The sequence below is a fragment of the Coffea eugenioides genome, chromosome 4, assembly GCF_003713205.1.
Source record: "Coffea eugenioides isolate CCC68of chromosome 4, Ceug_1.0, whole genome shotgun sequence".
NCBI classification, from domain to species: domain Eukaryota; kingdom Viridiplantae; phylum Streptophyta; class Magnoliopsida; order Gentianales; family Rubiaceae; genus Coffea; species Coffea eugenioides.
Window position 1 is genome coordinate 14,830,322 of NC_040038.1, and position 72,089 is coordinate 14,902,410.

At 34.0% G+C, this 72,089-nt stretch overlaps 5 protein-coding genes, 3 non-coding genes and 1 pseudogene across 11 annotated transcripts; 1 reads left to right on the forward strand and 8 right to left on the reverse strand.

Moving 5' to 3' along the window:
• The first annotated feature begins 4,713 nt into the window (after positions 1-4,713).
• Positions 4,714-6,159, forward strand: LOC113769115 (UDP-glycosyltransferase 90A1-like). The gene has a single exon (XM_027313593.1). The coding sequence runs from the start codon at positions 4,714-4,716 to the stop codon at positions 6,157-6,159; it is 1,446 nt and encodes a 481-aa protein (XP_027169394.1).
• Positions 6,160-8,857: 2,698 nt separating this feature from the next.
• On the reverse strand, positions 8,858-14,092 carry LOC113768564 (protein DSS1 HOMOLOG ON CHROMOSOME V-like). Of its 4 annotated transcripts, none has more exons than XM_027312971.1 (4): positions 14,024-14,092; positions 13,865-13,893; positions 13,416-13,533; positions 8,858-9,106 (listed from the first exon to the last, which is right to left on the reverse strand). In XM_027312971.1, the coding sequence occupies exons 3-4, from the start codon at positions 13,510-13,512 to the stop codon at positions 8,976-8,978; spliced, it is 228 nt and encodes a 75-aa protein (XP_027168772.1). In that variant the 5' UTR covers positions 13,513-13,533; positions 13,865-13,893; positions 14,024-14,092; the 3' UTR covers positions 8,858-8,975. The 4 variants fall into 4 exon arrangements, with proteins under 4 accessions (XP_027168772.1, XP_027168774.1, XP_027168773.1 ...); XM_027312973.1 differs by having other exon boundaries at positions 13,870-13,893; positions 14,024-14,070; XM_027312972.1 differs by lacking the exon at positions 14,024-14,092 and having other exon boundaries at positions 13,870-14,017.
• On the reverse strand, positions 10,637-10,794 carry LOC113769751. Its single transcript, XR_003468296.1, has one exon. It is a non-coding gene; the product is annotated as a small nucleolar RNA snoR145 (small nucleolar RNA).
• Positions 11,573-11,734, reverse strand: LOC113769753. The gene has a single exon (XR_003468298.1). It is a non-coding gene; the product is annotated as a small nucleolar RNA snoR145 (small nucleolar RNA).
• On the reverse strand, positions 12,496-12,652 carry LOC113769752. The gene has a single exon (XR_003468297.1). It is a non-coding gene; the product is annotated as a small nucleolar RNA snoR145 (small nucleolar RNA).
• A 3,033-nt stretch (positions 14,093-17,125) lies between the features above and the next one.
• Positions 17,126-19,373, reverse strand: LOC113767486 (U-box domain-containing protein 19-like). Its single transcript, XM_027311598.1, has one exon. The coding sequence runs from the start codon at positions 19,312-19,314 to the stop codon at positions 17,263-17,265; it is 2,052 nt and encodes a 683-aa protein (XP_027167399.1). The 5' UTR covers positions 19,315-19,373; the 3' UTR covers positions 17,126-17,262.
• A 10,793-nt stretch (positions 19,374-30,166) lies between these two features.
• On the reverse strand, positions 30,167-32,966 carry LOC113769116 (annotated as a pseudogene).
• A 3,592-nt stretch (positions 32,967-36,558) lies between these two features.
• LOC113768764 (aldehyde dehydrogenase family 2 member B4, mitochondrial-like) lies at positions 36,559-41,170 on the reverse strand. Its single transcript, XM_027313234.1, has 11 exons — positions 40,980-41,170; positions 40,315-40,452; positions 40,058-40,200; positions 39,796-39,949; positions 39,481-39,710; positions 39,174-39,263; positions 38,309-38,482; positions 38,094-38,231; positions 37,520-37,657; positions 37,365-37,426; positions 36,559-36,958 (listed from the first exon to the last, which is right to left on the reverse strand). The coding sequence occupies exons 1-11, from the start codon at positions 41,041-41,043 to the stop codon at positions 36,685-36,687; spliced, it is 1,605 nt and encodes a 534-aa protein (XP_027169035.1). The 5' UTR covers positions 41,044-41,170; the 3' UTR covers positions 36,559-36,684.
• A 6,526-nt stretch (positions 41,171-47,696) lies between these two features.
• LOC113767448 (probable cyclic nucleotide-gated ion channel 16) lies at positions 47,697-55,411 on the reverse strand. Its single transcript, XM_027311549.1, has 6 exons — positions 54,829-55,411; positions 52,663-52,875; positions 52,172-52,461; positions 51,653-51,764; positions 49,968-50,204; positions 47,697-48,692 (listed from the first exon to the last, which is right to left on the reverse strand). The coding sequence occupies exons 1-6, from the start codon at positions 55,273-55,275 to the stop codon at positions 47,904-47,906; spliced, it is 2,088 nt and encodes a 695-aa protein (XP_027167350.1). The 5' UTR covers positions 55,276-55,411; the 3' UTR covers positions 47,697-47,903.
• Between the last annotated feature and the right edge of the window lie 16,678 nt (positions 55,412-72,089).

Here is a 72,089-nt window from a genome sequence, read left to right on the forward strand (position 1 = left end):
AACTCACTTTGGGCACTTGGTTTTCTCCTCAGATTTTGCTTTATGTCTCATATTTGTCCACTTCAGCCTTCGGTGGGAAGCTAAAAGCTCTTCTCAATGTGAATAAATACGAGTTCCAAAATAACAGATATTTTCCCAATCTGAAAAGCTTTAATAGCCTGAGAAATAGATAAATTGATTAACTTTCAAGGAACAGAATGGACTAAATGACATATGCATTACTGAAAATTAGAATTTCAATATGAGAGAAAGGACCGTCCAACAACATCAGGAGCAATTCTTTTAGGCACAACAATGCCAAATTATCTGCAAAGAAGAGTATGAAATTCTTGATGATTTTTGCATGCTCTTCCAAGCGCATCAAGCTCCCCAAGCTAGTTGCTCATGTAGTTGTTGCTATAACTGAATCAATATGTTACCAGTAGATTTATGATCATTCTTGAAAATACAAATCCGCGCTACAGTAGAGGGTCACAAAGAAAAATTTGTCCTTGTCACTGAAAACGATTTTAGTTTTGTTATTAATGATTACAGACAAATACAACATCTAGGTAAAGTCAATGGATAGCGTTCAGGTTGAATCTAATTGATCCAAATCCAAGCTCACTGCATTTGTCAATTACCGAGACGCTCATGGTTAGAAAATTCAAACTCGAAACCTTATGGATCTAGCTAGTGATTGGGTATGAACATGTATTTCTTGATGTGCAATTAGAAATAAGGACAAAATACTCATAATCCCCCTGTACTTCTTAATGATACCACATGATCTCCCCAAGGTTATAAAATGTTCACTTAATCCCCTGTGATTTTTATGTAAATTGAAAATTTGATGAAAAATAGTTTCTGTAACATCATTAGTTGAAATGCTAGTGTCGGACTTACTTGAATACTAAATTAAATAAGGGCCTAACCATTTTGCTTACCGTCATAATGGGATTATGTGGATAGATGCAAAACTACAAGGTGATTAAGTGGATATTTATCCAAAACTATAGAGGGTTAAATAGATATTTTAAAATTTCACCACATGTACTTTTTGGAAAGTGTCTCGGTCAATTGCTATAACCAGAAATTTTTCATCTATTTTTCACTTTATATAAAACCAAAGGAGGATGATATATGGACATTTTGAAACATTAAAGGGAGTCATGTGATATCATGCAAAAGTACAAGGAGTTACAAATCATTTACCCTGAAAACAAATTCAAAAAATAATAAAAACATATGAAATTCAAAGATAACAAACCTATAATCCAAATGCCATTTTCAAATAACAAAATCAACATTTTATACTATATATATCTATGTATGTGTGTGTACACACACACACATAGACCATACAAAATCCAAACTTGTAATTCTTTCACAATGTCTCAATTCAGATAGGGTGTGGGTTTGAAAAATTGGAAATCAACCTAGGAAAATAATGAGGGATCTAGATAACACTCATCCCATTGACGTGGGAGTTAAGATCTTCTCCATTAGATTTCTTTAAATATATTTAAATTACTATGACTTTATAAAATTATCTGATTATGTCATTACTTTTATTTTAATCTCTAGATCAACATACTAAAAAAAAATATTGCTTTGAGAATATTTTGGCATTTAATTTATACTAAACATTTGAAGAGTGAAAAATGAGTCACAATAATAAACAAATTTATACTGATTAATCAAACGATAAAATTTAGTCAATTTCATATGAAATTTTATATATAACTTACACAAGTGAGGAAATGGTGTCCAACAGCTTTTTCAATTCCAAGATCATTTTGTTCAGATCTCTCACTGTTTTCGTCAAGCTAACCTAGTTGTAGATATCCTTTCTAATGTTGGGTGTGTAGATGTTTTGGACAAGTTTCTGAACTACCTTCTTTAGCTCAAGGTGCGTTGAGGCTAGAATTGCAAACGAATCGAGCCACTCGAATCCGAACTTGATCAATATTGAGCTCGAGTTCAAACTGATCAAGTTGAGCTCGACCTATCTAAGTCGAGCTCAAAGGTTGAGCTAACCGAGCTCAAGACTCGAGTTCAAAGATATTTAGTTCGTTAGCTCATAAGCCTACTCAATTTTATATATATATATATATATATATATAATTTTTTATTTTAGTAATAAAATTACACATATATTCCTAATATTTTATTATTTGTTAAAAATTTATTATTTTATTTATATTTTAAAAATAAAATAATGATTTTTTTTATTTTTTTTAAGCTCGAACTCGAGTTTTACATTTTGATCTCATTGAGTTCGAAATTCATAAAACTAAGTTGGGACTCAACTCAATTAAGCCAAAGTTTGACTTGGTTTGACTCGTTTGCACCCTAATTGAAGCTAAATGCATTAGGCTTACCATCAATTAGGAAATTAATTGTTCATTAGTTTGTAAAGAAAGTAGTACTTCTTGTTTTTTGGTTTTTTTTTCCACTGCTTGTTTGGACGTAAGGTTTATGTCCATCTCCTTTTTTAAATTTATTAATAAAATTTAGGGGTGGCGTCTCTCCCCCATATACGGGGTTTGCCATTTAAAAAGAAAAAGAAAATATATTTTGGACGGTATTATTTTTTAAAATAATTTTTAAATTAATTTTATTAGGGTGTGATGGAGAGATTCTCTCCATTGCAATGGAGAGGAGCTCAGCCCACCTAAACTTACCCTCTTCAAAATACTGATAAACTTCGATCCATTTACTAGTTCCTCAATTGACAAATGCCACGAAAGTGACGCAACCAGAATTTAAGAAAGCATCGCAGATCTCAAACCTGTCGGCTTAGATAATATCAAGATGCATTTCTTGGATGCACTCAAGATGATTTTGCTGCAAAGCCAGGAATTCCTAGGACCAGTTTCTATGGAATGAACGGCTTTGCTACGAACAGTATATACGTTTTTCAGCTAGTAAGTAACTTATTGCCTGTTACTTTTAATAACACACCTAAACTAAAACCATGCCTAATTCCTCACTTAGCCATATGTACTTTTAATAAATTATTGCCTGTTACTTTTAGACATATGTACCTTAGCATTTTTGTAATTTAGCTAATGTTTTCTTAATAATAAACTTATAAAAATTACAAAAGTACTTTTTATAAATTTAACGGTGACAAGTATGTCAAATGGACGTAAAAGTCCATTCATGCCTACTGCAGACTTAACAAATTTGCAAAAATGATCAAAAAGAAACTAAACTGGAGGGCGCAATTTCATCCAATAATTAGAGTTTAAGGGTACAAAATAGAAATACATAACAAATTAGGGTTCAAAATGATGTTTAACATCCTGACTAACCGTGATCGATAGGTTTGCAATCACATATAATTTCGTGAATTTCCTGAATAAAAAACCGAAGTTGGATGGCTACTTAGGGTACAATGTATTCTAATACACAATCCATCATGAATTATAGGGTACAAAGTGGATTTAGTCATTTATAAAATACCAATGTTACTTTTAATGTTGTACTAACTAACATAGTCCTTAGTTAATTCCCAAGTTTTAGGTTTATTTTCAATTGTTCCTATATGTTTCAAGGACTTTTCAATTGTTCTTCTTTCCAAGTCTCTTACACATATATTTTTTTTCAACAAGAAGTCCTTGTCGAAATTGATGTCAAGATAAAGGTGTCCATCTTAAATTTTTCATATCTTCTTAGATACTTCGTGCCAAGCTTTTCAATTGGTTTCATATCTTCTTTCCTATGTCAAGGAAGATATATATTAGTGAAAAAAAGACACAAGCACAAACAATATGTGGTCACTGGATAAAACACAAAGGAAAAAATAATGTCTGTTAACATAGAAAATTATTTAAATCTTGTATGTTTCTACTTGGACACGGAGATCAAGGTCAACTAGACTTCCACAAAGTTATATATTTCGTGGAGGTAAGCGATGTTGTCAAAGCAAATTAAAGCCTAGATTACAGATTTTGTCCTTTAAGACACTCTCAGATGGAGGCAATTGAATAGAGAAGTTTGCATGTGTACTATTCAAACCAAACTATTAATGTGCTAGTGTTTGTCTATGCATGTCTTGACTCTTGATTGTCAAACTAGAAGAGATAGCATTCATTATCAAGGCTACTCACCATATCCCCTCTCACAGAGAATATTACTTCACAATACAAGGACTCAGTCTCTTGCTAAGTATCACTGAATAGGAATCAGGGCATAGCAATGATATGTTCACTTAGGCACTGCTTGTTTTGAGGGAATAGGAGGGAAAGGAAAAGAAATGGAGGGACTCTTCCCCTTGGACAAGCAGCCAAATATGCTCTTTCTTGCAGTGAAGTCTTTTCCTTGTAGTGGTCTCTTCCCCTTGAACAAGCGGTCAAAAATACTCTTCTTCTGCCGTCCTTCCTTCGCCTCTCCATTGGTTTTAGTATCACAAACAATGAAAGTTATATTGAACTTCCTGTCTCGGTGACGTTATATTCTTGTCTCGATAACTGCATGTTATTGCTGTATCACTTCTCTTGTTAAGTTCACAAACTTAGAAAGAGTTGGAACATAGAATTTTAACATTTAATAATTGAATAAATTCGCCGGTAAACTACTTCAGTAATTATTCTTTCTTTTATTTTTACATTCTGCATTACAGTATACTCCTGAATGAGAGAACTACTCCTATAAAAAGGAGCATTTTGTACTGCAAAACCAAAAAATCAAAACAACAAACAAAGAAACCAGCAACCGCTGCAAAAGATGGTTGCCATTTCCTCCCCACATTTTGTAATATTCCCCTTCATGGCTCAAGGCCACACTATCCCCCTCCTCTACCTTGCTCGCCTTCTCTGGCAGCGCAATGTCGCTGTCACGGTGTTCACCACCCCAGCTAACTCTCCATCAATCCGTGCTACTCTCCATGACACTGCCATCTCAATTATTGAACTACCTTTCCCAGCACATGTTGATGGCATCCCTCCAGGGGTTGAAAATACTGATAAACTTCCATCCATGTTACTATTTGTTCAATTTGCAAATGCCACGAAACTCATGCAGCCACATTTTGAGAAGGCACTTGAAGATCTCAAACCCGTTGGCTGCATAATATCTGATGGATTTCTAGGATGGACTCAAGATTCTGGCGCAAAGCTAGGATTTCCAAGAATTGGTTTCTATGGAATGAGCTGCTTTGCTACCACCATGTATGCGATTATTGGCCAAGAAAGGCCACATGCACTTACTATGTCACCTGATGAGCCCTTTTCCATCCCAAATTTCCCTAAACTAACCTTGACAAGAAATGATTTCAATCCACCATTCAATGAAATTGAACCAAAAGGTCCAATGGTTGAGTTCATTACAGAGCAAAGTATTGCAATGGCAAAAAGTTACGGCATGATTCTCAACAGCTTCTACAAGCTTGAAGCAGCCTATATTGACTTCTGGAACAAATGCCGTGGACCCAAAGCCTGGTGTGTTGGTCCTCTAGCGGAAGCCAAGCCGCCAGTATTATTAGCTGAAGAATCTGCAAAGCCAAAGTGGAGGCACTGGCTTGACAAAAAATTGCACAATGGAAAGTCAGTTTTGTACGTGGCATTTGGAACTCAGGCTGAAGTATCCCAAGAGCAACTGCTTGAAATTGCAAATGGTCTAGAACAATCTAAGGTGAATTTCTTGTGGGTCATAAAATCAAAACGGCTGGAGATCTTGCAAGGGTTTGAAGAAAGGGTGAAGGATAGAGGGATCATAGTGAAAGAATGGGTAGATCAGATGGAGATACTTAGGCACGAGAGTGTAAAAGGGTTCTTGAGCCATTGTGGATGGAACTCAGTTACTGAAAGCATGTCAGCTGGCGTGCCCATCTTGGCGATGCCATTCATGGCTGAGCAACATCTGAATGCAAGACTTGTATCGGAGGAGGTTGGTGTAGGCCTGAGAATTATGCCATGCAATGGATCAGTAAGGGGCTTTGTCAAGTCATCGGAAGTGGAGAAGAGAGTGAAAGAACTGATGCAAGGAACAAAGGGGGAGGCGGTAAGGAAAAAGATGGAAGAGGTTGGAGAAGCTGCTTGTGATGCAATGAGAGAAGGTGGTTCCTCATGGGAAACTCTAGATCAACTCATCCATGATATAAGTAACTACACAAGATTAACTCCTCTTAATCATGGATTGGTAAGTGAACTTGGGACAGTTTCAGTTAGTTAATAATTTGTTTATGTGTGATGAATTGGTATACAGTATAGTTGTACGTACAGCAATACCATATGGGGCTACTACAGTTTTATGTAAATCAACTTTCGTAACAGGACAACAACATTATGTTAGTGTATACCAAATCTCATGAAAAATACACATCACCTATATGCATCCACAGCAACCCCGAAGTCTTAACCGCAGTGTCCCTGGTTTGTAATAAGTTGTCAGGCAACCGAAATTGTTCTCCTAGCGTTTGGAATCAACTTTGTTTTTTTTTTTAATGTATATTGTATTTATTTGGGATCCAAAAGTTAGACCCAGGTTGATTTTAAAGTTGTGAAATCTGATTAATAATTTGGAAGGGCTATGCAATAGCGACCTCAGAACCTTGCATCCAAATCAACCTTGAGATCCTTGGCTTGATTATTCGACTTGTACAGTAAATAAAATCATCCAAAGTGTCAAGAAGCAAACTTTCATAAAAAAGCCCGTGCAAAATCCTAGAAGACATATCTAGTCTACAGATGTCTGAAGCCAACATATGCGTGTCTTCTAGAGAGTTATTTTACAAGCACAACATCAAAGAAGAAAATTTATTATGCTAATGCTACAACTGAAGACAAAGGGTTTAAAAGACATTCATGCAATAGGGTGTACAGAAATTATCTAAAGGTCTATGCGTTCACTACTTCTATTGATCTTATAAAACTACTTACCAATCGTATCCATCTAGTGTTTGCCCGTGTACACTCAACTCGCAGGACAAACTAAGAGTCTACTGCTGTTCTTCTTGCATATTTGTCAACATCCAAGAAGAGATTTCCAACCAAATAGGAGAGACAACAGATACAAAGTCCAAAAGCCTTTTGTGTTTCCCTCATACTTCATAACGAGGCCTTTTCTTAAAGATCTAAAGAAGCTCTAAACCTGTCTTATAAGGGTTAAAAGGAAAGGGATCAAAGGAACAGGGAAAAGCTTAAGAGTAGAATCATGGATAGACCACCACGTGATCCTAATCATTTCAAACGAGTGTGTTTGGATTGCAAATTTATTTCAAATAATATTTCCCTTGCATCATAAACACATTTTTCAATTCACCTTTTTATATTTCCCACTACTTTTTATCTCTCATACATCAAATCACAAAAAATGCTACAGTAATTATTCCAAATAATATTTCAAATAATACTCTATCCAAACATATTTCAAGCAGTCTGAAATACTTCATTATCGCAACGCGCAAAATTTTAATGTGACGAAGGTTGGGTCTTTCATACTTGAAAATGCTACTGCTTTAGAAATAGTTGTTTGATTTTTTCTTTTGTTTGACAAATTTGTCTCATTAACCCCGCAACGGGACAATTTTGATATGCTCCCTGATAAGCTTGCACATCACAATGGATGGCGTGTTAAAAAAGATGATCAGATTCATAAAGATACATCAAACGTTTGAAGGGATTTAGAGTACTCTCTTGTCTTCTTCACTGCTAAGTCATGCAAATGAGAGCTGTTTGCAGTCAAACTAGCTCGAATAGGGTCCAGAAATGGAACTTAGGACTTCATGCACTTCGTAGCCACATGACAATATGTATTCAAATTCTGAAGTTGGTAATAAAATTCAATTAGCAGAACATTTTTGTTTCAAAACAGATAAGAAAACTGAAAGGCCAACAGTTGATGGTTCACTCTGTCTAACTAAAACTATTTTTGCAAACCTTCAAAACTTTGAAAGATACAAAATGGAATAAAGTGACGAGACAAATCAGTCTTTCAATTTCCCTAGAACCATATAAGCAGGAGGAAACATGACTTGACTTTGTTTCACTTTCAAATAAGATCCTTCGCATCCAAACAATAGCTAAAGAAAATTGAAGAGCCACCTTAAATGTCATATCTCAAAACGAAAGGGAGGAAAAATATTTTCATCCTTCACAAAATGACATGCATCCATGATGAGACCACACCTAGTTAAAACTAGTCTACAAATAATATTTGAGAAAGTACATCACATGATTCTCGAATAAATTCGTCTAGAGATGGCTAATCTAAAGCAGTTTTACGTACATACATATTTATCATATAAAGGCTGCATTAAAATGCTCTAGTAATATATCATAAACCCAGGAACCTAGAAGTCCAAATGTTTAAGAACTCTCCAGTCCAAGAAGAAAGCTTTTAACCATATTCCAGGGACATTACCTTCCAAAACCCCAGAGAAAATGGCCTTGTCATTGCAGTGATTGGTGTAAAAGCAACTAGAGTGTCCAGAAAATTGAACATTAGCTTGTTTTGCCGGCTTAAAACGCCAAGAGATGCATTCATACTCCTGAAAATAAAATAAAAGCGTGCCCATTGGCTGTTTATGAGAAAACTACAAACCAAACAACCAAGCTGAAAGTTGAACATCAAACTGTCCTTTCTACAGTCAGTTCTACGGAGCTCACACACTCCCACGATTAACAAGGTACCCATTTCTGTAGAAGAGAAAACCATAGAGGTAGAGCTCTTGCCATTCTTTGGTTTATGTTGTATTATTCGTCAGCATATAGATAATCATCCAACGAAGGAGGTGCTTCCCGAAAGCATTCTACAAAGTGTCCATCTTTTATCTTTTCCTTTTTTTATCTTTTTTTGGGTGGTTCTGACCAAAGTATTGCCATATGCGTCAGAAAAACCTTAGTTGCTAGTTTTCCTTTAAAAGACAAAATAATTAAAACTCCAGATCATGAACTTAGCGCATTAAGATTCATCAAATCTCCATTACTCTTTAAGCAAGGGTACAAGGCACAGTGTCAGAAATAGTAACAATCATCTCTACACTTAGCTTAGTTCTTCTCATTGTTGCTCTCCAGCTCCCTCCTAAGCTGCAGCGAGAAGTCATCATTTACATCATCATCATCCCAATCATCTTCCCACTGCTGGGTTACTTCTTTGCCTTCCTCTTTGTCCTCCCACTCTGCCATTTCACAATAAAGTGAAGAAACGATTAAAATACAAGTGCAGACAACGTCTAATGAACCTATGCAAGATCAGAATCTTCGTTATCATCACCAAAACACACATATTTAATAGTAACAAAGAATTCCAAATAATACTGCTAAATCACAAACCAGCAAAACTGCAAGAAAGTGGAAATTACATGTGAAACTTTAGTAGCATGAGGAATTGAATGAGAATCTCAATTGAGTGAAACTTATCATACGTGTCAAGATTTACCTCATTGCGTGCATTTTACATCAAAACATCAAAAATAAAAGCAAGCAGCTACAGAATAACAAGAGAGCCAAACAGAACAAATAAGAAGTTCAAACAGCCGTTAAAACAACCTAAAGTAACAATGGTTACTCTACATACCCTAAGAGCAAAATACATTTCAGAACTTTCTTGGCCAAACAAATATAGCCCTAAAGATAAACAACAATTAAGCTCCAACGTGGGGGCAGTTTGATAAGGGTCCACCTGTCTCAGACTCAATAATTATGCACTTGACAGAAAGAAACCCCCCCCCCTCCCAGCAAAAAGCCCCTTCTTATCCAGAATATCCAGGTATCCAGAGAAACAATTGGCATCTTTCCTCCTCTGGATCCACTTCCTTTCTTTTCCCCCTTTGGTGCTCACAAAGAAACACACACTCCAACTCAACACACTGAACTAAACCCACACCGGTTGACCTGTTGATATAAAGAAAGAGGGAGGGGTGTCAAATGGTCAGGGAGGCTTCGAAGTAATGGAAGCCTAGCCATTGTAAAAGGCAAGGGCAGAAAGTCCTGCAACAGTGGTTCATAGAGGAAGGAAAAGGTAGGAAAAGAGGGGCTGGCAGATAGAGGGATCGATTTATAACCAAGGATTCCAGAGGCACTGTAACAATGGATAATTTAGGGCATCCTATGATATGGCCACATTAAGTAAATTTATGAAGGTTTTCAATTCAATTGTTGGCGAGGCCTCAACTTCCAGAGTTCTTTAGCCATCCTCTAGGTCCTTTGCAATTATCATTCTAAAAATTTACAAAAAAAGACTACAGATATGAGAAAGAAGAAAAATAGATGGGTATAGAAGACCGAATTGAACTGAAGGGGGAAAAGCTATGCTATGAAACCTTGGCAGAGAATGCATTGAATTCAATTACACCCCATCAATTGGACGTTCGTTTTTGTGGTAAACACATCTTCCCTCTACAAGCCCTTGCTTTTCCCCTTTCAGTGCTTTAAATTATTTTTAAAAATAAAGGACACACACACACAACATAACCACAGACCCTCCCGCTCACAAGCAGCATCATGAACATCAATAAGTTCAATATGCCGACAAAACAAACACACTCAAACACAAGAAGAAAATACATACATGCAGACACACACAATACCTGTTTCGAATGGTCAGGGAGGCAAGGGAAGTGATGAAAATCTAGCCACTTTGGAAGGCAGGGGCTGAGTCCTGCACTGGTGGTTTGCATAGTAACGAAAAGGGAGGAAGATGTATCAATTTGTATTTAGCCGAGGGTTCCAGAAGCACCAAAACAAAGAATAATTTGGGGCATCCTACGATTCGGCCGAATAAGTGAATTTACGAAGGTTTTGCATTAAATTGTTAGAGAGGCCTCAATTTCCAGAGTTCTTCACCCCTCTGCTGGGACCTTCACCATTATTATTGCTACAATTAATAAAAAAGGATTATATAGATGTGGGAAAAAAAGAGAGGATAGATCTGCATAAAGGACCGAATTGGAGTAGATCCTAGTCGGCGATCTGGGATTCCAGAGCTAAGCTATACAAAGGCAAACTTGGCCAAGAATGCGTTGAATTAAATTATATCTCGTCCATAGGAACTTCACTTGTAGTCGAACAGCAATGTAAGCTAGATTTAAGAATCTAATAAAATAAACAAAAAAGGAAAAAGAGAGTGCTCAGTGAATACGAACCAATAGAAAGAGGTTCACATTTTGAGAGAATATCTCACAAAATCACTCAGATTTCCTATGCTATCTTCATTGCAACTCCCTACTCCAAATTATCCAGGTAAAGGGAAAAAACATTTGACATCTTCCCTCCGCCACATCCCGTTCCTTTCATTTACCCCTTCAATGCTCACACAGGAACACATTAAAACAGACATGCCTACAGACCTCCCTCTCACAACAAGAACCAAAAACACTAATAACAGAGTTAGAAATGTCACAACACAACACAAACGCACCAAAACACACACACAAAATGTATACATGCAGAGGCTACACATGTTCACCTGTTCATAAAAGAAATGGGGTATCAAATGTTTCGGGAGGCTTGGGAAATTATGAAGGTCTAACCAACTTGAAAGGCAGGTGGCTGAATACTGCAGTGGTGGTTAGCAGAGGAAGGAAAAGGCATAAGAAAGGGGCCTGCAGCTAGAATCAGAGGACGAAAGGGGCTGGCACCCAGAAGGATCAACAGACAAGGATTCCAGAAGTACCAAAACAAAGGATAATTGGTACATCCCACAATTCGGCCCAATAAGCAAAATTACAAAGGTTTTACATTCAATTGTTAGAGGGGCCTCAATTACCAGAGTTTTTTACTTTTTTACTCCACTGGGACCTTTGCTATTACTATTCCTAGAATTGACAAAAAAAGGGAAAGATTATATAGACATGAGAAAGAAGAAAAGATAGATCAGCATAAAAGGCCAAATATGAGTGAATCCAAGACGGCGATCTGGGATTCCAGAGCTATGCTATACGAAGGTAAATTGGCTGAGAATGCTTGAAATTGAATGACATCTTAGCCATAACACCTTTGCTTTTGTAGTTGGTGATTTGCAGGTCAAAATGCAAGATTTGAGAAATTGTAATAAAATAAACAAAAAGGGAAAAGAAGAGTCCTGAGTAAAAATACGAACCAACAGAAAGGTCCATGTTTTGCAAGAACATCCAAAAAAATCACTTAATTTCTTATGCAATACTTTATCATGACTCACTACTCCAGACAACCCAGATAAAGGGAAAAACATCTGGCATCCTCCCTCCTCCGCAATCCCTTCCTTTCTTTTCCCCTTCAGTGCTCACAAAGAAACATGCTACAAATAACATATCTACAGACCCTCCCTCACCAGAAGCACCATGAACACTATTACTAGACCTGGAATAAGTCTAAAACACACACACACACTGAAACATGCGTACATGCAGACCCAGACACGTTAAGCTGCTCATAAAAAGAAACAGAGGAAGGGGTGTCAAATGTTTGAGAGGCTTTGGCTAGTCATGAATGCCTAGCCATTTTGAAGGCCAAGGGCTAAAAGTCCTGAAGTGGTCATTCGCACAAGGAAAAGGGAGGAAGAAAGGGACCGGCAGGGATCAAGATCAACGTATATATAGCTGAGGGTTCCAGAAGCACCAAAATAGAGAATAATTTGGAGCATCCTACGATTCAGCCAATAAGTAAATTTGCGAAGGTTTTGAATCAACTCGTTAGAGAGGCCTCAATTTGCAGAGTTCTTTACCCCTCCGCTGGGACCTTCACAATTATTATTCCAAGGGTTGACAATATACATATACATATAGATGTAGGAATCGAAAAGATAGATCTGCATAAACAACCGAATCAGAATGAATCCAAGTCGGAGATCTGGGGTTCCAGAGCTATGCTATCCGAAGGCAAACTTGGCCGAGAATGCATTGAATTGAATTACATCTCGTCCATAGGACCTTCAGTTTTGTAGTTGGTGAATCATGAGTGAAAATGTTAGATTTTAGAATTTGTAATGGTATTCAAAAAGAAAGAGGGAAAAAGAGAGTGCTCAGTGAATACGAACCAATAGAAAGAGGTTCACATTTTGCAAGAACATCTTGCTAAATCACTTGATTTCCTATTCTATCTTCATTGCAACTCTTTCCCCAGAATATCCAGGTGAAGAAAAATTCTTTGATACATGTAAAATACTAATTAACAATAACAGTCTCACACAAGAAAAGAAAATCATAGAATCACCAAGAATCAATTTACATCTTACAGGCATCAAAATGTCAAAACAAACTGCATTCGGTAATTAATATATACAACAAAATAACCTAACCTATCTATGACATCACTTTGCAGTGCCATATATTCATCTACTGTGCAGACAACACATGTATTCATATAGCAAAAACCAATCAAACAGGCGGAAATAAAAATGTTCAAAGTATTTACTTTGACTAAAAAAAACCGAAGATTACGCTGAAATCAGAACAACAAGAAACTCGACAGTCGTTAGAGGTAAAAAGTCAAGCAAGGGAGTTGACATACCCTGATCAATTTCAAACTCCTCAAATTCATCGTCGTCTTCAAAAAGATCAATCTTCGCGTCCTCGGTAGCTGCCTTTGGTTGCTCAGTAGTTGCCATTGTCAGTCACTCAAAGCAAAACTACACATCAAATTTTTCATAAATATAAGAAATGTACAGATCGTGGGTAAATAACCTATGTTGCCATCAAAGCCCTAGTTCAGAAAATAAATAAACAAATCGAAAAAATCAAACCAAATAATCAACTAATCAGCTAACTAGTTAATATATCAGTCAACACAACCAACAGACATCGAGACTGCAAGCAAAAATCGAGCAAATGAAACGAACGTCTGACTTCCATCACCGCGAAGAGGAATTTGGAGAAATATAAAATCAGAGCATCCTTAAAATATGTAAAAATATGGAAATACGAAGAAAAATGAATCGAATAAAAGACAGATGTAATTACCTTACCAGCGTATACTTGGTTCTTCGATCCTAAAACCAAAAAAGATCGGAAAAAGAAGAACCAGAGATTAGCACAGCAAATCCAATCGAAGTAAGGTAGTCGAGAACGGGGTGTTTTGAATGAAGAGGAAGGGGGGCTAGGGTTTTGAGAGGAGCGCACCCGAAAAATCTGGAGGAATCTTGTAGATGGGGAAAGGAATTAGGTCATAAGCAAGTTTATATACTCTTTTTGCAAAATCCAAAAATGTTTTTTTTCTCACTCTCCTCCTCCCTAAAGGTTATTCTAGATTGAATAATTTTTTGTTGGCCCTAAAAAGGAGCAAAAGTTTTCAATTAAGCTCCTAAAAGTGAAAAGGGGTTTGGGTTTGGTAGTTAAGTCCCTGGATTAGCTCCAAGAGTTGCCGGCTTATGGAGTTCAATCTGGGATTAGGTTTAATTAATCAACGAAAAGTCATTACTACAGTTGAAAGAAGACAACTGGCTCCTGGGATTGGGTTCTTGGGTGGTAGTATCCCACTTAGCAGCAGGGTTCCCCCCTTAGGCTAGTTATCTCACATCGGTTCGGGGAGGGATTTGGGTTGGGTAGTTAAGTCCCTGAGTTGGCTCCAAGAGTTGCCGGCTTTTGGAGTTCAATTTGGGATTAGGTTTAATTAATCAACGAAAAGTCATTACTGGAGTTGAAAGCTCCTAAAAGTGAAAATGTTGTAATTTGGCTCTTATGATACATTAAAATTGAACCTAACTTTATTGACAATACCGTTATTGATTGTAAATCAACAATCATGTTCCCAATAAGTTGAGAAGCTGAATATTTTTTTTTATGAAGAAGCTGAATAATCACTCATTAAGACTTTTAACAATATCTTGCATGATCAAAAAAGGAAATATAAGCTTGTATAAGTTGAAAATTTTTTAGAACATTTTCGTTGGAGGTAAAATTGAAACATTTCTAGTTTTTGGGGCTTTATTAATATTTTATTAATTACTTTGCATGATAAATATGAAGTAACTTATTTGCTATATAGCAGATTTGACTTCTCTCTTCATTTTTCACAGTGTACATATTTTCATTTATTAATAAGAGTTAGGATTAGTCGAACTTAAAATGATTATGTCTCTTCCTAATAAATGAAAACATGTTATGCATCTAGATGTTCACTGTAAAATATGGAAAGAGAATCCACTAGAGAGGAGCCAATTCCGTGGTAAAGTTGATTATACTAAGTGATCTACAAATTTCTGAAGTAAATTACTACTCACAATGTAGGGAAAATTTTAATGTAGCTTGAATTTTGGTACCCTTTTTATCAACTCTACTACCCTAAACTTTGTTAGATTTATACATCTTCCCACTTAGCCGTTGCATCTATTTCATTTTCTGTTTCTAAGGGAGTGCTTGATTCAAGTTTAGGAATCGAAATTGTAATTGGAATCATGTCCAAAATTTGAGTATGGGTCTTGATCAAGGATATCATTACAATAATTAGTGTTTGGTATATACTTATAAGCTTTTGGAATCAATTTGTTTTTCGTTTTCTTGTCTTTATTTTTTTTCTTCTTTCCATTTCCTGCTTCCTTCTTCCTAGCCTTTAAATACTCATGTTTCACCAAATTCTCTTGAACCACCACCAATCAACTTTATAATCTGTGGAGCATGGGAAAGCGACTGACAAGAGATGAGAGAAAAGCTTACACAAAAAGAAAAAAAAGAGAGGAGAGAAAACCAGATGGAGAGGAGCGACTGCCATGGAGGATTGTAGGAGAGAGGAAGAGAGTGAAGAGAGAAGAAAAGGGAAAATGAGAGAGAGATTGACAAGAAAGGAGAGAGAACCAGATGGGATGGGGCTATTGCCATGAAGGATTGGAGGAGAGAGTGAAGAGAAAAGAAAGAGAGAAAATGATGGTAATAGAAGGCTGCCGTGGAAGATGGGATGAGAGCGAAAAAATGAAAGAGAAAATATGATGGTAAGGTGTTGCCATGAAAGTTGGGCCAATGCGATATAATGATGAAGACAATATGTTTTCTTTTCTTTTTTGAAGTTTTCGAGTCAAATTGAGTTAAATTTGGGAATCCACCAAAACCCTCCAATTTATACGGGATTGAGAACTACCAAATTTTAATGATTTATTCCAAGATTTTGAATCCAATACATGTAATCCAAATAACAAGAATTGGAATTATTTCAGTTCTTGATTCCAATCTTCTTTTACCAAAAGGCACCGAAGTTTACTTAACACTAGTTTCCAGTAAAAGTTCATTGTGTTAGGGTAGTTAGGCCTTGTTCTCTAATGATTTTCAAGACTTGATTCTAGATTTTAATTTTGGAAAAGCTATTCTATTGCGTTCTTAACTGTTTTTCATATGTTGATTAGTTACTATCAAGTATCAATCAAGCCATTTAGTCAAATGCAAAGACCAGTATAGCAACAAAAATACCAAATGGTTTTAATGATCTTTTTTATGGCTGGCTAATCAATCGATACCAATGTGGTTTAAAAATCAATGTTTGATTGTCTTTGAAACTATGTTCTTGGATGCACATTCATGATTGGAATTCAGTACTTAGGATGCAGAGTGAAGTCTTTAAGGTCTTTAATCTGCTAATTTTAATGATGATAAATAAGTCATGAGATTGTTTTAGAACGTAAGAGTGAAGACGACGTTAAGGTCTTTATTCTTAATTTTGATGATTAACAAACAAATTATGAGATTGTCTAACATGTCAAATCAGAACGTGATAGATGAAAGATTTGTCTAACAGATCTAGAAACAGGAAAATGGCGCACCAAAGAAACGAAAAGGATTGAATGTGAAGCTTCATTCTTGCTAGCAAAAATGCTTAAAATTGAAGTTAGTAGAAAGCGCAGGTAAAGTGACAAAACGTTCACAAGTTTACTGAATCTTAGAAAAAGTGATTTTTATGGATTATATATGCAGCAGAAAAGCACCTTAAATTTGGCGAACTAATTTTCAATTAATTGTACCCAATTTATACATCTTTATTCTTCCATAATTGGTCTTCATTTAAGTCTTAACAAGTCTTCATCCGTTGATTAAGCTATCAGGAGCTGTAGTTTGTATATTCATACCGTTGAGGGTGCTACTGAGCTTTTATTTGCAAGTATAGGCTTTGAAGATTGCTGCTATCATTGATAATAATCAACCTTGCATTCTAATGAAGACTATGGAAAATTTTCTGAAAGGAGATTACAAAGTATGCTCTATATATATATATGTATATCACAAGCAAATAAAGAATGATTAATTACAAAGTCTCAGCTCTTGAAAATTCGAGCTATTACAGGAAAATCAAACCGTGTGAAGAAAAAAATTGGAAAGCCATCTAGTTCACCAAGGATATATACAAATGTGTTGAATTCAAGAAAGTTTATCATGCTTTACCGAACATGAACAAACTGTCCAGGCAGAACTTGTCTGATCGAACCAGAAGAGCTGGTTTCGCCGAATTTATGCAGGATTTTGATAAGGGATCGAGCTTTCTTGCCTGCAAGACTTGTTCCTTCAGTCACAAGTGAATAAAGAGCAGGCATGAGTGATTGATCTTTTGCTAAAACTGAGATAACATCTGCTCCACAATTTAGGCACAGAGAGTGCAGAATTGAAAGACAGTACTCTTTTCCTGCTCGAGATGTTGTTGAATGCAATTGCCCCAAAACTGTAGGTAAGGCTGAAGATTCAAGAATCTTGGATGAGCCATTAACACTGTCGGCCAATGTTGCGAGGACTGCTAATGCATCTGTTGTAAGCTCTACTTTTTCTGAAATAGCTAAAAGATTGACCAGTGCTGGAATTGTCCCTGCTGCAATCACCCTCTGATGATTTCTGTGGGACAAAAGCAGCCCGAAAATCGCAACTACGGCATTCTTTTTCCCACAAGTAGAACCATCTTTGATGAGCTCTACCAAAGCTGGAATTGCATCAGGTGTTTCTCCAATCAGTTTACGATATTCATGAACTGAGGTTAGGTAGAAAAGTGTTGCAGCTGCCGTTTGTCGAGCTTCCATTTTGAGTCCGTTTCTGAGCACTCTGAGAATCAATTTCAAGCCCCAATTCTCCATGATTTCTTTCGTACCACTGGAATGCTTTGACAGCTTCAACAAAGCAGACATTGCATTCTCTTGCATAGATGGATTCTTAGAGTTAAGTAGTCCTAAAAGTGGGGGAACAGTTCCAGCTTCAATCATGCAAGACCTGTTGAAAATGTTTGATTTTGCCAGCAAACGAATCTCGTAGGCAGCCTTGTTCTTTTGATCAACAGTCCCAAAACATAGCCGGCAAGCAAGGAAATGAGCAAGGAATCTAATGGCTTCTGCGGCAGCAGCACTTCCTGGTACAATCGTCCTCGATACATCGCGATTTTTCTTCCTTGATTTAGCCAAAGAAATCCCATTATCAGCACAAAACTGCTGGATAAGTTTCAGCAAAGCCGAATTTGGCACCAATTCTGTGCTTGTCAGCTTCTCCCCCGTTTTGGGACAAATGAGATGCCCTGATCCCAACCATTTCTGTATCGAAATTCGATCATACGTCTGCCCAGTTGACACAGTTACTGGATCAGTCATCAGCTCCAATGATATGGGACACCTGAAGTCCTCAGGATTCAAACAAGTCAGAGTTTCCAAGCTATGTCTCCCATCATCTGATTGATCCGAATTTCCATAATCATAATCCTCATACAAAACTCCCCTGGAATAACACAGCAGCCCAACTAAACTGCTCAATAACGGCAACTCTCTCACATTTCCATCATTTAATTCCAATCTGATCTCTTCCTCTAAAAATTTAATCTCCTTTTGACAATCATTCCAACTTCTGATATCAAGAAAATCAAGAACTTTCTTGATAACACACCTCTCAGGCTCAAATCGGTTCTCAAATTGATTCGATATCACAATAACCCTCTTCAGTTCTTCCTCATCCTCAATACCAATCTCCACTTTTGCCTTCTGTGATTGCGTTGCTACTAATTCCACGAGCTCCTTAACTTCGCGTGACAAATCAATAGATTTCAGTGGAAGTACATCAAGAGCAGTAGCCATTGCTCTTACCAAAACCCGAAATTGAGTCGTGATAAAATGCGATTTCATCAGTATCCACAATCTAGCTCCTTCTCTCGTGCAATCCTCCAACAAAAACTCAATTTTCTGAAACGTAAGATGAAGTTCAGAAAAGCAGAGGACAAAGGAGCTGGACAAGCTAGGAACATGTTCTCGAATTTCCTCGAAAAACATCAAAAGAATCCCAATTTGGCGAATCACTTCGCGGGCATTTTTCCTTTGGCTTGGGATATATTTGGATCGGAAACTACATATCCTACCAGAAAGATTTATTAGCGACTCCAGAAGTATCCCTGGAGATATCCCTTCACATGGATGGACAGCCGGAAATGTCAGAATCCGGCGATCACTCCGATCAAACCGTTGAATCATTGGAAATTTACAAACAAAGTTAACAAATTTGTTTGTATGATCAATGAATTTTGTGTTGTTTGTTGTGTTAGTTGAAATTTTAAGTATGGTCTGTTTTAGGAAGGTAAATATAAGATTTTTGTGGGAAGTTTCTGTTGGTGTATCCATATTGAGAAGGATTTGAATGATTTGAATTTTAATCGACACGTGGCATTAGAATATGGGTCTTTTGACTTTTTAAATTTCTGCGTGGACTTTTGGTGGGACCGTAGTGAGGTGACCTTGGCAGTGAGGTGTACCATACACGTGGAATGGATACGTGTGCACTAGGGATTGGCGGATAGTGACTTAATATAAAGGCTATATTGCAGAATATAAAAATTTTATGTGAATAACATTTTCATTTTTTTCCGATAAATAATAGCATTCCTATATTTGGCCACTAAATAAAACAAAAAAATTCCTATTTGTAACAGTGATAATCTACATTAATGCGTGCAAATAGACACGTGTAACTAGTACTAGTATATTGCGCAGCAAGCAAATCTACACGAGCTCATTTGAGATGAAAATGAGTAAAAAGTATTTTTATGTAAAGATATATATGGTAGGTTTATGTGTAATGATTTTATAAAGTGACAATCACGTTTGACTTACATAAAGTTATTTCCAAGAAATCTTACATATAAAACGCGTCTATACTTTACACAATCACTTGTCACACATATGAAGTCATTTTAAAGAAATTTGATGTTGTAGAAACCATTTATTTAACAAATCATTTCATACTTCTAATCTCTCTAACTTTTACTTTCTAAGCTTCTTACTTCATAATACCGTGAGGGGTGATATTTAGGTGTATTAACACGTAATTGATCAATCGATTTACTTTTTACACACGTCTTTATAAAAATCAGAGTATATATGGAATAAAAAATTAAAGAAAATAAGATATTTTATCAAAATTTACTATAGAGGTCTCTTACAGAAATTCTTACAGATGATCCATCACAAGTCATTTATAGAATTTCTTATAAATCGCCCACCAATGCAGTTCTCACATCAATATCAAAATTCGAACACACGATTTTTTATGAGAAAATGACCCGTTGATGCAAATTAAATTTAACTTGTGTTGCTATTGAATTGAACGTGGCTGATTACAGTGGATTTTACACGTAGGAAGTAGGCGTGTTACACGGTTTACATTTGTGCAGCTAACCTGGAGAGTACTGATAGGAGGAGGGCAGTTTTTTCCTTCTTTTTTTTAATATTTGATGTTTGGATAAATGATTGGACTGAGTGAAGGTTCCTTGAGGTCAATCTCATGTGGGTCCAAGATTTGGCCGACACTGGGGGCACGTGGATGTATCAGGACACCGTGACTTGCAGCGTCAGGCGGGGGGAAAGTCCGCTTAAATTCATGAAGCAGTGCAGCCGACAAGGAATAGATTATGGATGTTCCAAGGCAAAAAGCTATGGCCTTTGCTTCATGCAACGGAGGAGAAAAGTCATTTTCGCACCATGATCTTCCGGCAGAAGGTATATCCCATCCCGGATCCCGTTGGGATACTACGCTATTGTTGGAACAAATTGTATGGTGCAACTGACGGTGTAAATATATTTAACCTGAATTTAAACGAAGGAGATCGATTGCAAGGCATTTTGATACGTTACTATTAGCCGTTGGCTCACACTTGGACAAATTCGATTTCTAAAAATTCAATAATTTAAATTGTACCACACCATCTCACCAAATGATGTAGTTATTTGTCACCAAATGGTATAGTTATTCTGTGTACATTTGTTGGGGTAGTTATTTGTTGTATTCTTCACGTTGTTGGTTTGGTGTCTCATTTTGTTGTGCAATTAATGGATGGTGCAATTGAACCTGGGAATTGCAGAAGTTTGGAATTTGATAAGGAGCTCTACTATCTAGTTGTGATTGCAGAATGCAATTAATAGTGGGATATTTATTTGATCTGAAATTAAATGGATAGGATTGACTTTCAGACACAATTTTCAGTATATATTAAAATTTGTTATGTTTTTACATGATTTTATTCTAGTATCTACCTTTAGTGTTTCAGTTTGTACATATTGTTTAGTGCACACACTATACGTGCATATATATATATATATATATATATATATATATATATTTTGTCAATACAGGGTGTATCCCAATTTTGTCGGATTAATCACCCTGTACCTGAAGTACCCCGCCCCTAAGAGCACACGGCGTTAAGAGAGGTTTGAACCCTGGACCTTGGAATTTGGAATTTGATAAGGAGCTCTACTATCTAGTTGTGATTGCAGAATGCAATTAATAGTGGGATATTTATTTGATCTGAAATTAAATGGATAGGATTGACTTTCAGACACAATTTTCAGTATATATTAAAATTTGTTATGTTTTTACATGATTTTATTCTAGTATGTACCTTTAGTGTTTCAGTTTGTACATATTGTTTAGTGCACACACTATACGTGCATATATATATATATATATATATATATATATATTTTGTCAATATAGGATGTATCCCAATTTTGCCGGACTAATCACCCTGTACCTGAAGTACCCCGCCCCTAAAAGCACCCAGGCGTTAAGAGAGGTTTAAACCCTGGACCTTGGAATTTGGAATTTGATAAGGAGCTCTACTATCTAGTTGTGATTGCATAATGCAATTAATAGTGGGATATTTATTTGATCTGAAATTAAATGGAGAGGATTGACTTTCAGACACAATTTTCAGTATATATTAAAATTTGTTATGTTTTTACATGATTTTATTCTAGTACCGGACTAATCACCCTGTACCTGAAATACCCCGCCCCTAAGAGCACCCAGGCGTTAAGAGAGGTTTGAACCTGGACCTTGGAATTTGGAATTTGATAAGGAGCTCTACTATCTAGTTGTGATTGCAGAATGCAATTAATAGTGGGATATTTATTTGATCTGAAATTAAATGGAGAGGATTGACTTTCAGACACAATTTTCAGTATATATTAAAATTTGTTATGTTTTTACATGATTTTATTCTAGTATATACCTTTAGTGTTTCAGTTTGTACATATTGTTTAGTGCACACACTATACGTGCATATATATATATATATATTGTCAATACAGGGTGTATCCCAATTTTGCCTGACTAATCACCCTGTACCTGAAGTACCCCGCCCCTAAGAGCACCCAGGCGTTAAGAGAGGTTTGAACCCTGGACCTTGGAATTTGGAATTTGATAAGGAGCTCTACTATCTAGTTGTGATTGCAGAATGCAATTAATAGTGGGATCTTTATTTGATCTGAAATTAAATGGATAGGATTGACTTTCAGACACAATTTTCAGTATATATTAAAATTTGTTATGTTTTTACATGATTTTATTCTAGTATCTACCTTTAGTGTTTCAGTTTGTACATATTGTTTAGTGCACACACTATACGTGCATATATATATATATATATATATATATATATATATACATGCAATTTTTTTGAGTGCAAGATTGTGAGTTAAATTACAATGATAACAATTTTAAATTTCTTAATGTGAAATTTATTTTCATTTATTTCATTCTAGCTCTAGAAAATCCCATGTTGCAATTTTTAGTTTCTAGGACACTAACAACTAGTTAGGGAGATGAGATTTGAGTAGAAAAGTAAAGAAAAGGAAGAGAAATCCATATCTTTCTCATGTTTGGGACTTCTAGATAGTGTTTGTTTGCCAGTAAAAGAGTAGGAAAGTGAAGGAAAATAACTTTTCTGCAAGTTTTGAATGTTCGTTTTTTAGGAAACTTATGGAACCCACCACATAAAATTTTTGTGTAACCACTTATTGTGCTATAGAATTTTTCCTACAGAAATCAATAGGAAATGTGAGTTGCGGAAAAGTTTCAACTAGTTAGATTTTTTACAACTCCTTTCTTTCTAAACTATTTTTTCCATTCTTAACTTCAAAATAAATTAGAAAAACTTAGAATTCACAATTCAAAAAATTGGCTTGTGGTTAGATATTTTATTCTTAATTTAACAATTAATGGATTAGTAGTTTGTTGGATTTACATGACATTAGTATTTTTTTTCTTTTACATTTTATGCTTCTTTTTATGTTTATATATTTTGTGAACTCTTAACCTAGAAGGGATTCTAAAGTCCCATTTGATAATCAAATTCAATCCCTAAATTTAATGAATTCAGACGTTATAACAAAAAATAGAATGCTTAATTAATTAAGTAGTTCGGAATTGTTTAACCAAAACTTATTCAAAACAATAAGTGATAGGCTCTCCCACCTCAATAATTGATGAAGTGTATATATGAATGTAATCATTTCAATTTTTTGTATGGATGAACCTTTTATGGGATTGAAAATGCCATTTTTTTATTATTAAGAGTATGAATTCTCTAATCATCTCTCTTGTCTTTTCTTAAATAGAATTCTTTAATCATACGTTCTTGTATCAATGAACCTTATGACTGAACCTTCTATGGGACTACATTTAATTATAAACTATAACAACACTCGGAATTATGATAATGTAGAATGAATTTCCCGTGAAGGAATAATGCATTTCATGCCAAATCCATAAAGAAACTAATGTAGCCCTTATCTATATATGACATCGTTCTATGGACCAAAAATTTTAAGATTATTTGATTAGCTTTGATTCAATATATTACTATTATCCTCCTTGCAGGGTCTGCAAATTTCATTGGCTTAATCAACATCTATTTTTTCTCTCTCTTTTTTTTTTAAAGAAAATGTTAGTAATTGATTTTTTTTAATATAAAAAATGATTGTTCAAAATACCGAGACCTTTACCTTTCTTGCAAATACTTAGGTAAACTTAATCTTGCAGACCATTGCTTTAAGTAATTGTACATATATGTATATTATTATTTGTACCTCATGCAGGAATGCAAGTTTCTAAAGCATGTTGATTTGCAAACAGGTGTACCTAAATACTTTTCGTACATCTACTAGCTATGAAGCAAGATTTACAGGTCTTTAAATCAATTGTCGGTTTAAGCTTCTATAGTTGTGGCATGATAAAAATAACATTCCAATTCGTGAGCTATTGCAACAAGTTTCTTACGTACATATTTCACGTTAGCACTCTAATTTATGACTTTACTTGCCAACAAAATTTTATGCAGGTGTCAAGCTTATGTTTAAGATATTCATCCACCTAGCACAAGGACGGAACTAGTGGGGGGCCGCGGAAGGACCACCGCCCCTTAAGTTTTAGATATTTATATTTTTTTTTTCCTTAAAATTTTAAAAAAAATTTATGTGTTTTATACTATTTGCCCCCCTGTCCCCCAAAAATTAAAAAAAAAGTCCTATATTGATTCAAAAGTTTATATGTACATGTATTTCATCCCCGAATTAAAATTTCTGATTCCATTTAGAAAATTTTATGTGTTTTATACTATTTGCCCCCCTGTCCCCCAAAAATTAAAAAAAAAAAGTCCTATATTGATTCAAAAGTTTATATGTACATGTATTTCATCCCTGAATTAAAATTTCTGATTCCATCTAGGGATGCATTCACATCGAGTCAAGTTTAAGTAGTATACTACTCAAACTTGACTCGAGATAAAATAATTGAGTTCGAACTCGAATTCAAATTCGTCGAACTTTTAGAAGTCAAGTTCAAGCTAGAACTCGACTTCAGTTTATCTTACTCGAGTTTGAACTTGATCTCAAGTTTAATTAAATCTAATCGAATGAAATCAAGTTCAATCGAGCTTATTCGAGTGTAATCAAGTTCAATCAAACTTATTTAAGTATAATCAAGCTCACGTAGTAAAAATTAATATTTTACATATAATTTTAAATAAAGGACATTATTGACATCTCATAATAATAAATATAAAAAATTAAAAATATATTATAAAAAACTCGATTAGACTCGTCGAGATTTTGAATACAAAATATTGGAACTCAAACTCGACTTATGAGCTCAAACGAGTGGCTCGAACTCGAGGTTGAACTTGATCAAATCCAGCTCGATTTAAGTTATTGAGTCGAGTTATTTGGTTTAGCATCATCTTTAGTTCCATCCCGAGCCTAGCATGTCACTGTTTCCGCTGGAAAATTCTTTTTTCTAGAGAATTCCATTCATAATGCTCTCACTCCCAAGGCTTGTCCTCGTTTAATTTGATAGATACTGATGACTATTGGAAAATCATAGGCGTGAAAAGGTCCCATTCTATGGTGCCATTTTTCCTTTTCAAAGTTTAACATTTTCCGTGGTGGCACCAATAAGCATTAATCAGTTGGACTTGATTGGTTTCTCTTATTGATTACGAGATCTACGCCTCAAACACCACCACAAAAAACATATAGGGAAACACGTTAAAATTTTAGGAGTGTCAATATAGCAGCTGTTGAGTGGGCACTTATTAATATTCATTAATTTCTGGTGTTAGTTTTTTAATAAGGTGAAATAAATCAAAGTTAGTATCTAAATGTTAGAGAAATAATAAATGTGAACATGTCAATGCAATTAGGCATGTTAATAGATCGGATCTTATTCAAATTTAACCCAGACCCAATATACTTGAGTGGGTTTAGATTTAATTTTTCAAATCCAGACCCTACCCAAACCTAGACCTTGAAATAGAGTCATGGGTCTGGGTAGGATTTAGTTTTTTAGAATCCATACCCAAATTTAGATCTATACCAAGTATCTAGATTTAGACCCATACCAAGATTTCGTTTCATTAGAAATCTTGCAAACTATTTCTTTTGCCCTACCATCTCTTGAATTGTCTTTACTATTTTCGGCTATTACAATTGCATCAGTATCTACATTTAATGTTGGTGGTAGGATAATTGATGAGATTCATCCTAATTTGCTTCCAGATGTGGTTGAAGTATAGTAACTACTGATAATTGGATTGAATCAAAGGAAAAAGATGAGTAAGTTTTTATGAATCTTCTTATTCTATTATTTATTTGCCATCAGTCCTTAGTCAAATGATTTTTATCTCATTCACTATTGTAGCATTGGATTGCAAGAGATCTATCTACATTGGGGCTTAAATAAGAAAAAGAGGAACAAAATTATATATATATATTTAATAAGGCTAAATATTTATATATGTTATATTGATTTCTATTTTTCAAACTAATTCTAGTTGTTATTATAATTCGTCCAAACTTTTCAGGAAAAGGAGAAAAATAAAGGCAAACAAATAAAAGATTGGACGTGGATTCAGTTAAAATTTTGAAAATAAATAGAAAGCAGTCGACGATAGTTCTTTCTTTGACTTCATAAAATTACATTCAACTTATTGAATATTAATTTCATTATTTGAAAACAAAAATTGGACGGTATTTATATTATTTATTAACTCTATATACTTTTAATATATTTTTATTTTAGTATGTTCAAAAAATACTCACAGATATTTATTGGATACCCAGATCCATAAGGGTCTAGATCTAGACTTATGATGTGTTTGATAAAACTAAAATTTAAAATCTGAAATCTGAAATCTGAAGTCTGAAGTCTAAATCCATTAAGTCATTAAATTCTTAAATATCAAATTTAATACATTTGAGTGTATATCACATTCAGTAATAAGTGAATCTTTTGTCACTTAATTTTAGAACAAGTTTTACCTATAAAATATAATGATATTTAATTAATTCAGATGTTTAATTTTTGGTAATCAAACGCGTCTGAATAGATGGATCTGTTAAGTTTAAGTGCTGAATTGAGTTATCAAACACGGCCTTACTTTTTCATACCCGTAAGGGTTTGGGTTCGAGTATACATATGTGTGTATTGGAGAGTGCAAATGAGAGAACTTGAATTCAAATTCCTTTAAGTAAGAGGTATCGAATTCGAACTCTTTCATTTACAAAAAAAAAAAAAAAAAAAAAAATACGTGTGTACGTGAAACAAGATACTCAGCTTGAATAATAATTCGAGAGAGCTGTCTCATCAATAAGACTCGTCATTATTCCGAACACGATTTGATTGGAGACATGGGCATCCAGACTTACCATCGCTAGTATCCTAAGAATTTTTCTCAACTGAATATGTACCGACCACTTATGAAAGCTGAAAAGCCACTCGCATCCAAGTTGTCAATCCATCTGTTAATGATCCGAACTTATGACGTGTACGTACATAAACCATTGATATTTTTCCACTTTAAGGGACACAATTGATCTCTGGCCCGCCCTAGAGGATTAATTAAAATAGTTTTTACTCTATTATATTTTTGAAGAATACTAAACAGAAAGGATTCTATAAGCTGTAATGCCATCCTCATGTGAAAATTTGAGATATGAACCGGGCTCATAAAAGAATAAACATTTGTACAGAATGCATGAAAAGTGTACGTTCCAGAGTAGTATGATCTGAAATTATACAGATGCGATTGATAGTTGAGTATAACTGCCAGTTAATAACACAAGTTATTATATATATATATATATATATATATATATCGCTGTAACGATAATATTTTATAATCTAATTTATCCATTTTTAAAGGGAGGGAAGCTCAAAGAAGCTTCGCTGTTATTATATATTACCTCTGTATGTATTTGTGTATTGCGTAGTACAATTGAGACTTGGCAGTTGCAGAACCCTAAATCGGATTATTTGATATGAAAGATGAAATTTCATGCTGACAAAGCAGGGATGACAATGAATACAGAAATAGTAGGGTAATTGCTTGAGGTGGACCAATAATGTATCCACATGTAGCATGAACTAATTTGTCTCTATTAGTAGTCCATTATCTATTGTCTAATCAAAACCTATTCATACCACTATCATTGTTTACTTGTCTTAAACACCAAGAGTCCTCCTTGAGCATGCAATCTCATTATTTGATAGCTCAAACTTAATGGTCAAATAAAGGGGCATGGAGCCATCATTAGAGAATCATAATATATCTTCTGCAGAGGATGGAGGACAAGTGGAATGTTGATTTGAATTTTTGCACAATAAAGTATTTGGAGGAAGAGCTAAACCTAAGAAGGAAAGTGAGAGATAAGATGATGAAGTCAATTTTGGTCATAAGCAAAGTTTGCTTTTCAAGTAATCATCTCCTAGCTGCCACATCTTCCAATGAACACGAAGAAACAAGATAAACTAATCATGTTCTTAGTCCAAAGATAGACAAAACAATCCACATTAGAATATTGTTTGAGAACATACCCACATGAGCAAGAGTTCGAAGTATAAGGGGTTTGATTAATTTGGAACCTAATTAATCAATAGGTTTGATTGATTGGGTTTATTAGGACCCAGGTTCTTAGAAATAGAATATGTTGCCAAATTCTTGGCATAACATCATCCAACAATTATATGACTCATGCTTGGATAGAGTCGATCTTCAAAAATTCAATGATCCAAATTATACCACACCATCTCATCAGATGATGTGGTACAATCTGGACCTTTCAGTTTTCGAAGATAGGCCTATCCAAGTTTTCGCCCAATTATGTATAGCATAAAACAGATCTTGCAGTTACCTTATCTGATGTTTCCATCAGCTAAAGTTAGGAAAATTTTCTGGAACACACAATTGTAGTTGGAAATCCAGTTTAAATTAGATTGCTCACCTCCAGAAGCTACGAGCCAATAGCCGATCTAATCCAGTAGTAAAATGGGAAAGCCCACAAGCCAATTGACCCAATTGGCCCGTAGTCCTGCTACCACTTTTTGACTGTTTGGGTCAATTGACAATTCTTCCTCTTTAGTTGGTTAAAAAAATTTTGAATTTTAGATCCCATGGTAATTATATATAAAATAGATTTTAAAAGGTAATGACAAACTAGCCTGTCAAAACATACTTGTTACCCACCTCATTATATATAAAATAGATTTCAAAAGGATTAATGACAAACTAGCCTATCAAAAAGTACTAAAATTTGCATCTTAAACGTCTATATTTCAGATATAATACAATATAAACTTTGCAATTTCAAAGTGCACATGATTTTGTCACATAAGATGCACGTTTTGCAAGGAAAAAAAATAAACTTTCAATTGGGCCAATATTTTTTTTTAAAATTGTGCAAGAATATATAACACTTGGGGGTATCTTCATCCTGAAAATATAATGCGCATCAATTTTTGTGGATGGCATGTTTGTCTTCTTCATTTTTATACACTTGCAATTGGACATTTCTCTAAAATATTGCTTTAATAGGACATTAGTTGTCAAAGTTATATTCAACTTAGGATTTCTTGGATTGATTGTATTAAACAGTAAATGGAACAAAATTGTGATTCACCTATTCTTTGAGGGTGCATCTTGTAATTTACCCATTCAAGAATGCATGTCTCCCAACCAATATGGCATCAGATTAAGTCTTCCTTTTGTATAAATCTAGCAAGGTTTCTAAGAATCAGAAAATAGTAACAAAATTTTATTTTCACACTAATAGTAATACTTGAACAGAATATTATCATGTTTACCAATTTAGGATTGGTTTGGAATGAGAAATTTGATGACTGATTTGAAATCTACCCAAATCGCTCTAGTTATTTGAATTGCTTAAGAGGCATTTGAATTTGTAATTAGTTGTTCGGATTACTTAATAGGTATTTGAACTTGCAATTCACCAATTATTTGAATATATTTTAAAAGAATTTCAAATCATTTGTCAAATCCCTCAGTCCAAAAGCAACCTAATTAAGTTTTATGCCATGGTATTTAATATATTTCATACTCTAGAGCAAGTCACAAAAAATATGAAAAACTGTATCGGAGCAAGAAAGAAACAAACTTGAGAAGCATACATTACATTCCATTTCAAGTTCTTCAAGCCAACACTATGCATTTAGTCTACTTATTAAATAGGAATTATCAAACAAAGACCAAAAAATTTACAACCAAGCTGGATTCTCCAATGGAGTAACAACAGCCTTCGCCTGCAAATGGTTCTTTAGGCTATAAATTCCTTTTTCTCTTCCATGACAGCTCATCTTATAGCCACCATATGGAATTGCAGCATCAAAGATATTATAGCAGTTAATCCATACTGTTCCAGCCCTTTATCCTCGTGATAATGTGTTTGCTGTGTTGATGTTCTTTGCGAAAACTCCTGCTGCCAGACCATATTCTGTTGCATTTGCCCTTCTGATCACTTCATCAAGGTCCCTAACAGGACATGACATGTAACACTCATAAACTGAAATCCTGTCATATCTCTTTTGTTGTATTGTCTTCTCTAAAAGTTTGAAATAAACAGAAAACTCAGATAACACTTGGAATCATTTGCATCAAGATTAGACTTCAGAAAACAAAGATGTAGTTATTCAATATGCGAGTATATGTAGGTGTCAATTCATGTATATCTGATTTCTGAAGGCATTTGGCAACCTAGCTAGAGCAATCCAGTCTGACCAGTGATTCACTGGTTTTGTATAGTGGTTTTCCTTGTACCAGGGGAGGAAAGGCCTGGGAGGCTGTTTCTTTTTCCTCATAATGCCATAGGATTTGTATTTAGCTTTATACAAGAGACCAAATACAAATTATATGAACAAAGTGTGGGGTTTACATGAAATTTGGTGTGAAGTATCATATGACCCAACTGAATTTTAAGATTGACGGCACTGGGCGAAAAATTTCATCCTTCGCTATCAGCATATCATCCTGTTTGAACATAAGAAATATCAATTATTTTCATTTAACTTTTGTACGCATTGTAGGTGAAGATCAGAGGGACAGAAATGTAGAATTACTTTAACATTGGAGAAAACAGTTGGTTGAACATAATAGCCCTTGGAGCCAACTCTTTCACCTCCGCACTCAAGGGTAGCAATACCATCAATTCCAGATCTTACATACTGAAGAATCTTCTCAAATTGTTTAGAATCGATCTGCGATGTTTTATTAGGCAACAAACTTTTGAGACAGTAATTTGAATCTCTAAAATTTGAGAGCAACATGGATATTGACAACTAAATATGACAAACTTTGTTTTTGAGTGTAATTCGTAGTTTTGCATTCTGCAAGACAAATTTCCTTTGTTTTCTGACAATGCTGGATATACTCCTTCACAGAGTCATGTATCATATTCGAATGAATGACAATTGGTTGCATTGCAATGCTCTCAAATAGACAATATCTGTGGCATGTAGGTTGCAAAAGTAATCTAGAGCCTTAGTTTATCAAACCATTTTGACACATAAGAGAGAGGTCAAATGTGGAACAGGCTTACACAGTCTAACACACTACTAGATGTCATCTGAGAGCATGCTTCCTTTCACATTGAACAACAGAAACAGCAAAGATTGCAGAATACCTGAGGGCCTTGTTCAACACCTTTCTTGAATGGATCTCCAACTATACGCCTCAAGGCACTAGCCTTTGCTTTCTCCACAAACTCATTATAAACACGTTCATGAACAAATGTACGAGAGTCGAGAGCCAGCACATCAGATTTGGCCCTACAGGCAGCAAATAAACTCAAAACACTTCTCAATCTTCAATATCAGCTATACAACTTTATTAATTATTGCAGCACAAATTCTTACCAGATTAGTGAATGTAGGTTTCAAATGGTTGTAGCTAATAATTGTGATTATAAAAACTAGTGAGCATAAGTATATAAAGTGATTTTAAGAAATTTTTAAAAAAACATGTCCTTATTTTTGTGTTGTCTTTTATACCTATAAAAATCCAATGTTCTAATAGTAAACTTGTAGGGTATTTATTTTTTTATTTGTTTACCTTGATAATTTTAGTGAATGATTCAAATAATTCTATAAAATATCAACTTAATCTCAAACTAAATTGATGACATATTGAAATGGAAAAAAGGCAACGAACCTAATTTAAAGGGACATCCCTTATATTTTAAAGGGACACTTGATTGAGTATTTAATTATCAATACAAGAGAAAAAATGATAAAACCATTATTAATTTATTAGTCATAATGCAAGCAATAAATACATATATCATCAAGGAGGTCTTGGCTTAATGACTAAGGTTGAGACCTTAAAAATTAGAGCTCCTAGGCTCTAATTCCCTAACCCCCCTCCTTGCTTTTTAAGTCCTACCTCTTCCCTATTAGAAAAAATAAAAAAAAAAAGTTTGAGACTAGCTATGCAAAAGTGGAGAAGCATCTGAAAAATTAGTGAGATAACTAAATAAAATAAAATAAAATAAGAACAAAAAATTAATTAGTTTTCGCATGTTTTTTTAACCCAATTTCAATCTAATTCGCATCTTCTTTCATCTTAAAACCACTATTTATAATCTAAGGGACTATAATGATCCAAATTCAAAACATTGAGGACCAAAAGTACAAAATCAAAGTTATTGACAAATGGCAATTTAATATGACGGTTAGTTATTATTGAATTTCCATCAAGTGTCCTAAATGTTCCTAAAATCTAAAATTTTGAGGACCAAATTTGTTTTGGTCAAAATATTAAGGAGTAGCTTAGCACATAGGCCAAACATTAAGGTTTAAAACTGCATTTTTTTTTCTACATTTGAAAATGTAAAGTATTTTTACACGGGTAGTGTACTAAAAATGAATCGTTTACTTAATACTTCTTTCCACCCTAGCTTCTTAAACGAATAAAAAAGAACTCGTTATTTTTCTTTTGATAATACGCATTGCGTGCATATTTGTTTGCATATTCAGAAGTTAACATGATCCATGGTAATTTCATTGTTAACAAAATGAGAAAGGATCATTCAAAAATTCAACCTAGTATAAGAAGAACTTTGAATTTACAGTGGTGTATGTTAGAGTCCCCCTTTTGATCAATCGTTTCAAGTTTTGAAAGCAACTTGGTCTCATGCAACATGTATGACGGGTCATTGCCCTTCTTTCATCAGGAAATGGAAAGCAGCATTGAGAGTTAGATATATCAAGGTGCCTGGTAGTTCAATCATGCATCTATGAATGATGCAGCTTGATTCGACACACGTTTCATCTAGATGGTTTAACTAATCCAAGAAACGTGAGGTCTTTTTCTGAAGAGGATCAGCGCTGATAAATTTTCAGTTATAAAAAATAAAAAACTAAAATCTTGAGTTGAATATAAATAAGAAATTGGCTCCTCCACTTTTTTTTTTTGCCTTTGAAAGACAATCACGAATGATCATTCATGTTTGAGAGAGAATATTTCATTCAACTTGATAAAATGGACACCCAAGAAATGAGTTCAAGAGGGCTATTTGTAACGTTTAAGTCAAGAAAGTAATAAGCTAATGCTAACAAAGAAATACTCAAATTACAAGCGGAATGAATGTCACAAGTCTGTGCTCTTCTTTGTGTAGAAAGCTAGTGCAAAAGAGGAAAAAAATTGCAAGACAATTAAAGCACCACCCTGTCCAAATCAAAACAAGATTCTGCATTTGTATTTTGAGGTTTCTTGGGCCCAATTTCTTAGTTTGTGATTGAAAAAAGAAAATTCATAGGCCAAAGGGAATTGATCTAAATGAGGTTCAAAACTTTTGTACTTGTAACATTTTTTTGTTTTGAGGGAGGGTTGGATTTGGTGGTGAGGTGGGAGAGATTGTAAGTAATAGGTCATGAATTCAAACTCCCATTTACCCAAAAAAAAAAAAAGATGTTTTTTTTTCTTTCCGGTTCTTACATTGCATATCATAGTGAAGCTGGACTATAGGTTAGAATGTCGTATATCTCCCATCGAGTAGATAATTTTATTATCTAAAATTGGAGCTACTTAGATTATCAATGTCTAATTTAAGTCCAATCTTTTACCCTTAATTTTGCTTTCAAGTATATTCAATACCTTTAATCACACCAGCAAAATTGCTGATTTATCGTCCCGCATATCACTGTTTTCATTTGAAAAGCATTCTTCTAGAGATTGCCATTGTAATGCCTTGTATACGGGCAAAATACAATTTATTCCCCTGTGATTTAGCGCTTCTTCACATAACCCCCTATGGTTTCAAAAGTTTTATATAATCCCCTCATGATTTGGATTAAAGTGTCAAAATGACGAAATTTGCATTCTTTATCGAAATCAACTAAAATGTCAAAAGTATCCCTATGTAAAGTTGAAAATTATTTATTAACCGCCGGGGGGGTTATATATATATATTGAAAATCATAAGGGAGTTATATGGTAAAATATTTATCTATAAAGGGGTTATATGGTAAAACGTAAAATCATATGGGGTTGCATGCATATTATGTTTATATATTTTGGTTATTTCAATCATTTTAGTTTTTAAATAAGAGTAATTTTGACATTTCATGGGTTCCGTTACAAATGATCATTTCTGTCATTTTGACACTTTAATCTAAACTATGAGAGAGTTATATATAACTTTTGAAACTATAGGGGAATTATGTGAAAATTGCTAAACTACAGGGGATAAAGTATATTTTGCCATTTGTATATTGCTGTTTTCGATTGTCTTGTTTGATATGACTATTCGAAAATCATAGGTGCCAACAGTTATTTCTGCAACCCCCTTTTTCTTTTATGTTTATAAATTTGAAATTTATGATTCAAGCTACAATAATTAATATGTAAAAGTATTTTATTTCTAAATTTTACATGTACTAAGAAAATTAATGTATTACTTTTAGGATAAATTACATATAACCCTCCTGTGGTTTCATCTATTGTCATATGACCCTCTTGAACGTTTCAAAATACCCACTTCATCCTCTATAGTTTTATGTAACGTGAAAATTTAACGAAAAATAACATATGTAATGCAGTTAGTTGAAATACGAATGATGCCCTTACTTAAGTGCTAAATCAATCAATGGTTGAACCACCTTGAATAAAACTATAGGAAGATTACATGGATAAATGGTAAAACCATAGGGGGGTATATAAGATATTTATACAAATCATAAGGGTGTTAAATAAACATTAAGATTTTATCACACGCGCTTTTAAAGCGCGTTTGGTATAAATGCCATAACTGGTTGTGCATTTCGTCCATTTTTCGTTTTATATAAAAGCATAGGGGAATTATATCACAATTTTAAAATTTTAAGAGGGGTCATCTGGTGTTGTGTAAAATCACAAGCGGGTAATAAGTTATTTACCCTTATTTTTATTTATAAATATTATTCAAATGATTCATCGAATCAACCACTTATCCATCTATTGACCCGATGACCCGTCTATCCGCTCCTTTTTTAAGTTTTCTCGGGCCAACTTGAATGACTATGGAGATTTGTGTTCATCAAAGAGAGTTGTATAACATCAACCAAAGGACCTATTTCAAAAGAACACTCTTCACAATTCTTTAGTTGTTGAATTACTAAGAAAGCATCCCTTCAAGAAAAAAATTAGTGATCCTCAAAAACTCAACTAATTCGACAGCTTCGTTGGTTGCTATTGCTTGTGCAACCTAAGCCGTACACAATCCCCTGAAAACTCTTAGCAAGACCAGCGACGATGACACTATCATTGTCACGACTAACAGCTCCCCCGAAGCTAATTTTGAAATAATTGCATGGTGGCGACAACTAATGCACATATATCTCGATATCACTTTAGTCTCTAGATTCTAAATTTGGATACTTTAATTCCTAAATTGTATGTCAATTCCTATTTTGGATGTCCAAAATCCATTTTTCCCTCAACTTTTGGAATTTTTTCTGGGCATAGTTTGATCTGATTTTGCTGCTGTACCCTTGCAACATGCAACTATGCTGTTCAAGTGACTAGTATTCCCTTAATTTTGAGATTCTGTTAAAGATTGTACTTAAATGCGATAATTTTAATAGTTTGGGGACTAAAATATCCCAATTTATAATTTAGGAACTAAAATAGGAATTGAGATACAGTTCAAGGGTGTAAAGTGAAATTAATCCGAAAAAAATGTAAAACCCAAAATTTAGGAGTGCCCATAAATACATGTATGTTTTATTACATGAATTTGTTATCTAAGCATTTACCTTACCAATTATAATTAAAACTTGCACAGTTAATAAGCCTCAAAGTTGTGTCAATTCAAATTCCTCAACCACTTAACTTCTACATTGTTCGGACTTTTCAGTTTTCCCTGCTCTATTTATGTTCAACTCTTTATTTTACACTAGAATAGCTGTGTCGGAGCATTATAAGCTTTTCTTTAACACAAAGTTGTTTGGCATTAGATTAAGAATGTTATGTTTGCTGTAAATATGGCAAGGTCTAAATAATGAGAAGACATTAACAATCTTTAATTTTACAGTTCCAGTCTTGCTTGCACAGAATAATTTATTCTTTACCATTTGTATGCCATACCATTTCACGTTTTTCCTAACTATGTAGCAAGTCACAGAAAAGATGAAAAATTCCATTCAGAGCAAGAAAGGAAACAGCTTGACAAAAACACAATACATCTTCTGTTTCAAGCAAGCCAAATTTATTCCAGAGGTTCTATCAACAAAGACCAGAAAGTTTACAGCCAGGCTGGATTCTTTAAAGGAGTAACAACAGCCTTCACCTGTAAATAGTTCTGTAGGCTATAAAATCCTTTTTCTCTCCCATGGCCGCTCATTTTGTAGCCACCAAAGGGAATTGCAGCATCGAAGACATCAAAACAGTTAATCCATACTGTTCCGGCTCTCAGTCCTCGCGATAACGTGTTTGCTGTGTCGATGTTCTTCGTGTAAACTCCTGCTGCTAGGCCATATCTTGTGGCGTTTGCCCTTCTAATCACTTCATCAAGGTCCCTAGCAGGACAGGACATATGACACTTTTGAGTACACATAAAAATTCAGTTATGTCTATTACTGCTGTATTATCTTCTCTGAGAGTTCAAAATAGGGAGAAACCTCAGTTAATACTTGATCATTTTTTTCATAGATGGAGTTAGAAATCCAAGATGTAGTTGTCCACATCCAATTATTAGAAAGGTAACAATCTTATGTATATCAGATTTCAGAGGGCATTTAGTTGCCAACCTAGCTAGGCTTTTTCTAGAGGTCTTCCTTTTTACTCCTCTTGGAAGGGCCTAGGGGCTGTTTTTATACCCTTATAATGCAGTAGGATTCGGTTCAGCTCTTCAAAAAAGTCCAGATACTACTAAGCATGAACAAAATGCAGAGTTTAGATGAAATTCACTATCAAATAACTCACTTGAATTTTAAGATCGACTGCACTGGGCCAAATATTTCATCCTTCGCTATCAGCATATTATCCTGTTTGAACACAGATGTTGGTTGCTTATGTTATAAATTTATTTTTTTTGTACGTTGCAGTTGAAGATTAATGGAACAGAAATGCAGGGTTACCTGAACATTGGAGAAAACAGTTGGTTGAATAAAGAAGCCCTTAGAACCAATTCTTTCACCTCCACACTCAAGGGTAGCATTACTATCAACTCCAGATCTTATATACCTCAGAACCTTATCAAATTGCTCAGAGTCAATCTGAGACATTTATTGGGCAAAGAAACTCTTTTGTTAGAAACCAGAATTTGTAATTGAAAAGTAAAATGTATATCGACAAGAAACAGACATAGCAAACTTTGTTTATGATGAGTGTGTTCCACAGATTAAAAATTTGCAGGAAGATTTCCCTTTCTTTCACGGCAATGCTGAGAATATGCTCCTCCACAGAATTATATTATCATATTTGAATGAACAACAGTTGGTTGCATTACAACACCCTCAAATACAATAAATAGATTTGGCATATAAGTTGCATAAGTAATCTAGAGCCTCATTTTATCAACCATTTTAACACTTCAGCAAGAATGGTCAAATGCAGAACATATTTTGCCATGGTCACAGACTAATAGACAGTCACTGGAGAGCATGCTTAAATCCACATTAAACCAGAGCACAAAAATACATTAGAGAATACCTGAGGGCCTTGTTCAACACCTTCCCTGAATGGATCTCCAACTGTACGCCTCAAGGCGCGAGCCTTTGCTTTCTCCAGAAACTCATCATAAACACGTTCATGAACAAACGTACGAGAACCAGCACAGCAGCATTGGCCCTAAAGGTAGCAAATGAAATCCTAAATAGAGCCTTCAAACCGCAATATTAACTTTGGCAGACAATTCTTGAGCAAACCTGGTTAAAGAATAAAGCAAAATGTGCTTCCTCTACAGCCTTGTCGATATCAGCATCCTCACATACAATAAATGGTGATTTCCCTCCAAGTTCCAGAGTAACTGGTTTGAGATTGCTTTTTGCAGCCAATTCAAGCACAATTTTACCTGTATCTGTTGATCCTGTAAAAGCAAGCTGTAGAAAACAATAATAAAAAGTTGTAAGAATCAACCCCAGATCTTGCTGCACTGTTATAGTTTTCCGCTTGGGTGCATTTTAATGCAAAGAGTTAAAATATGCCCCTCGGCTTCTCCCTGATCATCAGTATCCTGAAAAGCTTAATTTGAATTCCAAGAGCTTAATCATTGTTAAGTCGCTTATGTGAGTGGCGAGAATAAATAACAAGTATAATCAACAATCGAGTGTCAAAACATTGTTCCAACAGTCAGCCTAGAACAACAGCGTTTGATAGCAGTCTTAATTTGTGTTTATTCTCTGGAATATTAATAGTCCTCACAGAGTATATCTTTACGAAAAGACAACTCCATGTTAAATCCTTGCAGCCAAGCTTCAATGGTATCGCTCTGGAGTCGGTTAGTTATCCGTGGATACAAGAATTTATCACTTAGTGAACTCATCCCCTTGAAGCCAGGTTATATTAGATTGGATACAAGAATTCATCTCCTCTTCAGAACTCCTCTAGCTCTAGCTATCAGATGTAGTTCTACAAAACCTTACAGTTCATGTTAGCACATAGCTGCCAGTATTCTATCTTTTATTATGCAATCCTTAAGCATTACAATAACCTCTAGCAGATGATTCATATGAAAGCAACGTTGATCGAAAGTATCTATCATTCATGGTTCCAACTGAAAACACATCTAACCTTGTCAACATCCATATGACTAGCAAGAGCTGCACCGGCAGTAGGGCCATAGCCCGAGATTACATTCAAAACGCCAGGAGGAAGACCAGCCTGCCAAAACTCTATTAAGTTAATTGAAAAGTTATAACTATGTTATCACTGTTTGGGATTTGGGCATAAGCACCAGGGAAAGACACAGATACTCTTGATTCTATTCTCAAAACACAGTATGAAACAAATGAATGATTAAAAATTAACTTGAATGAGCAAGCACATTATTAGCGATTACTACAAGTACAGATCAGGAAAACAGCTTTCTTAAACCAACCTCATGAAACAGCTTTGCAACGTACAGAGCAGTTAGTGGCGTTTGCTCTGCAGTCTTCAAGACGACGGTATTTCCAGTTGCTAGTGCAGGCCCTATTTTCCAAGCAAACATTAGAAGTGGAAAGTTCCAGGGAATAATCTGACCCGCAACACCAATTGGTTCATGCAAAATTTGAACATGATGAGCGCCATCAGCTGGAACAGTTAGACCATGGATCTTATCCGCCCAACCTACATATTGAACATAAGTGTGTCATGCCATACACCTTCGGAGCTCAATAAATTTCCTGATAACATTTCCCTCCAAGCCACATACCAGCATAATAATGGAATATACGGACAAACGTTGGTAATTCAGCTTTGGCGGCCTGTTCATAAGTTTTCCCATTGTCCCATGTCTCAAGGGCTGCAAGTTCGTCACTATGCTTTTCCACCAAATCAGCAAACCGCAATAATACCCTTGCCCTTTCCTAAGTTATTGATCATCGCGGAAGAGAAATTTAAAAATTGTCATATAACGTGCTCTGTCTAGCTGGAACTTGGAAGCCAAAATCAACCAAAAAAGGAGGAAAGCTTACATAGGCTGGCATTTTGGGCCAGGGTCCCTCATCAAATGCCTTGCGAGCTGCGGATACAGCACGATTGATGTCCTCAGTATCACCTTCAGCAACATGTGCAATTACCTCTCCAGTCCGAGGATCCAATGTTGGAAATGTTTTACCTTTACAGACAATTCAATGCTACTGAATTTCATCTTTGAGTAATCATATCGTTTAAAAATTGAGAATTCCATAAGCTAGATTAACTATATATCTTTGCACAGAGAAAGGATTACCTGATGCTGAATCAACAAATTGACCATTGATTAGTAGCTTGGTGTAATTAATCTGAACCGGTGGAGAAATTGGCTCCTCAACTGCTGCAGTAGCAGTGCTGAACCTATTCATGCCACTCACCACACCATAATTTGCTCCTGAAATTAGAAAATAGATATAATTTGTAACATAAGAAACAGTATCGACGTAGAATAACTAATCTACAAGATGAAAGAAATTGCAGAATCTTGAGTTTTTGAGACTATCACAATGGTCCTCTGCTTTTACTACTGTCTTTTCTTAGGAAAACTCTCTCAAAGATTCAGAATCATCTATTCCAAAGGATGAGGAAAACAACAATATGAAAGGAAAAAAGGAAAAAAAAATCCACAGTTGAAGTTGCTGAGCATGATGCCAAAACACAAACACACGCACAAAGAGTTTACTCATTTTGAAGTTGCGGGCAGAATTTGCTCTTTATGATTGAAGTTTATTAGCATGATGATTGCAACAAAAAGAACAAGAAACAAAAGAATCAGAAAGAAGAAATTCTGAATCCAAGCTTGAGCTATCAATCATCACTGACAAGATTGAAAACTTAGGAATCCTTTTTTCGAGATTGAAAACTTAGGAATCACTGACAAGATTGCAAATACATGTGGATATAACGAGATGGAAAAGTCACCTCGAAAAGAAGAAGAAAGAGATACAGAACGAGTGAGCAAAGAGGAAAGTCTGCGAGCAGCCATAGTCTTCTGCACCTCTAGAGTTTCTTCTTCTTCTTCTTCTTCTTCTTATGTTTATGCTTATCTTGTGCTAGTGATTTGAACTGCCAAAAAAATCACATATAAAAGGATAGAGAGAAAATGAGTGAGCTCAGTTAAGCCAGAAGTTTTCTTTCCTTCTTTTTTGTCTTACTAGTCTCTATAAACAACAAAATCTACACCTTGCAATTTGCAAACTTCTCTTTGATTAATATTTCTCCTGAATCTTCACTTAAAAAAAAAAAATCCCATTTGATTTTACTTTGTTACACGCATAAAAATCAAAAGCAATGGTGCAAAACGGCAATCCTACCCATTCTTACCTCAAGAAGAAGAAAACGACACAAGGTTTTCAAGTTTGATGGATGACCAATTACATGCTCTAAAATAAAAAAATGATGTAACAACAAAGAAATCCCACCACAGAAAATGAAGGAAAATGAGACAAATGTGCATATGATTCCAAGAACTCTTAGCTAGATAAAGAGTCAGAGTTGTACAGCAATGAGCCAGAACTAAGGAAATGGTCACAAAAATTACACTTTTGTGGCTTGTGCCTGAGACAAGAATCTATCCACGCGTCCATGTTGATGCAATTGTCAATTTTTCTGTAGCAATTAACAATAGGAAAAGTTGCAGGCCATCTTAAGTCACCATCACAAGTGCCTTAATTTGGCAGTAAGATGGTTAGTCTTCGAATTGTCGGTTTTTATACTTTATATTTGCTATATAATATATTTTGTTCTAATCACGACTTGAGTTGTGTACCACATTGGAAATGAATAATACATAAGTATGAATTGATAGGTAATATCTTGGGTTATGAATTTTCTATTAGTTACCTGCCACCATGTGCTTATGTCAGGGTATGTTAACATATTATGGAGGATAACTATTAAATATTCATCACACGTAAAATATTAGTAGTGGTGGTAGGTCAATCACACAATGGCCCATGTAAACTATACTTGAGTAAAAGTAAAACACGATACATACATATACATATACATATATATATTACATACATACACACATGCATATATACATACATACATATATATAATGAAATTATGTTTAGTTCACTATATATAAGTTTGTTGAGTTGGATGTATCTACGTTCTATCAAGTGGTCGTCCTATCGTTTTGTCACGTGACAAAAAATTTTTGTGTTTGTTTATATTTTTTGTTGATTTCATTCTTTTTCCTTTTTTGGTAATAATTACTTTACACTTCCTTTTTCAGTTTATTATTTGTAGTAAATTTCAATTAATTACCAATTGCCTACCTTATATACATTCGTATTAATTATGTCTCTATTTTCCAATCAACTCATAAATTTCCTTTTTAATTCTCATACATTTCCTTTTTTAATTTTTTCCTATCATTCCAATCATTTACAACCATTTTTCCTATCATTTATTATTATACCTTTATGTTCTCTAAATTCCAATTGATTTATTACTCTCTTGCCTTTCCTCTTATTGAATCAGTTAGCGAATCAAACAATCAATCTATGATTTTAATTCTCTGTTCCCCAATCACAATATTCTTTCTTTTATCCATGATTAGGGAAATTTACAATGAGTCACATTTTTCTCTAATTTTCTACTCCTATTATTTGACTTGCTTACTAATTCAACCCTATTATGTCCCATTGTAAATGACAAGGTCATTAGCAAATTTATTATAGTTTATTTCATATTTCTGTACCTTATATATGTTCTTTTTCCTCCCTTATTTTCTTTCATAACACTACTCCTATTACTCTTCTCTTATCCTATTACTGAGTTTGGACACATTTTTTTTCTTAATGCTTTGCAATTTGACTCTTTTTTTCATTGGTTAATACCTTAATTTTAGCCTATTACTCAGTGCCATTAATTCGATTCCATTAGCCTTGCGTGAAGAAAAAGTTTATTCTCTTCATCTTCAAACTCTTTTTGAATACTGAGTGAAAAAATAATTTATCTATTAAATGAACATTTAGATTTTCAAAATTTGTGTTACAATTTCTAATTGTGCTATTATCGAATGCAAAATGAGCAACAAGTGTTAGCATATTTTGGAGGATAACTATTAAATATTCATCACACTTAAAATATTAGCAGTGGTGGTAAAACAATCACACAACACTCACGTACACTCTATATTTAAGTAAAAGTAAAACATATTTAACATCATAACATTTCAAGTACATCCAGAATCAGATATGCACATGACTTCTTATTTTATTGTTGCAGTAAATATTGGCTTCTTACCATTATTGTTGTTGACTCACCTTTCCCTTCACAGAATTCGATCCTTATACCAAATTCTCCTTTTTATCTTTCCTACGTTATACATACATACATACATAGATACATATATATTTATTTATTTAACAATATGTCTGCCAAATGGACAAAAAGAGAGTTTTAAATTTGAATATAAGTTATGTGTTATGCTTTTAATTTCTTAATACAGATATATTTTTACATTGGTGCTGTATGAAAAGTTAATTGTTTGCTTAATACTTTTCCCTTATTCCTGCCTTTTCTTAAATGAATAAAAAGAACTCTTTATTTTTTCTTTTAACATTAATGCATTTAGAAGTTTACAAGATCCATGCCCATTTCATTATAGGCTTTTCTAACAGGTGCCCACAGGGCACTGATTAATACACCTAATATTCACCTAATATATCATGTATATACATATACTAACAATTATTATCTTCTCTTACATTTATATACTTTCTCTATTTAATCTTACCTACCCTTCCTTGTATTTATTTACTTTTCTTAATTAAATTTACATTTCCAAAAATATTGCACCTGAAATATATCTTAACTAGTGCCCATTAGATAGACCGTTTCATTATTAACAAAATAAAAAATGATTTTTCGAAAATCCAACAGACTAAATCAAGAACTTTAAATTGAGAGTGCTGCACTTTAATACTTCCTTTTTTTTGATGATTCCAAGATTTAAATGCAACTTGGGCCCATGCAACATCCATGTTTAATCATTTCCTTCTTTGTATCATGAAAGCAATTGTTGTCTACCCAATTATGCGAGTTACACATATAGTAAGGTCAAGTAGTTGAATCATGCATCTATTATTTAGCTTGAATTCGAGAAAAATGTTTCATCAAGGTTGAAGCTTCAACTCATGCAATAGATGTGAAGTCTTTTTCCTTACCACAGAAAGAAAATCTTGAAAGATCAGTGATGTGAAGTACTGATATAGGACAGCCAAGCAAAAAATCTAGGGATAATATCAGAAACATCTCTTGAAATTTGAAAAATTACAATTACCTTCCCTAGAAAGTACGTATTGGTGACAATTGATGATGTAAGCAAAAAAATATCCAATGAATATCCAATATTATCCCATTCTGATGTGTAAAAGAAACTAAATGCTAAAAAGTCAACTATCACCATTTTTCATTATGTTAGTTTTTTGCAAGAAAATTTAAGCCATGTTTTGAAAGCATTCTTTTGTGGTACTTTCGACATTTTTTGGGTTCAGTAATTTTTGAATATACTTATTTTAACAAATGCCTCCCTAATTGGTTGGTCGAATTTTTGTAAATTGACTAATAAATCTAGTCAAAAATATTGGGAATGAAGCATAATATACTAGTTTAGATGATATTAGAATTTTATGATAAAAGTATTATAAAAAAATTTCCAATTTTCTCTTTTAAACTCATTTTCACTTAAAATTTGCAAATTTTTGAAGGCTATCATAATCTTTTCATAGTATCAGGGTAATTTTCAAACCTTAGGGGAGGTGACCGCAATTGTAAAAAATCTCAAGGGAGGTTTCTAAAATTATCCCAAGAATCTAACTTTATTAAAGAGAGTGTTTCAGAGGAAAAAAAAATTTAATTCAAGTTGATAAAATGGATATCCAAGAAATGAGTTCAAGAGGGTTATTCGCAAGTTGTAACATTAACATCAAGAAAGTGAAATTGTTAATTCAAACAAGGAAACAATCAAAACACAAGGGGAAATTTCAAAGTTTTGCTCTTCTTTTCTATTTTGTGGAATTTTTAACTTGCTGTCAAAATTCAGATTGATGGGCAGATTTTCGAGTTTGCACTCAACAGACGGCATCGATGATAATGACATATAGTTTTTGGCACTACATTTTCTAGGCCAGTCATTCTCAAAGATATGGATTAAGGGTCTTTCTTGTAATTCAGAAAAGCTAGATACTTGTGATAATTTATTCAACACGTCAAAACTTCGGGGATTTTGTATAAGCATGAAAAGCTGGATACTTGTGATAGTTTAATCAATACGTCAAAATTTTGTGGATTTTGTATAAGCATGAAGGAGTTTCATACTTTAGAGAGTTTAGTGGAAAGATAGAAAAAAAAAAAAGAAAGAAAGAAAGAAAGAAGGAAAACAAAGCAAGAAAATAGCACGAATAGAGGGCAAACAAGGAATACGACAAATTGCATTAAGGTGAAGGAGTCAGACAACAATAAAGTTGGCGCTCTTTTGTTTTTTTAAATCTTTTTGCAGTTCAGTCAATGTGGAACCCGAATTCAGGATTCTAATAATAATTAACGTATGTAGGATTACAGAATTGAAAGGATAAAATAATCACTCAAAATATATATGTAAGAGAAAAGAAAATAAATAATTTACACTATATTAAAATCCCAAACAATAAAAAAGAGCGACACTAACAATAAAATCTTATAAATGCTCTTAAATTCTCTTAAAAAAAGTGCCTTAACTAATATCCTATTTTATAACTTACTGAACTTGTAAAACAAGAAATCACTTTGTCAAGAAATTACCAATAAAACATATATTATTGAATAGGAAAACTACTAAAATCCTGATTCCAGTAAGACTGCTAAATAACTAAACAGAAATTGCTAAGCTTTGTTTATTATGTCAACAGTAAAGCTGGATATATGATAAATTTTTTGGAAAATGACATGTTTCATCCCTCACATTTCGTAAAAAAATTCTTTTCGTCCCTCACATTTAAAACGAAACAAATTGGTCCTTCACATTTAAAAACCTAAGTTTTTACATTCTAGAAATCAACTCTCAGTTGTGAATTAAACCATCTAACAACCCGGTTACAAATTTTAGGGGTAGAATTGGTAGATCACTCGCAAAATATATTTCTAACAAATAAATTAAACAATTAAAAAATCTTAATTAAAACCCACTTGCTTCTTCAAAAGAACGAAATAGTGCCAAAGCTCTCAAGCCCTAAACCCTTAGAGCAACAAAACCAAGGAATATCGTTGATGTGTTGTCAACTATAGTTCTTATTAATCTAGAACGTATTAAAGTGTTGAATCCTTGTAGATGGAAGGCAACGAAGGGGAAGAAACAGGGTGGCAGGCACCAGACTATGGTAAGTTTTTATGTTAATCTGCAAAAATTTTGTTCATTTACGTTAAATGGCTTGTGGTGCAATAAAATACAACAATTATTGAATGATTGTGTCGTAATCTTGATTATGGTGTATATTTAAATGAAGAACAAGAAACTAGGGTTTTCTAATATGTTGTTGTGGTCGTAAATGGATGATTTTTTTTATCTGTATGCAATGGAATATTTAGGGAGTAAAAAAATCCAATTTTTGTTTTGATGTTGAAAATTTATTGAAGATGAGACAAATTAGAGTTATAAATTAAGGTTATAGCATGTGAACATGTTCACCTATTGTGGTCCCAAGTGTTTAATGGCCTCAATAATTATTGGCAGGAACAAACACCAATCTTTTTTCTATTAGGGCCTCATGGAGGTAAGCTTGAAGTTACGCATGAGAGAGCATACGAAGGGGGTTTGGTTGCAGTTTATCACTATTGTAACTCAGAGAGATGGCCTTTGTGTTCCCTAGATAAGATTGCAGAGGAGCTTGGATATGAAGAACATTCTATTGGGTACTACTACTTGCTGCCTGGTCAAAGAATGCAAGATGGCTTGCTTTACATGTTCTCTGAAGAGGATGCAACGGAGTTGGCCAGGATTGGGGAGTGGAAAAAGATGGTTGATGTTTTTTTGTACAAGGATTCAACACTTTAATACGTTCTAGATTAATAAGAACTATAGTTGATAACACATCAACGATATTCCTTGGTTTTGTTGCTCTAAGGGTTTAGGGTTTGAGAGCTTTGGCACTATTTCATTCTTTTGAAGAAGCAAATGGGTTTTAATTAAGATTTTTTAATTGTTTAATTTATTTGTTAGAAATATATTTTTGCGAGTGATCTACCAATTCTACCCCTAAAATTTGTAACCGGGTTGTTAGATGGTTTGATTCACAACTGAGAGTTGATTTCTAGGATATAAAAGCTTGGGTTTTTAAATGTGAAGGACCAATTTGTTTCGTTTTAAATGTGAGGAACGAAAAGAATTTTTTTACGAAATGTGAGGGATGAAACATGTCATTTCCCCTAAAATTTTTAGCTAATTTTGTTTTTCTAAGATAAGAGCTACTTTGACAGTGTGTGTCTTATTTTGCACTTGTTACATTGCGTATCATAGTAAAGCAGGACAGGTGATATATTTTCCATTGAGTAGATAATTTTGTTTATCTAAGATGAGAGCTACTTTGAGAGTCAATGCCTAATTTAGGTCCAACTCTTCATTCTTTGATTTGTTTCAGAAGTATGCCAAATTCAATGCCTTTAATCACAAGCAAAATTGCTAACTTCGTTATGTTGGGTCTTCACAGCTTAATATTTGAATGTAAATCAAAGGCCTAAATTTGATCCCTACTCCAATGATGAAATTGCAGGGGAAAAAAAATCACCTATAAAGAAAGTTGTAGGGGAATATTTTACAAGCAGCCTGTCTAAATAAATCAAGGCTAGCTCATCACTTCAATCAAATTCTTCGGTGTCCTTAGTGTACTCTTTGTCTGCGTGAAAATCAGGTTCGTCAGGCTTGAAAAGCTTTGGCATTGGTAAACTTGAGCTAGCAGCTTCAACCCTTGTGACCTTCGGGCCTCTTTTAGTGTTGGTAGCAAATCTTGAAGCCAAAACTGTAGCTCCTAAATGTTGGGGAATGCCATCCATTGCAGCACTGCCAGTAGTAGTACTTCCATAAACTGCAGCTGCAAATGCATCACCATACTGGCTGTCTTCATCAAAGAACTGCAGATTGCACGAGTATTCCTGTCTTGCCAGCTCTTCTGCAAGCCTCTTTCTTTTGAGTCGTCTCCAAGCAACTTGTATGAAGCAAGCTCCCCATGTCCTCCACTGGTGTGAGTAATATCGGAAAGCATGTTGTAACCTCTTGCTGTGAAGCCGTTTGAATTGATTCGCGACAAATTTGAGGTCCTCAGCACGAAGTGCAAATGCTTCGACTTCAGTAAGTGATTTGACAGTACGCGTTGAGGATGGGAGATTGAGGTTCGATGTAGGCATTAAGGCCCATGTCAGCAGTTCTTCACCACAGAAGTCACCAGGTTTAAGAGTAATGGAGTTAAAAAAACCAGAGCGTCCACCATTGGTAGTTGAGCTCTCAAGTTCACCTCTGATGATGAAAAGCATCTCAGCAACTGGATCACCTTCTCGGACAATGTACGTGTCTTTGGTATTCAATGATGAAACAAGACGTTCACATATTGCATCTAGGAGTTGGTCATCCATTTGAGAGAAGAAAGGAACCTAAACCTGTGATGTTAGTCACACACAGACAAGGAAAGAGGTACACTGAAACAGCAGAGCTAGACCAATCTTGACATGACTAAAACCGCACCTTATCCTTGTTCCTATGCACCAAATGCAAATGTGAAACTTTCAGATGGATAATTGTGACATATATCCAACCTCAACAGAATTCAACAAGGTTGGCTGACTTGCAAACAGGAGTCATCCACAGACACAGATAAATGAGTAAATCCAAGAGAAAGGATTAAAGTAGCAAGTGAAGCATTTCAGATCAATGGTTGCCGTATTATTGAAAAAGAAAAAAAAATCACTTCATCTGTGCATAACAATGAACTCCACAATATTAGGAAATGCACACAGGACAACATCTCCTAAATACATGCAAGTTGGCAGAAATCATCAAGCTGAATGTACGTCTAGTCTGATACTTGCAACATACAAAGGATGATGTCTTCGGTAAGTTGGCTTAAGCAGTCAACTTGTCCATAACTTTAGGCTGGCTTCCAACTCTAGCTTAAGATCAAAGCATATATCACTTTCCTTTTTGGTCAATATATCATAGTACTAGATTTGTAAAGGTGAAATAAGATCCGAACAAAGAATTTTTTCACTTCATTACCAATTGTTCCACCAGTTCAACCATGCAGGAAACAGATGGTGAAAAATCATTTTTGGAAAGACAAAATTTGCAAGATTTATTTCAGATTTTGTTTTGCTTGCATCATACACACAATTCCCAATCACCTTTTTATCTCACATACATCACATCACAAAAAGTACTACAGTAACAAGATCAAATAAATCATCCAAATAAATTCTTATCCAAACAAACTCATTTATTTCTGCTTCTTCAATAACTTTAATGTCGTGATCCCACATAATCAGGCGAAAATTTAAAAACTCTCTACATCATACATTATTAAAAGTGCTGATGTTTTTAACCAGATGAAGACGATGAGGCCAGTTTCTGTTTGCATAGTAGTGAAGCCTTCAGAGTACTAATTTCACAATATTTTCGATGAAATCAAACTCATATTTCCTGTTGAGTATATCTCATCACTAGATGAATGCATAAAAGTTTCACTTGAAAGAATAAAAAGAGGGGAAAGAAATATAATGAATCTGATATCCAACAAGTAAGGAATCTAAACAACCAATCTATCAGGAAAATGATTCCCATATGAAAATGAAACTGGTTCCAAATGATCTTCACTCACTACCTATATGCATGTCTAGTGTGCACTTTTGTATAACAATAAGTAAAACACTTACTCGGCGGACAAGGTTCAGGCAAAGATGCCTTTGAATTTCGCGGCGTATGTCTAAGGGTAAGGCTTGCAGGATTTCTTCTTCATCTACTCCTCTTGTAGCAAGCCATTTATACTGGACAAAACGACGAACACGATCCTGCAAATCTGGAGGTAGTTGACGATGTCTCATCCATTCCTCAGTATCTCTTCGCTTAACCCTCCACTCTTCAAGTCTTGCCGTGGTAGATTCCAAATAGGTCTAGAATGACAATAACACTGGCATTAGATAATTATCAAATTATCGACCAATTTTGACACCAATAATGGATAGTTGACAGCATGTATCATTTTCAGAAGTTGGGAATTGTATCTTTTAACTATATTAGAAGTGATGGCATACTTGGTCACTGCACTAATAACTAGAAAACAAAGTTCTCTTCTTCCTATGCTAAACTAAACCTATATAAGAATGTGTTTAAGCAACAGTAGTTGATCCATGGAAGATGTTTAAATCGAGCATTAATCAAAAGATCATACTGTAGAACTCAGACAAGCTACAAAAACTTTTGATGTACACATTTACTCTTTTACTTGAACATCTGATAGATAAAACTTATCTTTATGCAGCTACAACTTTCTTGCCTATTATTTCTACACATGCAAACAAATAAACTTAAACGACACTGAGGTGTATTATAAAGTAATGCTTCATCACAAACAAGATGAAGCAGGACAAAATACAGATTTCAAAGAAGAGGTAAACCAAGAGTTAGTTGAGGGAACATGAAAGAAACTAGGAAGGTACTAGGTAAGACACAGTAGGAGAAGACTATTCATGCAGGGTTATTGCTTTCATGTAATCAAGTGATTTCACAAAATTGATTTTCTTCGTTTGAGCATATTTGGGTTCAATAAAAGTGACTGGTCAATTTGAACTATACACCTCTATATGGTTTTGGCCCACTTTAATAGCCAAATTAGGTACTTGAGCTAAAATGATGATGATACAAACACATGTAAAAGGTGACTGGATAATTCCGATAGTAATCTTGCCTTTAGTTTATCTCATCATTAGCAACTCTAATCATGGTTCAGTGACGCATACATGAACTTAACGTGGACATAAATTTTGTCAAACAAGAACAGTACAAAGTTAAGTAGAAAGCAACTTTCAAATATGTGACAAGGTTTTCAGATACCTATGACCAGAAGAGAGAACAAATGAAGATCATGTGAACTTAGAACACGAAAATATTCTTCTATCTTATTCTTCTGTAAAACAAGAGGAGAAGTTCATATGAACTTAGCAATTTCCAAATATAGATTGGGTGAACATACTCTAGTCAACACTTGTGATTTTCAAAACTGCTGTAGCATCACTATCACAAATTTCTACCGTGCATGCACAAAGGTGCTCTTGAGGCAGTAATCAACTATATCCTCTGCAACATAGGAAAGGATGCAGGCTCCACTGGAACTGTATATTACTTCACTAAAAACTGAGAATATTAACCATCAGGTTTTTCACCAGACTAAACTAAATATCTATCTGGAAAAGAAGTGTATGCAATCTATAACATTAGCCATGCCTTGAATCTGTAATGACCTATATGTTGAGGATATGCAAATATTGTCATGCAAATAGAATGACAAAGGTCATGATATGATAGTTTTTTGATATAAGTGCATTTCCTGAAGAAGATGTACCTGCATATTGCCAATTAGAAACCCAAAAAAACTTAGTCCCACAAGACAAATAAGACAGCTGAAAAGTGTCTCCACAACTTGGGTACTTGCTGCTAAATTCTGCCCATAAGAACTGAAAGAGAAGAAGTAAAAGATTATTTGAGGCAGCTTTTCCAAAAAGAGAGAGAGAGAGAGAGGGAAATGATAATTCTCATTTCTGGTTTCTGTAGCAAAAATCATCAAGTGACTATACCAAATAAAATGTTTTCACACCAATTTAGTGAAGTAAAGCTTGGGATATATATATTAACAAAGAGAAAATCCATAGTGAGAGAGTAATATAGTTTCGATTACTCATGGAAATGAACCAGATAGCGAGGAATGTGATCTCCATGACTCAAGTAAGCTTCTTAAGTAATAACCCATGAAAATACGTATGGAGTTTCAGCCAGAGTGATTCTTAACCAAGTTGGGGGAGAGTACAAACTAAGATGATGAAATTCTGCTTTAGTTCCATCATCTCCTATCCATTTAACATACCTGAGGTTCCGCAAGCCCCACCAAAGACAGTAAAAATATCTATCAGCAATGTTCGCGGAAGTTATTTGATCTTCGTAGGCTTCAGCAAATAGCCCAAACTCAAACTTGTCTGGTGTACAAGTCGTGAATGCCTTAGTGCTTTTCTTCCAAGCATCCTTTTCATCTCCGGATTTAAGACAATCTAGGAAGAGAGTGTCACAATGATGACGTGTCTTCTCTTTTTCACATATCATCCTCCAGCATGTAAGATGTCGCTCAAAGGACATTAGGTACCATGAGGCTCCTAAAACCTGCACTGACAATTTTGAAAATGCAAATAATCATAATGAGCTCAATATATACTATATAGATTCTAACTGTTTGTTTCTAAATTTAACTCCTATTTAATTAGTAAAGAAAGTTCTGATTACCAGTCATAACATGTTAAAAGATTCCAGAAGACAGGAAAAATAAGGATTTAAAGCATTGGAGGAACTAGCAACAAGTCTTACATGACTAGCTAGCATAAAGAGAATGAGATTGTATGCCGCTCCTGACCAAGCAGTCTTTGCCACTACCCCAGTGTTTTTTATAATTTTCCAATTCAGAGGGAAAATGACAAACAACCTCGGTATGTACTGAAGCATTATCACCAGAGAAATGGCATGATTAGCACGGGCAGCTGCAGGTTGTTGATTCAATGGCATCACAAACCAGACAAGAAACTGCCAAAAGTCAGAATAAAAGAGAACTCAAACATTGGCCTGTATCACAATGATGAAACATGATCAATGAATGAAGAGAAAAGGCCCATATGCGCCAAAAGTTTGAACCTTAAAGAGTAAAGAACAGTAGGAAAATAATAGAGAAAGACGCAAAGAAGATGACACAAACACTGCACAAAAAGAAACAACGAACAAGAATGACAGGACCAATTATGTGAATTCACTATGACTGGAAAATGTTTCAGCCAGAAAAGTACCATATGCAAGAAGATGCAAAGCAAAAGGAAAGCATTTAGATGAGATGATAGTTTCAGTCTCTTACCTATGTCAAGCTGTGCACTAGTGCTCAGATGGTAAAGCCTAAGATTGTATTCTTGATTAGGTGACAACAAACTTCCTCTTCACAATGTATAAGCAAAGAATTGCAAGCTCTCAAAATTTGTAATCACAGACTAAGATATATTACGACTAAAGAAAGTTCTGTTAGAAGGATGTCCCAACAATCAAGTAATTCATATTCTGTGTATCCTGAATTATGAAAATCTCTAATCACACATTGATTTCTAAAGGAACCAAACTTGTTTACAAATAAGTAGTGTTCTGGATTCATGCAAACTAGTGGTGAGTCGCCTTAACCATGCATGTTTCTTGTTGAAGACTTAGCTATACATCACAGATGCCTGCTCACCCAGTGCACTGAAGTATGGTGTGGTCTGCGTTCCTTTTTATTCATTATTTCATTTTCCTTTCCTTAAGTTGATGGAATCCTAAACTTTTATAAGAATTCCATTACTGACTTCCACATTCATCTGAGTACTGCCTCAATCACTTCCTAATCGAGCCTAATGACAGGGTCTTCCTCCTGACAACCAAATCATCCTAAATACATGACTCTGCCATAGACCTCAACAATAGTTTTTGGCTTCTTTCCCTTCCTCTTCCATTGGTACTAACTAATCCAACAATAAGATTCAAGTCTTGCATGTCCCAGCACGTTTCTTACACAGCAAACACGTTCCTATGACGGCAAAATTTTAGCGGTCAACACGCATTGCCTCTCCAAGTTAAATTCACAATTTTAGTTTGTCAGCCAGAGATTATCTCCTGTAACAAGTCTAACTTCACTTCCCAAGAACTGCCCAAACATAAATCGAACATCATCTAAATTGGCTTCATGATAACTTATTTATAGACAGGTGAAGCAATAGCACTCTTTGATTTGGTCAAGCACATCATGTAGAGGAAAGTGCAGGAAGATCAAGAAGTTCAATCCAAACCAAATCTTCCTCATTATGCTGTTACACAAATTCCTGATTATCCTGCCTTTATACCATTGTATACCGCTATGCTGCCTAAACAGGCAAAATTGGTTTACTTGATCCTGGAGTTTTGGTGTCAATGAAAATTGACTTATCGCATCCTTTAAAAAAAAGGAATATTTTACAATTAAGAGGATCTATAGAATATGAAGGAATTATTGCAATATGCACCTTTGACCTATAATCAGTTTGCACTTTAATTTTAGCACTGCAGTACTATATACAATGGGTACATTGTTCAAATCATTTGAAAATGAATGACTATATATATTTTTAGGTTTAACTCCTCAAGTTCCTTAACTTTCTTATGTTTACCAAAATACTCTTACTCATTTAGGCCTGCTAAACTTTTTCCCATGTAAAAATACCTACCAAAATTGATTGACATTTTACTCATCCAAGCAATGTGCTATAAATCAGTTGATGGTTCTGAGGTATGCTCTAGGATGCAAATATCAATAAACCAAAAAAAAATGATAGGAATAAACAGATATAAAACCCCAAGAGATTCACAAATCCCCAAAATAAAAAGAGTCCAAATTCCCTAGTCACCAGAGTATGTAAACCATAATCATCTTCACAGAAAAGAAAAGGGCCACAAGGAAATGTAAAAATTGCTCCAAGAAGCACTTACTTGAGGAATGGGAAGAGCAGCAGTAAGATCAATGACAAAATCAGTTTTCAAGTATCGAAACGCAATCTTCCTGGGATCCATAATCAAGTCTCCTTTCCCAAAGATCCTGGAGCTCGGAGCAACATAGGCAGTTCTGAACTTCATGGAAATTTGGAGCACAGAAAACAGATCCACAACGGTTCTGAGGGAGATGAGGGTGACGGCTGTGCTTACATCTATTCTCATGCAGTCTGTCCGCAGCATTGGGAGGAAGAAGAACAGAGGATCTATGAACAGAGCAGTGAGAGCCGTGGCCAAGAAAATGCGGTTCCATTTGTTGACAAACTCCCCGTTGGGGTCGAGAATTTGCTGCCACCATGGCTTATGGTGATCGTAGAGTAGAGATTGGATTGGTGGAAGATGGTGCAAGAACTTGGTTGATTCGAGGTGGAGGTAGAGATGATTCATCTTGGATTTTCCCCATTAAGGATTGAGATTGAGATTGAGATGAAATGGGCAGCAGTTTCTGAACTTCCCACATCTAAGTCTGAATTTGAGGAGAGGAAAACGGGGAGCCATGCAAGATTGAAGAGTTCTGTGGCGAAGAAGGGAGTTACTTTGGTGAAATGTGGAATTGGGAGCAGACACGGCTGGATTTTGATGCAGTTGTATGGTTGTCATATGAGTATTGGACAATGTTACCGTGCCTGCAGTTATGGTAACGATATCAGGCAACCTACTACTATTGTAGGTTTCTATTACCTTTTAGTGACAGATTAAGTTTTTTAGCAATTTTTTAAATATTATATTAAACTAATTAATATTAACTTTAGTATGTTTTTAATTAAACTAGTAAGTATATGCCTGAAAGATAAGTTTCAGTCAGAAATAGAAATTTACACTTTGAGTAATTTAACTTACTTATTATTTGATAAAATTTACTTTTGTTTAAATTAAACTTACTAATACTAAAAGTAAAAAATTTCCATATTTAAGTAAAAAATCACCTTGTCACTTATCTCTGGAATTCTGAACCGTTTCAAATTTTAACAAAGAATTCTTTCACAACCACAACACTTTTGAATTCAAAACAACAAAATAGTCTATCTTTTTTTATCATTTTGGGTTAAAATTAGCAAAAGTCCTACCTATTTGCACCTTTATTGTAACATTATTTTTTGTTGCAATTTCCTATTTTAGTTATCCATTCGACACTAGTACGAGCATAGATACAAATTAAGCAACTACTTTGAGGAATAATATTTTTTATTATAAAATTAATTTGAATTGAATTAACAATTTGATATTTTCACCAAAAAAGTGTAATTTTTTTGTCATTTTTCAAAAAAATTTTAAAAAATATATTCTAGCAATTGTTGTCATTGACACTTAATTGTCTAGACCAACTTTTATCAGCATAAAATTAGTGTCATTGGGAATAATTGAAGCTCTGATATCAATACTCTATTCAAATGTAAATATTCAACCTAAGTAACAAAATAAATGATAACTAAACAAATGAAATATGAGCTCAATTGATCGTGTTCAAACTACATATTCTGTTAATGGTTAGTATATATGAAATTGTATTTTCCATATGCAGAAAAATAATATGCATTTTATATCTACTAACAAATAAATTACCGTTGTTTTGAACAAATCAAACCTAAACTCATGGTGTGATATGCATATAGTTGCTCACATTTATACTTATGCCATCGTCCTTTCTTCCCATTTGCTTTTTAAGAGTGCAAATTTCTTTTGATTATATTGGTAAAAAAAATAACATATTTTACAAATTATTCTAATTTATTTAGAAAATGTTACTAATTTCATTAGAAATTATGAAATGTAGTCATGGTTTATTAATTTTTTACTAAACATAAATACTGTATGTAAAAAGGAATAGATATTTGATTTTGTTTTACTTTCATTAGAAAAACTTGTGGTAGTAATAATGAAATAATGACAGGGGTGCAACTTTCAAATCAACAACCAACGTACATTTAATTAAGGTAATATTTTTTAGTTGATTAGATTAATATATGCCATAAAGTAGTAAGATTTACTCATTTATAAATTGACAATTTTAGCAGTTTATATACCATTCACCTATAAAAATTATGATTATTATAAAATGACATTTTATAATAATTTACATAATATTTGCCAATTAAAAATAATTTTGATAAAAATGTGAATATAAATCCATATTGTAAATGATACAAAATATATTTGAAACTCATAAAACTTAATATATGGGTAAATTTACTATAATTTTCAAAGATTATGCTACATTAGTACAACTTTAATTTTATACTTGTGACCTAGAAAATAAATTTATTAAAACACTTAACATTTGTAAATGATACATACATTTATTAAAATGCTTAAAACACAAAACATTTATGGAGGATACATACAATCATGTATTATACATTTACGTTACCAACAATTATTAACTATAATATTAAGTTTAAATCATTAATAAAAAAATCTTAGCATTATTTTAAATAAACTTCCTAATACTTGTTTCATATAAGTTTCTTTAAGTAAAATAGTAAATTTATGCCACAAACTAGTAAGTTTTGATGATTAACCAAATTTACTATTCTATCAACAAGATTTACTATTAATCTATAAAAATTTACTATTACTTGAACTAAACTTATCTCCAAAAAGTAAGTTTCGAATATAAAGTAGTAATTTATTTTTTTTAAAAAGTAACTTTCATTTTTATTTCGATTTACTTTTTGAGACATAAATAGGATAACACTTATATGACCATTTTTTATTTATTTTTGATTTACTTTTAGCGACCATTGATGATTTGATAGGCCTATCCACCTAAATAGGATAACACTTAAAAATAAGAAAGTAAGTTTCCCATCTAAAATAGTAAGTTAACAGTAATAAATTAGTAACTTTTATACTTCAAAAGGTAAATTGAAATAAATATTAAACTTACTTTTTAAATAAATAAATTACTACTTTATATCCCAAACTTACTTTTTAGAGAGTAAATTTAATTCAAGTAATAGTGAGTTTTTATACATAAATAGTAATTCTTACTGATAACATGGTAAAATTGATTAATAATCAAAACTTCTGATTTATGGGACACATGTACTATTTTACTTTAAAACATATTTCAAACTAGTATTAGGAAATTTATTTGAAATAACGATAAGATGTTTTATTAATGATTAATTCTTAGTACCTTAGTTAGTAAATACTCATAATATACATGTATAATACATGATTATAGGTATAATTTTAAAAAATTATTTATATATTTTAAGATACTATGAAAAATAGTTGAATTTTCACATATTCTTGTAAATATGTAATAAAATTTTTTCGTATTATAAGTTTTTAATCATTTTCAATTTTTGAAAAGTTTGAAAGTTTGGATAACAATAACAACAAATCTTCCTAGTTATATATAGAATATTACTTGTTTATATATCAAAATTTTTATAATTTAACACCTATGAATATAATAAGATGATAAAGTTTTAATAAATTTACATCTGAGACACAAGAAATAATAAGAGTGAAAGCCTAAACAAATGAGAAATAATATAATAATAAAAATGACAAAATATATAACAATTAATATAAGAAAATCAGTATGATCTGGATTTTTTTTCCTTGCGAGATTGTTCATAAGATAGGATCCAATAATTATAAATGAAAATCACATGCATATATAATCTATTGTAAAATTTAAATTACATTTAGTTCACGTATAAAATGGTCCTAAAATAATTAGTACACTATGATACAATGTTATTTTAACAACAAAATTTTTTTTTTACTAAAAGTCTGAAATATCCATGACATACGTATGAGGGATACTTTACCATATTTGTATCTCACATCTAATCATGAAAGTTAATTTGAGAAAAAATATTTTTGACAATAGAATTATTTTGAATTTAGTCAACAAGTTGAGATTTTTTAAACAATAAAAGTGAAATATTTTGGGAATTTAGTTGTTTATTTTCCCATTATTAAAAATTGCTATATTTTAGCAATTGTTGCGATTGACTTTTGATTCTGTAGACTAATTTTTATTAATGCAAAATTAGTTTTATTAACAATAATTGAAGTTCCATTGATCTGAGGATTGACATTTTATTGCTATTATTTTATATGTAAATAGTTAACATAGGTAATACAATAAATAATAGCTACTTAAAAAAAAAGGAAATTGGTGCTCAATTGATTGTGGTGTAAAATATTAGTATACAATTAACTAGAGTTTGAAATGGAATTAAATTTATTTAGTATTTTACCGCTAACAACTTTGACCCCATTTAATGGTTAAAGAAAAAATAAAAGAGACGTAGAGACTGGGATTGGTTCCTTAGTGTGAAAAAGAAAAGTTCTTCTAAATTAATGCTACGTGAAATTCTGGATGCATATGAAATTAGAAATGTGATAACTTTGCAATTCATTCTCATTTATGATGAATTTCTTCGATTCTATATAGAATCGCAATTTTTTTCGTTCAGCATGAAAATATTCTTTTTTTGTCATATTGATGGCTTTTGCTTTTAAGATTATCTACATGACGGTGGTTATTATTATTGACAAGGTTAGAGGTCATGGAAAATGTTACTAATTTTAGGAGAAATTTTGTATTGTAAAAATGGGTTAATAATTTTCTATTAAGCATAACTACTGCATACAAAAGGAAAAGATATTTGATTTGATTTTTCTTTGATTAGAAGAAGTTGTACTAGTAATAAAAGAAATTTCAATTCAACAATCAACGTGCACATGATTACAGTAATTTTTTAGTCATTTAGACTAATATGTGCCATAAAGTAGTCAGATTTAGTCGTTTGTGAATTCATAATTTTAACAGTTTACATAAAATTCATCTATTAAAAATTATGATTATTATAAAATGCCCTTTTATAATAATTTACTTACCATTTGCCAATAAAAAAAGAGTTTGATAGAAAACATATGGATACAAATCCATAATGTAAATGATACAAAGTATGTTTGAAAGTCACAGAACTTAACATATGGGTAATTTTACTATAATTTTCAAAGATTATGCTATGTTAATACAACTTTAATTTTTATACTTATGACCCAGAAAATAAATTTATTAAGATTTTACCATTTTATTAAATTCATAGGCATTAATATATGAAAATTGCGTACCATTTTATTATATTCATCGGTGTCCATATATGGAAATTGTGATGTATAGATAAGTGCAATTCTATATATAACTCGAAAGATTTTTTTTTACTGTCATCCAAACTTTTTAACCTTTCACAAATTCAAAAATAATTCAAAATTTATAATATGACAAATTATTCTTACATATTTTATAAGGTCATATGCAAAAAAAAAGTTTTCATAGTTTATTTAAAATGCTTAAAACATATAACATTTATAAATGATACGTACAATTGTGTATCATACATTTACATTACGAGTAATTACTAACTATAATACTAAGTTTCAATTATTAATAAAAAATCTTAGCATTATTTCAAATAAACTTCCTAATACTTGTTTCATATAAGTTTCTTTAAGTAAAATAGTAAATTTATGCCACAAACTAGTAAGTTTTGATGATTAACCAAATTTACTATTCTATCAACAATATTTACTATTAATCTATAAAAACTTACTATTACTTGAACTAAACTTACTCTCCAAAAAGTAAGTTTCGGATATAGAGTAGTAAGTTACTTCAAAAAAAAAGTAAGTTCCATATTTATTCAAATTTACTTTTTGAGACATAAAAGTTACTTATTTATTGAGTTAACTTACTATTTTTTATGTAAAACTTACTAACCAAAATTTTAGATACTATTTTATTTAGATGACCAGTACAACAGGTAATCAAATGGTCGCTAAAAGTGTTTTTATCTGTTATATCAGGTAAAAACAATTTCGTTACCATAACGATCGTTATTTCAGACTTTTCCATGAGTATTTTTCCCATGTTTGTATAAGTTTCACGCGTGCGCATCAACTGAAGGCCTGTTTGCACGTAAGTTTTTTGCCCCATTTTTAGTAGACAAGGGCCTGTTTGGCAAATGAGTTTTTGCCCAAGTTTATCTTCTATCAGTTTTTTAATACCTTTAACTATAGTAATCTTAAAAAACTTTTCAAACTTTTAACATGCACACTTTATAAGACCCAAAACACATAAAAATTTCCCTTCCTCCTTTCTTCTTCCACTTCAACCCACCACCACCTACGCCACCGACCAAGGCCAGCCGTCACCAGTTTCGACGCTAATGCCAACGCTAACCACCTCTTTTTTTTTCTCTCTTCTCTTTCTCCCTCCCCTCCTCCCCTCCCCTCTCTCCCTCTCCTGCCACCCTTTACCTGATCTGGTCATGTGACCAGATCACAGCTAGGGGGAGGAGGAGAGGGAGAGAGAGAAGAGGGGGGTGAGAAAAAGACAAAAAAAAAATTCCATGTTTGCTACTGGTTTTTCTAGTCGGAGGGAGAGGTGGTAGGGGAGGGCGAAGGGAGAAGAAGAAAGAGGAAAAAAAGAAAAAAGAAAAAGAAAAAAAAGTTATCCATATTAAAAAAATTTGCCACTATTTTTACAGTAAGTTACAGTAAAATTTTAGACAAACACCCAAAAAAACTCATTTGCTAAACAGAATTTTTTACTATTTTGTCTACACTAACTCTCTAGAAACATCTCAAAGTTGTCTGTTAGAAAGAAGAAGAGGAGGAGGAGGAAAAGAGATAAAAAAGAAAAAGGCAAAAAAAAAAGAGGATTGTAGGCACTAGTCATCGATGGATGTATTGATAATGACAACCAGCAGTGAGGAGGGAGGGAGGGGGATGAGCAGTGATGGGGTGGGGAGAAGAAGTAGAGAGGAAATAAAAGAAAAGAGAAAAAGTAAGAAAAAGAAATCTTTAACTTGATCTAAAGCATCCAAACAGGCCAATGTATAACTATAACTTGATCTAAAGATATACAAGAAGTGTGATAATCTTGCACAATCGTCCTAAGCTAAATCGAACTTACCCAAAATCTTGTAAATTGTGTGAACTTTTGAGATTTTTTGAGTTGGCAATTGTAAGAAAAGAGTGTTATGGAGCAGTTTGGTGCAAGGATGAGATTTTTAGTCCATGAAGTGTATACAAAGGGTGTTCCAGAAGTTTGGAAGATCCAAGGCAATTGTTCGTTTAATTGGTTCAATATACAATGCCTTCATGTAGATCAACAAGAAATTTGGGTAAATTCGTAAGGAGTTTCAGTTTTTAAAAGAAAATTTTAAAGGGTGATAGTTATCAAATCTCTTTTTACAGGGTAAAAAATATAGTATTAATCTTATATACACTGTCAGTGTATACACTATCACCATTAGATACATGCCACATGTGCAAAATTTAAATTTGAAATCTAAAATTTGCTCATGTGTTATCCATCCAATCGCGATAGTATATACACTGACAGTGTATATAAATTCACTCAAAAATATATTCGTTGAACGAAATGTTTACTTAAAAATTTCATTCACAGAATGCAAATTTTTTTTTCAATTTTTTTCTAGGCATTTATTTCTCAAAAATTGCATCCATTAAATATTTTTTCTAAAAGTTGCATTCACTAAATAAGTATGTTTTTTCTAAAAATCTCACTATTTGGAAAATCTTTTTTAAAACTATCACCATTTGAGAATTTACTCGAAATTTCGACAACAAATTTCAAACTTTTAAGCTGTGAGAGACCATCCTCATCCTAAATTACCAGGGCTTGGACAACAATAACTTTCTAGCTTGTAAAGATCATGATTTTGCAAACAAAGCAAAATTAATTTGTCTTATTGGTCTACTTATCAAATTATCCGCACATTTTAGTTGATAAATGACTTATGTTAAAATTAAAGCCACACTATGTGACAAGTAAAAGCACAACTTGTCAATGCAAGTTAAGATTCACAAGAGAATTGGAAGTGTAAGCACAAATTTGGTTGCCTAGAATAAAAGACAAGAAAACTTGCACAAATGTCAAATATATTAAATCAAAGAATAAAAGAATTACAATTTCTAAAAATTCTTAAATCAAAGAAATTAATCCCCTGATTCTTCTCTTCAAAAGACTTCAATCCAAGGGTCAATAGGCTTGTTCTCTGATTAAGAGGGTGTTTCCTACAATTTGGGCATAGAAAACGAATAATTTGATAATGGCATTGAATATTTGAATTTTTAAGTTTTCAACACGAACGAAAGGAGGACTTGTTTGATTTGATTTAGATTTGAATTTGAGAAAAAAGCTCTTAAGCAGATTTGATAAAGATTTTTCAAAAAAAATTTAGGAATTTCAATGTGTCCTTTGATTTGAAGGAAGACCACTATTTATAGTCAAAATATATGAACTAGATTTTCAAGAAAACCTTCCAGAACCTTCCTGCATTTGAGTGACTTGTAACTCAAGAAACCCATTTAACTTGGCCTTTAATGATAGGTTGGCCCAAATAGTCTACGGTAAATTAATAATTCAATTAATCCATTTCAATTTAAATGGACATTACAAATTTGATTTGTTTTAACAACCCATACAATACTGGCTCAATTCATTAGTTCAAAACATAATGGACTTCTATAATTTAATTTAATTTAATCAAGATCAATTTAATTTATTTAATCTTAACTAAATAAATTAATAAAAAAATTGTTTACAAATACCCACACTTCAAGACTTGATGAAGTATTGCTTGGTGGTTGTCGGAGACAGGGTTTGAAGAATTAATTTTTTGCTTTGAAACTCCTTCATTTGTGAAGCCTATTTACAACTTCATGGCCTGAATGGTGGCCTATTGATTTTTATAATTCCAAATGTCTTGACGAGAGATTAGTCACGAACATTGGGAACTCAAGCTTTTGGACAACTTCCCAAATAGAATAATGCTCCACTTTCTAAAATCACTTTAACCGGTAATGCATTGAAATAAGAAATAGAAACACTCAATAGGGCATCACTGTAGCAAATTGGCAATTGCTAAAATCATCTTATAAATAATTGGAAACTACAATTTAACAGCTTCCGAAACCGAATCATACTACCAAAACTATTGCTTACAATTTCCAAATGAGAAATTGATTTCCTTACTCTTTAGCTCACAAGGTCTTTGTATAAAGAACCACTGCGTGCTCAAGATTGCCAAAACTGATACTCAATAATATCTGACTTTTCCTCAAAAAGAATGATCAGCAAGCTCCAGGTACTAATCAATTCTACCTCGACTTCAATTTATTCTTAATCTTGCTGAAATTTGCACGTCGTAACACCATCTTTAGTTGCTTGTCGAATTAGAATCAGCGAAACTAGGCACTAGAGCTGCAAATGAATTGAGCTGCTCGCGAGCAACTCGGTCAACACCGAGCTCCAGTCGAGCTCAAGCGGCTCGTTTAGAATATAAGTCGAGCTTGAGTCATCTGTATAAAGGCTTGTGAGCTCGTCAAGCTATGCAAAATTACATAAATACCCCTACTTATATAACTAATTACTAAATTAGAAACTAAATAATAAATTTTCCAAGACACAAACGCAACTTCTTCGTCTCCCCGTTCGGCCGTTCCTTATTCCTCTTTCCCAAATCAAAAGTAAACCCTAGCCGCTACCAGCGTCTTCACCAGTCAGCCACTACCACCACCACTGTTGCTGCCCTTCAATTGAAGACCAATCTCGGAGTCCCAGTTAGTTGGCCAGCTTTAGAAACAGCTACAGTAGGCATTTCATTAGTTTCATTGGTGGAGGCAAAGCAAATAGGCAAAGCGAACAGGTTATCCATCACTCTTCTTCCCTTATTTTTTGTTTCTGTTGTTGTATAATGATGCTTGGTGGTAGAATAAAGGTGACCAATAGTCATCTTTGCTATGGTGCTTGAGGTTCTCATTTTCCTTGGTATGAAATTCTTGCTCCTCAAAGGAATTTTAACTGTATAAACTTGATTATAATGTCACAATCTGTAAATTAAGACCAGCTTGCAGAGTTAAGTAATTAGGTAATTCCAAGCCTTTTTAGAAGCTTAATTTCTGTGGATCATATTCCAATATACACGAGTTTGTTTGATAAGCTTGATTTTGATAAGAAATCTTTTTAGAAGCTTGGTTTTGGTAAGAAATATATTCCAGTATACACAAGTTGGATGATTTACAGATTTATGCACCTAAACTAGTTGCTTAATGATACATATCCACAGAATGTAAATCTTGCTTCTAGTTTTGATTTTCAGTCCAAATGGTTTGTAAACTATGCGCCACATATGAGTAGAAAACATATCAAACTGGACAGAATCATATTTTGCACTCCAATACATAGTTTGTGGTCAATAATTAAAATAGCTAGTAACTTGGTCATGCATTTTTAAGAGAAGAAAAGGCTAATGCACGAAGCTCTCTAAATTTGTACTCTCTATTCATTTCCTTTTCTTAAGTTATTATTTTTTGACATGAATATGTATGTGTCCAATAGTCTTAACAGCATAGCTCAACATAGCTTTACTATTGTTTAATAATATTATTGCTATTCACTTTTTTCTTTCATTTATGTTGTGCTATTCAACCTGAAATTTTGTTACTAATTGGACTGGCATTGGAAAAAAATTACTCTCATTTGTTGTTTGAGATTTAGGCACAAGCACAATATGGCCATGTCTCCCCAAGATGTTTCTTCACAACTAGTTAGATCGGCGGGTGATTCTACTGGGAATAACAATGAGAAGGAGATGGAATATTCTATTGGAGATGAAGAACTACGGAGTGAAGAAAAGCGGTTAGAAGGTGATACACAAACACCGGCTCAAACTTCAAATCAAGAGGTTGGTCAGGTGATGATCTAGATGATTTTAGAAAGAAAAAGAGAGCCAAAAATTCAGTCGCTTGGATTGATTTCAAAAATGTGGAAGTTGGCTTGAAAAAACACTTTACTCGGAGTGTTTGCATTGTAGAGCTAAATTCAAGAAGACCAAGCCAGTACAACTTCAAGTTTGTTAAGGCATCTTAAGAATTGTGCTAAACGATTGGAGAAAGTTAAAAAAGCAGAAGCAAGCCAGCAAAAGATTAATTTTCCAGTCGTAGATTCTAGCTCAATTGCTCATTCCTGCCTTCATATAGGCAAGTTTGATATGGCTTCCATGAGAGAAAGTGTCATTAAGTGGGTGCTTATGCATAAGCATCTCTTTACAATTGTGGAGGAAAACGGCTTCAACATCAATGGCAAAAAATTAGCTGGACTACCAACAAGAATGATTGCATTTCCGTATATGAAAGAGAAAAGATCAAATTGAAGAATTTGTTAAAGAAAGTCAAGAAAATCAACTTAACCACAGATCTTTGGAAGTCCAAGAACCAGAAGATTGAGTATATGATTATAACTGGGCATTGGATTCATACTCACTGGAGATTGTAGAAATGGGTACTCAACTTTGTGCATGTTCTCCCTCCACGTCTTGGCATTGCCATTGGGATGTTATTTTCAAATGCTTAATGGATCGGGGGTTGGAAAACAAAGTTTATGCGGTCGCAGTGGATAACGCCTCAAACAATGACACAGCATTAAGATGCTTGAAGGACTCTTTCTCCAGAAACAAGTGTCTATTAGCCAAAGGAAAGCTATTCCATGTGAGATGCTGCACTCACATACTCAACCTAATGGTTCAAGGTGGTCTCAGTGAAATTCAAGATGTGGTTCAAGCCATACGGGACAGTATGGAGTTTATAAATAAAACACAAGGGAGACGCTTGATCTTTGCTGAAACTATAAAACAACTGCGATTGCCCGAAAAAGTACTGCTTTATGACTGCAAAATAAGATGGAATCCTACCTATGAGATGCTTGCTTGTTCTCTCAAGTTCCAAGAGGTGTTCCCTAAATTCAAAGATAGAGAACCAAGTTATGATTTTTGTCTAACCATAGAAGATTGGAAAAATGTAGAAAAAGTGTGCAACATTTTACGAGTTTTCTGAATTGCAACTCATATAATTTCAGGAAGTGATTATTCGACATCTAATGTATATCTAAGTGAAGTTTACCGAATAAAAATACTACTAGATAGCAAAGCAGATGATAGAAACTACTTTGTTCGGATAATGGTTCAGACGATAAAGATGAAATTTGACAAGTACTGGGGTGAGTGCAACTTGTTGATGTCTATAGCAGCTATCTTGGATCATAAGTGCAAAATGAGAGTTATCAACTATTGCTTTCCATTGATATATCCTCCGTATGAAGTGTAATTGAATATAAACAAGGTCTGGCAAGCATTGTATAATCTATATGCTGAGTATGTAGAGATACATGTTTCAAGTTCAAGTGGTTCTGAAGTGAGCTTTCAAATAGTGACAAATGATCCAATTAACACAACCAGTAGTGGTTCATCTTCTATAATAACACATGTTACAGGTATGAGTGAGTTTCTATCTCATATTGCTACTGTGAAAAGTGTACAACCACAGAAGAATGAGTTGGACACCTACTTTGAATTTGGTCTTCTTACTTTCACAGAGGATTCGAGCTTAGATATTGTCAACTCAGATGCCTTGAAATGGTGAAAAAGCATGACAAAATATAAGATTTTGCCTAGGATGGCTCTTGATATTTTAGCTATTCCTATTAGTACCGTGGCTTCAGAAGCAACATTTAGTGCTAAAACGAGAGTAATTGATTCATATCGTGCTTCTTTGGCTCCTGAAACGATGAAAATATTGATGTGTGCTAGTGATTGGTGTCGAAAGCTACACGAAATTAAGAAAATAGAGAAGGTAATTATGTAACAATTTACTATATTTGAAATGTATCTTATAGTTGGCTTAAACATAATCTTTGATATTATTATTTTTTTATTTTACAGAAAGTGAAGTCAGCATGGGAGATTTTATTTCCTATGCCTTGAGGCTCTACATTTTTTTAGGTAATCTATATATTCAACTTTTAGCTTTTGGCATATTTATGATCTAACCATTTATATAGAAAGTGAAATCAGTTATCTTGAGTTGATTATGTTAGTATGTTTTGCTTGAAATTGGGATTGATTATTTTGAGTTGGCTATGTTAGTCTATTTTGCTTGAAGTCAAATGACTTGTTTTTGTTTCTATTGATACTTAGTGCATGGCTATAGACAAAAACTCCAAGACTCAAGAGGGCATTGGTTGCTGGAGGACTCAATCTAGAGTGATTTCAAACTATCTGTTCCTTATTTTTGAGTTTGTTTGAGGTGTTGAACATTGGAATTGAAAAAATTGTGAAACAATTATGTATGTGGAGTTGTGGACATTTGTTTCTGATTTCGTCCATGTATTACTGGACAATGAAGAACTTTTTTGTTGTTACTTTTAATTCATGTCTGGAATTGTTAAATTCAAGTTTTCAAGGCATTGAATGGCTTAAAACGTGCTATTGGAGTCAGGTTGAATAAAGCTGGTTATGTTTAGTGATAGAAATTTTTGAGCTGAATTCAAGCCATTTCGAGGTCTTGTCTAGTTGAGTACATTGAACCTTATCGAGTCTAACTCGAGCTAGCCTCTTACTTGGTTGAGTCGAGCTCGAGCTTGAGTGCACAGTAGTCGAGCCTGACTCGATAAGTTCAATGTTCGACTCGGTTCGACTCGTTTGCACCCCCTATTAGGCACTACTTTCTAATAGTTTCTATGCAACTAAGGACCAATTTCAATCCCAAGACCACTTCGGATTTCATGTGTTACAGCTACTTGGCAAATAGTTTCTTCATGCTAGTATTTATTCATAATTGATCCAATCCCAAGACCTCTTAGGTTTCATTCGTTGTTTTGCATGCAAAACATATTTTCTTGTTTCAAACCACAACACGTAGAACCAGGCCAATTCCATAGTACCCTTTTATTTTAATGCAATTCCATGCTGATTTAATTGGTTAGAGCTAATATGCAGTGCTCTAGCAACACATGCTACACATCACATCTTTCTTTTGAATGCTCTCCTCTTATGAAACAAAGCAAAGTTTATTGCTGAATTTTTTTTTCAAGTTACAGCTTGAATTGACACCCCTTATTTGAAGCAAATTAACGCTCCAATTGTGTCCACGATTTTAGAACCATAGCTTTTGGCATTCGAAATACTAAGGTAATTTATGTAGTTTATTACTTTTACTTCTTGTCAATGCCAATCTTTTTTTATTTTTTTTATCTTGCGTGACATGAAAGAAAGATCTCTTGTCACAACATATATGATGGACACTTGACTTGAAGAATGTGCAACTCCAAACCTTTTTTAGAGTCTTAGCATGGCTTGAGAAGTCTTTCATCGCTTCAATGAGAACCTCCCAAGACTTGAGAAGTCCATTTACCAAGTTTCAATGAGAGTTTCCCATAGCTCTAGAAGTTCATTGAAGAAGGCGCAACCATCCACTTCAACGAGAGTTTCCCAAAACTCGAGAAGTCCATTCACTTAGCTTCAATGAGAACTTCCCCAAAGTTTGAGAAGTCCGTTCATCTAGGTTCAATGAAAGCTTCTCAAAACTCAAGAAATCTATTCATCTAGCTTTAATAACAATGGCGGTGAAGAAGACTCCAAGTTGGAAGCACGGCAAACTCACCAACACTCATGGATGCATGATAGATGCTTTCAAGATCAGACGCCGACAAGCAATTCTGCTGACCTGAAGATGTGACAAACCTATTCAAGACCCAGATGATGGAGTAAAGTTCTACCAAGTTGGAGGCACTGTGAAATCTTTAAAGATCATGGAAGTGTGGCGAGCCTATCTGATGAAGAAAAATTCTACTAAATTGGAGACATAGTACATACTTCACATTCATGACAATGGAGAAACATTTCACCAAGATAGAGGCTTGGTGATTGCATTCAAGACCATGACAATGGAAAGAACCTCTACCAAGATGGACGTACGAAGAACCAATCCAAATTAGTGTCAAAGTGAAAACATTCTTTCCAAGGAGCAAAAGCATGGTCTACCACTTTAAAGTGCATGTCAATTAGCAATGAGAAGATTTTTTTAAGGTCGTGATTGGACTCAGAAATTGCCCTCTCAACTGCCTATATATCCTAAATAAGAATCAAGTCACACATAGTTCCTTCCATTTACAGTTTAAACTCGTGCTAGCCAGAACCAACATGTAGTTTAAGCACATGTGTCAAGGAACGCTTGAAACTATTTTTGATTTGAAGATAGTTTTTCACTCATGTCAAAAAAATTTGATATAATTTGCAATATATAGGTATTGTTATACTCATATCAAGCGAGTTTGAAGCAATTTCGGATTTGAGGACAGTTTATGCTCGTGTCAAAGAGAGTGATTCGACTTGGAGACAGTTTAAACTCGTCTCAAGGACTACATGTAACTTAGAGACTGTTTATACTCGCGTCGAGGAGATCTACAACTTGGAGATAGTTTAGGCTCATGTCAGGGAGCACATGCAACTTAGAGACAATTTATACTCATGTCGAGGAGATCTACAATTTGAAGATATTTTAGACTCATGTTAAGGTGCACTTGATGAAGTTTTGATTTAAACATAATTTATCCCCATGTTAAGGAGAATTGCAGACAATTTAACTTTTATTAAGGAGTGTTTGACATGTTTTTAGTTTGAAAAACTTGTTGATGCACAAAGTTAGTATGATTGGCACTTTCACTTTCATTTTCAAGTATAATTTCTCCTTATTGAGTCAACTCCATGACTGTATCTTTGAAGGCAAAACATCTCTCTGTGGGATGACCAGCCAAGCAGTGATACTTGTAATAGTTTGGGTTAATGACTTGCTTAGAGTCTTCAAGGCATCTTGATCTCAGTAACTCAATAAGTTTCACTTGTAAGAGATCATCAAACATCCTTGGGACATCAGAGTCACTAAATGGATATTGCTTTTCTTGCATATCTTTGAAGGCTTTTCTTTTGTCCCCACCCTCTTGTGGATGACTAGACTTTAGAGTCACTTCTTCTTCTCTTTAAGAGATTTTGATAGGTGCAATACTTGCCATCATGGATTCTTCAAAATTTGTAAAAGTAATGCCCCCTCCGCCTTCCCCCCTGCCCCCCTATCGCCTTTCTTTGATTGTGACTTCTCAAGAATAGGTGGCTCTTGCCCTTTAAGGTTCATCTCCAACTTGTGAGTTTTTGTTGATAACTCATCAAAAGTCTACAATTGTATCCCTTGTAAAATGTATCGGAGTCCCTAATGCATGCCTTGAATGGATATCTCTATTGCAAATGATTTAGAGATTCGATTCTTCCAATTTAGACCTAAAGTTCTCCAACGCTCAACGAAATCGACAACTGGTTCATCTTTCCATTGTTGTGCATTCGAGAAGTCGGTCATGCTAAAAGTCCGTCTCATACTATAAAAGCGACTCAAAAATTCTTGTTTTAACTACTTCCAACTATCAATAGAATCAGTTCAAGATCAACGCACCAATCAAAGGCATTACCCTTTAATGGATGAATGAATTACTTGGCAAGCAAATCCCTATCAGTGCCAGCATTGTTACATGTCTCTACAAAGTGTGCAATGTGTTACTTAGGATTACCCTTGCCATCATATTGTTGGAACTTTGGTGGATGGTAACCGTCAAGTATCTTTAAACCATAAACTCTTGTAGTGTATGGTTTGGTATCAGTGTTGAATGTCTTAGTAGCTCCAACAACTTTGTCTTTGATTGCACCTTCAATGAACTCCTTAAAAGTGTCAACATGAATTGTGCGATCAGCAGAGATTGAAATATCCTTCAGCAAGTTTGACTTCGAAACATCTTTTTTTCTCAACTTTTGAACATGTTTCAGCTCATCAGGCATCTTCCATTGCTACTCAAGCGTGTTTGGACTATTCTCACTTATGTGCACCAGCATGTCCATTAAATTGGCAATCTTAGCATCTTGGTTTTACACATGAATTGTTAGTCCTTCAACAATCTTGGTCAAATTCGAAATTTAATCTTTAACAGCTGTAATGTTGGTCATCATCACAGGCATCACCACAAAATTGGTTGAATCACTTGAGTCATTGAGTCTTGAGTCATGGTCATTCTTGTCACTAGGCAATATGTTAAGATTCTTCTCTTGGTTACCAATAGCATATTGATTAATTTTTTCTACAAGTGCCTTCGTCTTGCTCCTTGTCATGGGACCAACGTCTTGTGCCTCTTTATTTGTAGGAACAACAATGGTTGAATCTTCAAGACCAACACTTACCTTCTTTGAGTCCATTGGTGAAGTCTTGAAATACAAACTTGTAGGAAAAGAAAATATGAGAGGTAGAGATCGTCCAACCAAGCTCGCCGA

Coding starts and splice junctions, on each gene's coding strand:
- LOC113767486 (XM_027311598.1), bottom strand. CDS start 19,314: ATGATTCAACGGTTTGATCGGAGTGATCGCCGGATTCTGACATTTCCG.
- LOC113768764 (XM_027313234.1), bottom strand. CDS start 41,043: ATGGCTGCTCGCAGACTTTCCTCTTTGCTCACTCGTTCTGTATCTCTT. Junction 39,950..40,057: donor GGCCCAAAATGCCAGCCTAT/GTAAGCTTTCCT, acceptor TCAATAACTTAG/GAAAGGGCAAGGGTATTATT. Junction 36,959..37,364: donor CAGTCGATCTTAAAATTCAA/GTGAGTTATTTG, acceptor CTGTCCTGCTAG/GGACCTTGATGAAGTGATTA.
- LOC113769115 (XM_027313593.1), top strand. CDS start 4,714: ATGGTTGCCATTTCCTCCCCACATTTTGTAATATTCCCCTTCATGGCT.
- LOC113767448 (XM_027311549.1), bottom strand. CDS start 55,275: ATGAATCATCTCTACCTCCACCTCGAATCAACCAAGTTCTTGCACCAT. Junction 52,876..54,828: donor CTGCTCTTCCCATTCCTCAA/GTAAGTGCTTCT, acceptor GACTTTTGGCAG/TTTCTTGTCTGGTTTGTGAT. Junction 48,693..49,967: donor GCCTGAACCTTGTCCGCCGA/GTAAGTGTTTTA, acceptor TCACAGGTTTAG/GTTCCTTTCTTCTCTCAAAT.
- LOC113768564 (XM_027312971.1), bottom strand. CDS start 13,512: ATGGCAACTACTGAGCAACCAAAGGCAGCTACCGAGGACGCGAAGATT. Junction 9,107..13,415: donor GGAGTTTGAAATTGATCAGG/GTATGTCAACTC, acceptor GTGAAATGGCAG/AGTGGGAGGACAAAGAGGAA.